The 55683-nt window shown below is 46.1% G+C and overlaps 1 protein-coding gene across 1 annotated transcript; it reads left to right on the plus strand.

Moving 5' to 3' along the window:
- The first annotated feature begins 5246 nt into the window (after window positions 1–5246).
- On the plus strand, window positions 5247–32527 carry LOC119377217 (myosin-IIIb-like). Its single transcript, XM_037646790.2, is given in 23 exon segments — window positions 5247–5414; window positions 5416–5459; window positions 8877–8967; window positions 9446–9610; window positions 13460–13576; window positions 13799–13903; window positions 14051–14134; window positions 14333–14483; window positions 14582–14633; window positions 14737–14841; window positions 15533–15635; window positions 16600–16726; window positions 18714–18924; window positions 19539–19680; window positions 19772–19925; window positions 20687–20775; window positions 21422–21589; window positions 24096–24364; window positions 26930–27041; window positions 29902–30055; window positions 30224–30345; window positions 31964–32092; window positions 32357–32527. Coding segments are annotated over 23 exon segments (3033 nt in total).
- Window positions 32528–55683: the final 23156 nt, after the last annotated feature.

The following is a 55683-nucleotide window of genomic DNA, read 5'->3' on the forward strand; positions in this document are numbered from 1 at the left end:
GCCAGGGAAAGAATAACGCGCTCGTACTTTGTATTGCAGAGGTTGTTTAGGGGCCCTAATATAATAATAACATCTGGGGTTTAACGTCCCACAACCACCATATGATTATGAGGGACGCCGTAGTGGAGGCTCCGGAAATTTCAAACCACCTGGGGGTTTTAACGTGCACTTAAAATCTAGGTACACGGCCTCAAACATTTTCGTCTCCATCGAAATGCAGCCGCCGCGGCGTGATTCGATCCCGCGACCTTTGGGTCAGCAGTCGAGCGCCATGACCACTAGACCACCGTGGAGGGGCTTTAGGAGCCCTTTAAGTGTTCATGAGCTCGCAATATGTTCGATAATCTCAGAGGCAGCGGGTGTTCCCACTTTGGCGCGTCCGTTCACACCCCATTTCGATAAGGCGTCCGAATGTTGCCAACGATGGAGGTATAGTCGTCTTATATTTCGCACATTTAGTGCGCAGTTACTCCACCACCTCGACAGCTTTTCTTGTAACGCTGACGCACACAGCTTTGCGCAGAGCGCAGAGAACGAAGTGAACATGCGTGCGATATGTAGCTAAAGTATATTGTTCATTTTTCAATTTTATGAAAGTTTCATGGAACGAATATTACGTGGCGTACCTTACGATGTTTTACAGCTGTGAATTAAGCAGTGCCGTCCCCGGCAGCATCTGGCGTGCACTTTACAGGAAAGCGGTGCGACAACCGTGTTTAAATTTATTTCTCTAACACTTTTTTTTTCCGAAACAGCGAAATATTTAGCAATTGTGCAAGCTCCGAAAAACTTATTTTTGAGAATTGAAGCAACGGGAAAATGTGCAGGTGCATCGCCTAAGTTTGTACAATATGCATGTACTACTGAATCCGCATTCAGCCGTTGCCTATGGCAAGTAAATGAAAAATATTTCAGCCGTGTAACGGGATGTTGGCGACAAACTTAGACTGCTGTCTGTTAATGCATGTGAATGTGCACTTCCCTTGAAGACTGAGAACTCGGGCTGGAATGTCGAGGTAATTCGAAAGCAAGGTCGTCTGACGACTGACCGAAACAGTACCCATTGAGGATGAGGGCGAGGAGGGTACAGTAATAATTACAACATAGAAAAAGGCGCAAGGTGAAATAATGAGGCCTGTATATATAGTGCAACAAAACACACGGACTAAGATAAAAGTCACACGCACAGGCGCTACATCGGGGCCTGTTGTGTCACTTCTATCTTTGTCCGTGCATTTTCCATTATATCATACCAACGCGGCTGAAACGCTACGTTATGAGTAAGGTGAAAAACGCAGGTAAGAACACGAAGAAATTAAGGCATTTACCCGCCTCCGCTAGACACAAGAATGAATGGGTGCGGAATGCCAGGAAATTTTGCGCCGGTACTGTTTCTCTTAAATGTCATTCGAAGATGGGAATAGAAACAGCCACTTTAACGCTCAACAAGAGCTAACTAACTGCTTCTGAAGCTGTGCTATTGTCTGCGGGTACGGCAGGAAGACATAAAACGCACTGGCGGAGAAGGAACGGGCAGGCTTTCTATCCGGAATAACAGGAAACGAGAAAAGAATAAAAGTAAGAGAAAAGACGAGAGAGAGAGTGGTGTGTGTGCGGTTTTGAAAGGGCTGGCAGTGCATTGACGCCTAACGAGACATACGTTCAACGCATGCTTGACGTGAGTACTATTTGTTGCTTTGGTAGGCGCTGGCGCGTTGTATTATTCCTAAACACAAACCTATGTATACGATAAGAAATTAATGGACCTTTACTTGTTACGTATAAGGTGCGATAAAAATGTTGGGGGTTAGTGCTTCCATTTGAATTGAAATGACCTAACATCTCATGTTCGTACTGCATACTTGGGCGTCATTTCTGAAAAAAAAAGACAGTTTAAGGACGTAGGCCTACGTGTAGAGCTTTACGTAAGTCCCTGTTTTCCTTGTTTGCGTAAATTTGAATAGTGGTCAGTGTACTGTGTATGCGAGACTTAATTTTCACGCGATGTCCGATGCTTAACTATACCAGACCGTAAAGATTTGCGTATGCTGCAGAAAAAGTTGCGCGTCTTAACTTAAACATGGTAGAAGTTCTGGCTACAGAAAATACAAGTTAGGCTGCCACACTGGCAATTGAACGGAATTATCAGATCCGGCTCCAGTGAAGTTGTGCTGTTCACAAAGCCTCGTAAGGTACCTCTGCGCACAAGTTCACACTATCGCCATGTTTCAGCAGTTGACTCGGAGTCTTAAAAGAGCTGCACATTTTAAAGAAGCGATTACGAGCAGCAATTTAAGCGGCCGCTTCACATGTTGCTTCGATATTTACCAGCACGTTCGGAAAAATATTCGAAAACTGTGTTCCTGAACTCCACTAAGTAATGCAATTTACTGGTTGATATCATGACAATGTTTCGTACCCCGTTTTCACAAAAAATTACACAAATCCTGGTGGCGGATATACGGGTAACATTAAGAAAGGCGACCATTTCGATAGCAGGACACTTATAACCAAAAACGTTCGTGAATTCTGGCACGGAACTTCAGTATCATTCCCTATCAGTACTAGTCACTTGAACCTGCATGTTGCCTTTACGTTGCGATTTTCATAAGAACAGACGTTGACCGATTGATCGTAATTAGCGAAAAAAAATGCAATGCTATTTCATATCTACAATGTAACATGCAACACAATAGACATTTCACTATTGCTATTTAGGCCCACATCGCTCCTTCACCTTGCCATGGCTGTGCAGGATTGTTATGATATACAGTGATGACGAGGAGTACGATCCAGCGAGTAAAGCGTGTTTAGACAGCTTTTCTTTTATCCACGTTTGCGAATTCGATCGGTTGCTGATTTTGTTTCCGAAAACTGTTCTCTCGAGGAAGTTTTGCTTCAGGGCCGCCCGTTCGACACTATTATACAGATATGAGTTTGACACAAAAACTACAGCGGCTCATAATCTTTCCAACGGCATTTAGGCATATTTGCTTATATATGCAGCTTTAATAACAACACAGGAACTAAACGGCAGTTAGCTGGCCGAAGACAGCATTTTGCAAGAATTTCAGTGCCATTTGCGGAAAATTTGCACCGCACCTCGTACAAACCACTGAATAAAATTTAAAGAATGGCTGGAGAATGGCGGCAGGGTGCCATTGTGCGCTAAAAGCGAAACTAAACGGCTTTGCGACGATGTGGTCGTTTGAGGAGGAGGAGAATATGGCGCTGCAGGTCTTCTGCAACTTTCGCGGGAGCACGGCTCAGCGCCAAGGCTTGAGCTATCGCTGGCGTTGACGCACATTATAGCCTGGGTCACCAGACATTGTTAGAGTACACTTCCTATCGTTCAGCCAGCATTATGCATAGTTAACTGTCTTTTTTGTATCCACGCGACGAGGGCGTTTGGCGTGAGAAAACCTATACGATTCGCATTCATCGGCGCCCTAAATTCAGGCTCTGCTAACCATTACGAATCTAAATATGCGAATCGCGGCCTACTGAGGAAGCTTCCTGTTCGAGGATGTCCCGCAGGAAGGACGGGTTTTAAAGGGGGTCACAGACGCGTCCGCGGAACTGCGTATTTTAACATTCGTCTCATGGCCGTATGTGCTTCGTAATAGAGATGAACTTCGAAGTTTGAGTTAATCTGCAGGTGGATAGAGTACAGTTATAACGAAAGTGGAAAACTCTTACGGATTTCAGACGCGCAGTTGCACTCCATGCCGTAATCATCTTTGAAGGCGATCGCGTTGCTGAGCTCGATGTCGCGGGTTCGGATACACTCTGCGGTGGTTGCATTTGTGACCTACGGGCGGCGCCAATATTTGTAACCCAAACATTAGGGGGGACCAGGGGGGGAGCTAGGAAAGTTCGGACGGGGAAGGGCGGGGAGGGGGGTGTCAAGGGTTGGTGCAGGCGGAAATCTTAGGGGGCAGCCTGCCCCCCTGGCGCCGCCCCTGATTTCCGACATCGTGTACGGAGATCTCCAAGTTGCGTGTTAAGCGAACCCCCAGTAGGTGGAAATTAATACGTGAGTATTTCGTGACGCGCGATTAATGATAAGAACTTGACTGTGATGCATAAAACCAGGGACTTTGATTTTCTTATCTTTTCTTGTATTCGTCGTCCTTCCACTCGCATATATTATACATGCTGAAATTATAATCACAGAGTTCATATGCATTTCGGAAATATAAGTTTACTAGAGTTCTGCAGTATTAATTGACAGTAAAGTTCCTCGATAATGGAGTGAAAAACAAATCACGTCAGTGGACTGCGAGTGGAGAAGCGTTCCCTCTCTCATTTGAACCGTAATAATAATATCTGGGGTTTAACGTCCCACAACCACCATATGATTATGAGAGACGCCGTAGTGGAGGGCTCCGGAAATTTCGACCACCTGGGGTTCTTTAACGTGCACCTAAATCTAAGTACACGGGCCTCAAACATTTTCGCCTCCATCGAAAATGCAGCCGCCGCGGCCCATTTGAACTGTACGACTAACGTCCAGCCATGGACTGATGATGTGCACCGAACTACGTATGTCCACTCTTAGGCGTCATCTCAAGGCATCGATCGCACCGTCTATACGCTCAGGTCAACCAGAAGAAGCGAGAAGCCTCGAAGGAGGCCACCTACAGCGTTTGCAAATACACGCATATATCGCCTCCGTCGGTACGCACCACAGCGACCGAAAAAATTGATCCCACGGCCTTGTCCCCGAGAGGCCCGGGAACGATGCTCCCACGCCATAACGTCGCAGGCACTTTTAGACCTTGAAGCGCAACCAAGAGCCTATGCTGATGGTGGTCAAGTCGGAAAGGAAACAAAAATAACAAAAGAAGTACGACAGCCGGGGAAGCGGGTCAGTGCGGCGGTGTTGAAGAAGAAGTCCTTGGATCGCCGCCGCCGCCACGCAATGGAGTCACAGGGACAATGGAATCGTAACGGCGATAATAACCCCCACGTAAGAAGATGTGTGAACTCAGAAAAGAAGCAGCGAATGCTCAGAAGAAAAAATGACTAGAGATGCAATGAGAGCGAGAAGCAACAAGAGCAACACATGCAGTCGAGGAAACGTGACCCGGATAAGAAGGGTACGACGGGATGAGATGCGTATGCGTAGGTAAGGATGTTGATGATGCCGAAAACGCTAGAGAGAGGGAGAGGGGTAAATAAGCGAGAATGCTCGGGCGATGCTGCCGGCGCACGCGACCGCTCATCTCTCTCCTCGCCACAATATGAGGAGCGGCGCTCTAGGCGGCGGCGGCGGCGGCCGTAATGGTTTCGCCCGCCCATACGCGCGCCGCCACAGGTGCAGTGTGCATGATGTGCTCGTCGGCAGCGCGACCGAATTCAGCCAGCTGGCGCATCTTCTCCGACGCAGGAACCCGCCGCCCAAGCTGAAGAAACCCGGCCGAGTGGTCCGATGACTTCAACGATTTCCTCTCAGTGTGAGTAGTACTGCCTCCTTTTCCTCGTGCATTCCTGCACGCCTAATTTCGCGTTAGTTTGCGGCACTTTGTGCAGTGCAGACTGGTACGTTACAGTCACGCCTATGTGAGTGGCAACATGCTGCCGGTGATCAAAGCGGTACCAACACTGTCCTGTGGCGCCGACATAGAAAACAATCAGGGACGTAAACAGTGCTTCGACTACTGGTATTTCCAAAATCAATTTCCCGTTTACCGGTGTTACAGTATAGATTTGAGGATCCTTCAACTATGGTCACTGTGTTGCAACACACATTGAGCACCACTATACCTCCTCTTAGAGCTTGAGTCGTGGTCGATTTAGGACGGGCTTAAACGTTTCACCATCGTGATTTATTTCATGACTTTTAGTGTCCCTTATCCTAACAAGACTGTGGTTACAGATATACACCGATCGGTCTGCCATTGCGAAATTGGTAAAAAAGTTTGCCCTTGTTACCTCAGTTAGTCATCTGCGACAATAAAGTTATCGGCTAAACTAAGATATGCGAACAAAATTAGTCTCCTGCATCTCGTATAGTGAGCGCACATGGAAGGTGGAGGTTGCTCCTAGCGCACGCCCCCCTGCCTCCTGCCTGATAAGTTGTGGCTGCGGAGTTGAAAAGTTACTACTGGGCTGGATATATTGAATCTACACTAGCGGTACTCGGCAATATAGCTTGCGGTAATATCGGTGAGTTCGCTCGTGTACCCAGTACGCCTCAAAGAGAATTATAGCTTTGTTTTGTTTCTACCTTCTGCCAAGTGAATGCTCTAGAGGTAGATTAACATAAACGATTACCGCCTGAATGACGTGAAGGGCTCATTCATGATAAAGCGGATAGTGTAGGTCCGTGAAACCTTCAGCTATTGATTAATGTTAAACTTACATCGCCTAAAAATAAGGTAAATGAAGTAAGACCAAGAGACGAGCTAGCTGGTACATATACGTCTTAGAAACTTCAAGCGCGAAGTGTTGCCTCCCTCGCTTGTCCCTGTCGCAGTTCGCGCTTGAAGTTTCTAAGGTTAATGGTTTTAAAGTGAAAAGACTGACAGTGGAATCTCCTGTTCAGTTCGTATTCGAGAGATATATAAAGGTCACGCAGGAGACTATGCGACGCCCTTCACGTTTTTTTTTTTCGGGGGGGGGGGGGGGGGTAGAAGTTCGTCCACCCAGAAGCCAGTTCAGCAGATAATTTTAACAGAGCGTAAAACACTGATTAACGCAACGTGCTTATTTATAATGACAGATACGAATTCAGCAAACTTTCGGTTAGATTTTGTGGTGAGGTTATATGCAGTGGTCGAAATATGGCGAACATTTCTGAAGCCCAAGCGAAGTGTCATTGTTGTGGGACTTCAATGCTCGGAGGCATAAGGTCTGCTGACCAATGCGCAACACCTCGATAAAACACAGATCATTCTTTAGTTTCTTTACTATTTCGCTCAGACGGCTTTAACAAACTACAGTTAAAGTTAACAAAGTTGAGGTACAAGAGTTCTAGAAATGACGTTATACTTTCAATCCTGTCAAGTACTGGGAGAACAGATTCTTCTTGTTATTGCTTTTTGCGACTGTTTAACTAACGAAGCGCAAGCGTACAGAATGCATTCGCCGCTACGACAAAGTCAGACGCCAAAGTCTTGTCTCGCAGCCCGCACTAGCACAGGCACTGCAGTGCATAAGTTATAACAGGTGCAGCTCAGAGTGTCGTTCTATTTTTAGCCACCACGCAAGTGCATATACGGTGTCGAGAAACCGCGATGCATTGGAACGCCATGGCCAACTATAAGGTATAAGGCGTAGCGGGAAATTAGTTTTCCCGCTAGACACTAACGCGGTGGCTCCGATGAGAGGGCGCGTGCGCGCAAACGTATAATAATAATCCGCGCCTTCTCGGAGCGCGGTCCGTACAAGAAGAAGGTGGCGGTGAGGTACTGGTTTTGTATAAAGCCTTGAATCGGGGCCACCTACTTCGCCAGTCAGAGGAGCCGGGCGCGGCTCGACGCGTTTTTTCACGCCGGCTTGCTCTTCTTCGCAAGCAGCTGGTCGCAGAATTAAGTCCAGCGGCGGACCCTGTTGCCCATTTCCTCTCGAACGCTGACTCTATTGGGACTTACGCCTTTAACGTCCTCCTATAAGGAAGCCCTTCATGCCTCTTATGTCGTGATCGGCCTGTCCGCGCTTAAATTTAACTTCGACGTCATTAAGCACTAAATCAAGCGTGAAAACGCTCCATGCGTCTCGTGCGTTATTATTGTGCACTGATCGGTCGCCGCCGATCGGTACAGAGACCAACGGCTCGATTATCAAACCTTGAGCAAGCACATAACCACGATGGTGTTCACATCGATGAAGTCTGCAGTAAGCCACTTTACCGGGAGTAAGGAGGTATCCCTGATGCTTATGAACCCGATAGAGACGTGCTCATTACTATGACTGGCTTACGCGACAGCCTTAGCTGTCATCCATGGCTTGAGCAGCTAAGAGATCGAAGAGCGCATTACGCTGTTCGACCAAGTGTCGGTACTCTCTCACTTTGTTCCATAGCGGCACAAATTTATCTATAGCGTTTGTACAATCGTGCCAACGCGATTAGAAATAAAGGAAAACATCTCACGTACGTTACTAATGACACCTTGTGGCAACGTCCCCTTAGAATGGCAAATATCGGGTGAAAGAGGCTACGTTGGGGCCGACAACTGTGGCCGAATAAGTAGAAATGGGTTAGTAGATATTTCTAACTCTATCACATAGTTTTCGTTACAGTTGCATAAAGGGGAAAATAGAATGACCAAAAAGAGCAAACGTAACTGCAAACGATATTTTACGCAAGCACCACAACATTCGTGAAGACCTAATTTCAAAAAAGCTTAATTAGATCAATCCACTTTCAACACAAGCTGTGCCTTTCAAATAACGTCTTTCCTCTGCTGTGTGAAAGCGCTTTCAAAATACCCGCACACAGAAGATGACGTCAGGTGTTCCTCGAGATTAGCTATGTAAGAAAATTGCATAAATATTGTTACCTGGAGTCGCGAAGGGGAACAAGGCGTATTTACAATATATTCACACTAAGCCCAAGCGTAAGACAAGATGGTGGAGAGCACGCCCCACACACCGAAATCACGTCGCCTTCCTTGGTGTTTCTGTAGTTTTTCAGTGTGAGGTAGTCTTATAAGAATATCTTTTACGCTCAAGGGCTCAAAAATTCAGATGCGACGTGTCAGAGCTATCTAGTGAGCGTAGATAAATTGGCAACGATGTGCTTGCTAAAGCTTAGAAACCGAAAACAACAGAACACAACAAGGTGATGCTCTGAGAAATTCACGTGTTTCATTTCTTTCTAGGTCTTAGGACAAGGTCAGAACAACTGTTTTTTTCTGTGCATACCGCAGGTGCTTGGTTAAGGATTACGAGAAGAGGCCCTTGATGTCGGACCTGATGAACCACAAGTTCATCACACAGGTCCCGAAGCATCCTGAAGAGGTACACGCAGGCCTTTCTTTTATTTTTCATGTGCAAACAGGTATAACAAGCCGGTGATGCTGTTTTCTCCTAAAACCTCACTAAGTAGAAATCCTTGCTTGTAGTTCTCCATGTTAAAGAACTATAACCACCCTGAATGTACCGCTGCGTGATCGTATTGAAAGTCACTAGATGTCATCCGCCTAAGCTTTTATTTAGCAAACACGGCGCGCAAATGAATAGACCAGGATGAAATGTCAGAGGCTGTATTCAGACTACTACGCGGCTGTCAACGCAAACGCCGATTCGCATGTTTCTTTTGGCCAGCTGTAATTCGAAAGTTGTTTGTTAAACGTTGAAGCCTAATTAGCTTAACTCAAGTGACACTACGAATAAAGCCAGCTATCAGCGCAGGACGGCATGTCCACACAACTTATATGGCTGCCTCACCGTGAAATGTTGCCTATGAAGTGTAAATCCGCGGTATGTGTGGCTATAGATCCGCCAGGAGTTGGTGCGGATCCTGAAGGCGCAGCGCAAGGTAGGCTACAGCAAGCGACTGCCCGAGGTGACCACCAAGCATGGCCAGCTCAAGACAGACCGCAAGTCCCGGCCCACGCCCATCCTCATGGACGACCTGTCCGCCCTCGAGACGCTCACGGAGGTATGTGCACGCTGATTCCGCCAGTGCAAATTTTGTCGGTTGGTCGACTGAGATTGCAGATGTGAAGATTTGCGCTACGCACATCGGCTCATCCCGTTCGTATTCTTTCATTCCCCTATTCCCTCCCGTGTGACGCTGAGCCGTGCTCCCTTAAAGACTCTGGAAGATAACGTTACTTTTTTTTCCCTAACAAAAACGTCTGCGGCACGTCATATTTCGCTATATTGTACAAAACTCACAGGGTCCCTTATGTACTCGCCTAAGACGACTTGAAGGCGAAAGCCGTCTGCTTGTTCGATGTACTGATCCTCCCTCGCTCCCCTCCGAAAGCTTTCTTCACCTAACGTGGTAGTGTACTGCCTCCGGGATCGGAGGCATCCTAAGCTTTCAGCATCTCACCTGGTTTTGCCCTGCCTCCGTGATCGGCCCACCTTTGACCAAGCGACGATGTCGCGTGATGACGTCATCATCTGTTGGCACATTACGTGAAGTAATCATGATGCCATAGTGACGTTACTATAATTTGTGATGTCGTGATGACGTCACAGATTTCTGTGAGCTGTGACGTCACGATGATGTCATATGGTGACGCCAACGCGTGATGGTGATTTTCTTGCATCGCTCGTGTTGACGCCACCGACGCGGGACGCCGACGTCAATTTTCACGTTTGATGAGGCATCCAAGGCTTTCGCCTTGATAACCACTACTTCTGGTGGGGCTGGTTCTAGTCAAGCAAAAGATAAACGGTTGAGACAAGCGCAGAAATAAATTGAGGAGAGATTTATATAACCGGAGTCCTTACACGAGAAGTCGCGAATATTTGCTTGCGCCAATTTTCGCTAGAACAAACGTTTACATGTGCGGTTCTTTACCTCGAAAGGTGAGCGAGTGGAATTCACTTCCCATTGGTGTATTTCAGTCAAATGTTTTCATGACTGCTTTCACAAACCATTTTTGTGAATTTTAGCGACGTCGAAGCGTGACCCCTGCGTTTTTTTTAATGCGTCATGTTCACTTTATTCAAAATTATTTACGTATATTGGTATTTCCTTTTTTCTTCCTGTAATGTCCCTCCTCCTTAGGCCAAAGTATGGGCCGAAGTGTTGGCTTGCAGTATTACTAAATAAAAATAAATAAATAACAGTGAACTTTTAAAACAGCAGCTTGCCGAAGAAATAAAACTCAGGAAGAGGTAGCCAGCATGCTAGACTGCAATATATTAAATAACACCTAATTATAACGAATAGGTTATAGGTGGCTGCTTGTCGCCGCCCCGCTTAGAAGGGAATGCCAGTAGGTACAGCATCATCATCGCCAAGCTAATATAGGAAGAGAATGCCGACTGAACGATAGCTGCGCGACGTTTGGAGACAGCGCCGAAACCATACGGAAAATTTTGTTATCGGGTCTCGGTGTCCATGCAGAGGTTAATGAGCACGTTTAGCAGCCATTAACTGGGCATTTTGATTAATGGATAATAAAGCTTGACGAATCTTCGGCGAAGAACGGTAAACTACGAAGTGGAATATCGGTGATACAAAAACCAGAGAAAATAAAGTATATAAATTTGACGAGAATAAGTTTCTTTCGCAGTCAACGATTCGTTAACACTAACCGTGGATATAAACGGTAGATAATAGACGCAGGATAAACGTAAAAGTGACAAACCCCGCTTCAGATCGGACGCTCATAATATCTGTGCGTGTAATGCTGAGCATATATAACGAAAACCTTTTGTGCCAGCTCACGCATACGGAAGTGATTACCCATTTCCAATCCAATGTTTTCTTTGACCCAAAGGCGCATGCCAATTTGTAGTGGGACAACGTTCTTGCCATGCACGTTAAGATTAATCATTCAGAATCGTGTAAACGGATATGGCAGGTCGAAGAGTGACGAGCAGTCGTGGCTACTATATAAATTCAAAATTTTCCCTCGTACTGATCAACACTGCGCGCTGTCCTCAAGTGAAATCGATTTAGCACCTCATAAGAGTTTCACAGAAATACTACCAAGAGTAGCCTGTTCTTTGGAGTCAACAAACCCGTTAATTAAAAGTTAGGCACAGTGCATGGACTTCTTCTTTTGGTAATGACCTTCGTTGCGAGTGTGTTCTGTTACATTACTGCATTTTTTTATTGTTTTGCTTTCTGCTTACTAAGAAAATATTTCATTGAAGTAGACACTAAACGTAAAACTGGGTAACTCGACATCAGAAACAGAAATTATTGTTTACATGGTCGCCATGCCATGTTAAGTTTTGCGCGTCCTCGAAGTGAAGAGAAATGAGCAGAAAAAAAACTGGACCTTCTATGTTCGGAACTCAGAACATAGAGCAGAACGCAGTAAGCGAAGAAAATTACGAAAGATGTGCACAAACCGGACAGAGTGCCTGAAAAAAAAAAACGAACAATTGTTCGCTATGCTGTGGTGTTCTGCGCCAGTGATCCCGATGACCGTCCATGAATGACGATACAAATACGCTTCTTCAGTTAGGCTTCTTCATTTTAAAAGCGCTTCTTCATTTACCACACGCTCAATGGCTGTTTTTCTGTCTTTTATTTTTCCGTATCCTCATTACCCGCCTCCGAGCTCATATGCAGGGTTGGCAACAAACCACTTATTGTTCTGGTCTCTATACCTGCAGCGGCTCAGTTTTTGGTCTCCATCTCACTGTTTACGTCAGGAGAAGAGATAAGGATAGCGGGTGGCGAACTTTGCGTATTGTTTTGAACTGCTTGTGTAAGATGACAGACTAGTAAGCACGATCGACCTATTTCAGCGCGATATGAATAAAATAGAATGGTTGGACGATTATAGAGGTGGCAATTAGTCTGCCTACCTTTCTTTCCTGTTTTGTTTTGTTTGAAGCGTTCTTCCTTGCAGACGTTTGCAATCGTGGCACTGTAAGAGCTTTTCATACGACTGTAATGTTACAAGCAATAAGAACGTATTTTAATCAAGTAATTTCGGGCAACCTGGAAAAGCAGCACGTCGCGTGTTTAATTGATGCTGACAAAGGTGCTTCGTGTGAGCCCAGTGACCTGTTTTTTTTATTATTTTTTATATAATTCGTGTGTTACGGCCTTGTCTAGAAGCCCTCGAAAAACGAGGGAGACATTCGCGAAATTGCAGTTCGTGCGCCACGCACCGATAATTGTGCTCTGTTCACATGGACTGTTGGAAGAGAGAACGTGCCGTGCACAGTGCAGTAGCATTGTGCCTTTATCCAGTGTTTTCTTTAATCATCATAGGCAAAATGTCGTTCAAGCATTTTCTTTTTTTTTTTTTGCGTGCAATAGCGTTACTATACAATGTACATAGTGAATGTACCAAATGTGCGCCCTGCAAATGTACGGCTTGCGAGGTCCGCTCGAACTTTCACTCTACCAGTGTATTATCAACGACTTCAATTGAAGACCACTAGTACCTATAGTAAGAGAAACCTATGCTTCGTAAGGTTCAAGATTGTCAATTTAATATCGCCAGTTGCAAGATTAATGCGGTTTTCAACGATGCTAGTTGGACGAAAAATGCCCCACTTCGTAAAGGTCACCATGTTCCTTCTTTGTTCTCTTTTTAACTACCGTTTTTCGCCGTGCTTCAACGGTCCAAAGATAAAGCTAAATTATCGATCTGTTGAACGCACGCATCAGAATAAAACGTAAAAAAAGAAAAGAAAAAGAAACGAGCGGTGGTTCGTTCGCCGCCTACATCACAATTCGTATGTCGACAGGGCAAGCGCCTCTCTTGCTGCAGTTGCTTTGTTTGTGCGCAGTAATCAAGGCTGCTCGATTGTCCCGAGACGATCGAAGGGCTTATGCTATCACTTGTCCGTATTCCTGCAGGAGATCATTGTCGACCAGCTGTACCAAAGATTCATGCGGGGCCAGATATACTCATACATCGGCGACATACTGCTCGCCATGAACCCATTCCAGAAGCTTCCCATCTACTCTGAAGAGGTGAGCATGTACCATTTTCATGTTTGTTTTCGGAAGAAATCTCCCCCAGGTGCTACAGCCACCCGTTACCGGTATGATGTGAAGTGAGCTTTATGTTGATTAGCGCCCCGCAGTAGTGAAACGTGCTCGCGGAGAGACCACGTAGTTTGTGAAAAGCTGTCGAGTAACCAAGTTGCGCGAGGCCTGTGAAGCACCGTGAATAAAGTTTTCTTTACACTGCAGGTCTCGTTGAGGTACCGGAATCGTGCCAAACTGGACAACCCACCACACATATTCGCCGTCGCAGATGCTGCCTACCACAGCATGTTGCATCAAAAGAGAAACCAGGTGGGAACTATCGTCATCCCATTTCTTCGTTACTTAAGGAAAATTATCGTACTAAGATCGAGTATATCGAAATATTTCAGCAATGCTTACCTGGTAGTGACGTAGGCTTGCTGAACAACGAAAGTCACGTGTTTCTTGCTTTTACAGTGCATCGTCATCAGCGGAGAAAGCGGAGCCGGCAAGACCGAGAGTGCCAACCTCCTGCTCAGGCAACTTGTGGCTCTGGGAAAGGTGCGTAAACAAACAGAAAAAAGAAACGAGGAGAGCGTAACGTAAGGGCTCAAGCTGCCACCCTACAGGCTTCCTTAAATTCTTAAATACATTGCACAAAGGAGTTATAACTCGTTCGTTGTCCTTCTTCAAAAGCCTTCTGCAAGTGATGCGCTGAATAACGCGCTTAGGATCACTCGTTTCCTCTGCACCACGCAGGCGACCAACCGGAACCTGGAGGACAAGATCTTGCAGGTGAACCCAATAATGGAGGCGTTCGGCAATGCCAAGACGGGCATCAACGACAACTCGAGTCGTTTCGGAAAGTTCCTAGACCTCACCTTCACTGAGCAGGGAAAGATCACCGGAGGTGCGTACAACACGATGCATGGTTCATGAATCATGATTGCGTCTGTGGCAGTCCTGTTATGATTAGGCGTAAAATATTTCTCTTTTCTATTTGTTTAGGTAAACTATCAGTCTACCTCCTGGAGCAGTCTCGGGTGGTGTGGCAAGCACCGTAAGTGATCGGTTTTCCTTACTCACACCTTAAAGAGGAATTTGAATATTGGTAAGTAAAGATAGTCAGAGAATCGCACATATGTGTTGTTTTGTTTTTTCAGGCAAGAGCGCAACTTTCACATCTTCTACTACCTATACGACGGGCTGGCCGACATCAGGCAGCTTGGAAACTATTACCTCGACACCACTGGCAAAAGGCAGCACAGGCAAGTATCTATTGCTGCAACACTGCAAAATTTGCTGGTGCTCTGAGTCGCATTTCGCAGATGAGCCACGGAATACATAATTTTATGCCTTCGTCCTTAGAGTGCCGATGTGGATATAGCACATGACAAAAGCTAAGCGTCACGAACTAGAATACTCACACGCGTAAATGCGTGAAGGTGGGCAGTATGAACACACAAAACCGTTTGCGACATGCCACTGGTTAACTAGAGGAGGGAGGTGAGGATCCGCATTTTAATGTATAACGTCGGGTTCAGAATAAAAGGGGGCGGGGGGAGGGGGATTTCTTAACGTAACCGCTAGACACTGCACGGTGCTTTTCGCGTGTCCCTTGAACAGGCATGATTTGAAAGCGCAAAGGTATTCACAGTTTCTGCACTATCAAAGCAGGTCAGCGTCAACAACCCGTTCAAGGAGCGCCACGCGCGCTGCGGTCACGCTTGCGGTGAGCTACACTCTTATTTTTTGTTGCCCAGACGGCGTACGTGTCACGCATGTCATGCTCACAGACCGTGACAAGAGCAACGAGTTGCCGAGAAAGAGCGAAAGGCGCGTGTGCATAATTGGGAGCCCGTGAATGTGTCTACAAAACAACGTCGAGCACGTCTTCGTCGACGTGCAGCAAATGTTTCGGATTTGAGCCGCCATGAAAATCGGCGCTTTCTCCCGCAGGTACCTCAACGGTGCGCCGTCGGACAAGGAAACCGCGTCCACACACGTCGACAGGCTGAACAACATCAAGCAGGGCTTCCAGCTGCTCGGCTTTCGGTCAGCCGTAAGTGCAGCCACGAACCAAGACGCGGAATGTACGAGGAGAACGATAAGCAGGCCACACGTGCAATACTTAACTCCATCAGCCCCGTGCGGTTGCTCTGGCAGTGATAGATTGCTTCGTATCGTGCGCTTCCGCCCTGGTGCCGTTAGAGAGCTCTCGAGCGGCGCGCTTCGGGCACTTGCGTGGACGCACGCATAGCGCCTGTACACGGACCGCTAGACACATCTACCCTATAGCTAAGAGGCTATTAGTGACAATTTACTTATCCCTATCACTGATGGCTATGGCTCTAGTAAGCGAGACCCCTTTCGTGACCTTGTATAGTCAGTGCATTTTTAGGTCCAACAGTTAAAAACGAAGAGCGCGTTACAAAAACAGCGATAAATTATCAGTGGCGCTATGTAGTCCAAGTTAACATCGAAATGCACGAGAGTAGATCACGCTAGTTAGATGAACGTGAAAAATAGCAGGGGCCTATCCAGGGTAGTATCAAGGGCGTAAGGGGTCGTTGCTCACTGTACACTCAGTGTCAGCTTAGAAGTGCCTGCGTGTTTCGACTGGTAAAAGAGGAGGGAATAGTGAAGAGTCTCTCCACCTTTGGACCTACCATGCAGTGTTAGGAGCAGCTGCAGATAGAGAGAGGGAAGAACGAGGGATTAAAGGAAAGGCAGGGAGCTTATGTCTAGAATTTGTACAGTTTTTTTCTCACACACACATAAGAGAAATGGCGGGGTAAAAGAAAGAGAGAGATAGAATGTAATCGTAGATTATTCACAAGCGTCGAGCACCTGAAGTCGGGCATCTGAAGTGATGCAGAGAGGCTCGTATGGCTTTCTGGGCTTATGAACTGTGAGATCAGGCTGACAAAAAGCTTTTCGTCTGCAATGTGGCCCGATAATCATGTCTTAATCGCTTATTCATTTGCTTATTTTGCAACGCCTTCTTTCCCGGTGTGATGGATCAGGAGACGGACACCATCTACCGCATCCTGGCGGCCATCGTGCATCTGGGAGACGTGGAAGTGCGCAAGGCGGAGACCACGTTTCAGAACGACACATGCATCATCGTCAACGCCGAGAAGATCCCTATCGGTGAGCGAAAAAATATGGATCGCTGCAGTGTCTCGCCGCTTCTCTCATTCGTCACGCGTGCACTGCACGGCTCAGCTCCGTCGGTCGACGGCAAACCGGGGTTACGCACGACGGATTCCTGACCGCGCACCATAGCACCATATCATTCGCACGTCTAACGTGGTGCTTCCGGGTTTGATGCTATAGCTGTGCGTCGAGCCCGTGCTGCCTGCGTTGTTGCAAAGGCATGTTTTGCTATCGCGATGCGCACTGCGTTTCGTCCACCTCTGGTTCGCTTTGGTAGCGGCCCTTCTTCTACATCTTCATCGCTCTGAAACTCGTTAACGTGCTCAGCCAAGCGAGCCGGCCTAATCCGCTACAACAGCGCAAGACATCTTCATTTTCTTTACCGCCTCCAAACTATACATACCCGAAAGTCTGCAAGAGTAAAACAGACGAGCAAAACTCCATTTGTGTGCAACGCTTTTAAGCTTTCAGCCTGCTGGTCGTGCTTGCGCGTGTCAAAGCAGGAGGAAATTGGGCGTCGTTAACTTTACCAGCCCGAACTAAACTGCAATACGTGGCTCTATAGTTTACGTGGGAGATAAATGGTTGTGTGAGCTTGGCTGACTCCTTAGCTATTCTGATAGTTGCAACGTCGATTTCACGGAGGAGCTGGTGTAGTTGCCGTTGCCGGAGAAAAAACATCTTAGGCCATAATAGCTGTGACCTCAATTGAACGTCTTCAAATATAGTCCCAGAACTTCTGACTCGACTTCGTGACGTCTGTCTATGCGCTATTATTGTACTAACGAATGTGAGGAAAGGAGTCACGTTTAGTGCTCCAGATGTTGCAGTGAGCAAGCTGTTACGTTGGCTTATCAAAGAAGCCAGCAAAACACACACAGAGCCGTGGTCTATGACCCGATTCCGCATTACGCTTTTTTTTTTTCGGGGGGAGGGGGGGGGGCGTTGATTTGACACTATATAAACGACACAAAATATCACGTGGATCGCACGATCTGCAGCCGAAGGATATGATCCGAAGCGCGGAGCATTATGTTTTTCACTGAAGTTGTGCACCTGTGTAAACGTCTGATGCAAGGGCTACCTTTTAGTTGCTACTTTCTTGCTACTTTGTTGCAATCCCCGGCAGGCGTTATTCTTACCGCCGACGTGGCAGGTTCGCAAGCAGCAGTACCAAATCATGCGAGAGTGACGGGAGATAAGGACGTAACGATATTGCTCTACCAGTGGGGAAATGCGTAAATCTACTGAATTTTAACTTGCAAAAATTTTGAGGGTGAGGAAGAGAGCTTGTACTCTCCACAGTGTCTATATAATCTATCCTTTCCATTTAAATTCTTTAAAATGAATCCTTGAAAGATACGGTACTTAACTCACGTAGCTAGCATAGAGGTTAGTGCAAAACCTCTCAAGCGTGGCACCTTAAAAAACCAAGGCGCGGAGCCTCACGTTCTTCTTTTTTTAAACACCGCGCCCAGCCTGGCAGGCTCGTTCATCAGCGTTTGCTTTGTGCGAGCTTGCGTCGCAGCCCTCGCAGGCATCCCGCAGCCGTGCACGAAAGTCCTCTCTACTGGGTTAAAAAAAAAATTGGTTCATAATATATTCTTAAAATAATGTAAATCATAAGACTGGTTTAGCGATGGCCAACAAGAAGAGAATGCATTTCCGGGTTACGTGTGTATTTCAAAGGGATATGTAACAGCCAAAGCTTCTTTCTGTTACATTTTACGAACAGTTTGCGCCATTTTGGGAGGCTTTTTCTCGCAACAATAATCATCAATTTACTAAGCCACAGTACGACTTCTGGCAGTGTGTGTACGAAGCGCTTCACCCTTCACCCCTACATTACACGACCCGAGACATGACTTGTCTTTTCAATCCGCCCTGGCAGTGTGTGTACGAAGCGCTTCACCCCTACATTACACGACCCGAGACATGACTTGTCTTTTCAATCCGCCCGCCCATTCTCCCTTGACAACAGTTGCGCAGCTGCTGGGCCTTCAGGGCAACGCGTTGCGGGACGCGCTCACCTCGAGCAGCATGGTGATGCGCGGCGAAGTGATCACGCGGTGCAACTCGGCACAGGAGGCCGAGTGCGCGAGAGACGCCATGGCAAAGGCCCTCTACGCACGACTCTTCGACTGGATCGTCAACCAGATCAACCGACACCTGGCACTAGGACGCATCGCCATGTCAGTATTGCATTGATGCGCAGTTGCTGTGAATTTCAACTTGTTTCCTTTTTCCTTGCTGTGCTTCCTGAAAGTGTACATTGCGGTACCACAAAGTGAATACTAAAGTAATCAAGGAACGCAACTTCGTTAACACCCGCAATAGCAGGCTGCTCATTCAGCTTGAATATATTTTTTTCTTTTTTTGGTTTTAGCAAATGCTCTAGCGATGGTGGCTGACAAGACAGAAATGAGCAGCGCGTGTAAAAAGTCTGCCATTCGCTTTAATGTCTTTCTACTGTGAACAACGCTCAACGAAGGCGCACTGGCCACACTATCGCGGCACGCCCACTTCTCGCCTAGCTTCGCCATTTTTGTTTAATCTAGCCTATTACATGTTGAAAGCTGAGTTTTTGAAGTCTGTGACCGCATAGCTGACGCACGAAGTGACGTTTAAGAAAATGTTACCTAAGCATATATACGTCAAACGGACGATATGATTTGGAGTTATTGCCGACTTCTCTCTTAACTCGTCCATTTGCTAACATATGCAAGCTTTACGAATCAATATGAGCTCGTAAACGCCCATTGCGCGCAAAATAACCACGCATTTCACTTTCTTCAACTCGTTGCAGCGGTCTTCCGTTATCTGTGGCCTTGTTGGACATCTTCGGATTCGAGGACCTGCAGAAGAACTCGCTGGAGCAGCTCTGCATCAATATCGCCAACGAGCAGATCCAGTTCTTCTTCAACCAGCATGTTTTTGCGTGGGAACAGGTGAGACTGGTGTCGCACGTGTCGACGTGCTTGTAGCACCCGCGACGGCCCTGACTGACGATGACAATCGCACGCGATGCACCTCATACAGCAAGAATACCTGAACGAGGGTCTCAGCGTGCAGCCGGTGTCGTTCGGCGACAACCGGCCCGTGCTGGACATGTTCCTGGGCCGACCGCTGGGACTGCTGGCGTTGCTCGACGAGGAGAGCCACTTTCCAAACGCGACAGACCAGTCACTCATCGGTGAGTGCGAATCACGGAGGCTAAACCAGCGACAACGCCATTGGTGAAACTTGCGTTGAATCTCGGTCGTTTTATGAAGCCCAGATCAGATCAGGGGCATAGATATTCGGGACGGGTGTTATACACCCGTCCCGAAGGCTACTGACTACTGCATGGAGTAAGTCACACTATTTCTCGTGTTGGCAATCATCTTTGATTATACCTCCCTCTTTCTATTCCCTTTCCCCTTGCCCCCGTAAGGAGTAGCTTCCAGGCCGACTTCCGCTTCTTTCTCTAAATTAAACATCATATTCTTCTTCTCGTGTTCTGCTTAATTGCTTAATTAGGCAACATTAATTAACCCAACTTCTAAAGCAACGAACCTGGGCAAAAAAAGTCCGATTAGAAAGTTGTAGATATATTTGCACAACGTCTGATTAGGCAGTTTCTAACTTCCCACCTATCATGTATTCGTGTTTTTCTGCTTGCTGCAGATGCACGCGAAATAAAAAATATACGAGTTGGCATGCCCTCTCGCGCGCCGTGATTGAAGTGCCACTTACTGGCCGGGAGTGCTGCCGCTTAAAAGGCAGCTGTCCCGGCTGATAATGCGCGCAATTACGATCGGTTCCTCCCGTGTTTCTATATGCATGGTGTTGCTCTAGCTCTCATGGTCGTTTGAAACCTGAAAACGCGGTTTCAATTATTGCTGGCAGCCATTCAAGCATTTTTAAATAGCTCACTGAATTCGGAACACTTGTGTTTCCTATTTCTATGTGCAGACAAGTTCCACAACAACATCAAGTCCAAGTACTACATCCGACCGAAGTCCAACGCCCTGCAGTTTACCATCAGGCATCATGCTGGCAAGGTGACTGTACTTACTAATCTGTGGCCACCCAAAAAAGCATAGTTGTTTTATATGCTCGATATACGATAGCGTGGCATGCGTATCGTTAGCGACACAATGCGTGAATATACAATTACCGGCTTGTCACAATACTAACCATTTACCCTTCATCGCCGATAGAGAAAAAACGAAAAGTACAAGTGTATATGCAATGTGCAGGCTTTTTAAGATATGCTCCCGCATGCGTCTTAAACTCTTATTACGGAAACACGAATTTCTGCAATAAGTTAAAGCCATATACTGCTAGTTTCTGTAGCACGCGTTTTTCATTTCTTTTAATTTTGGCAATAACTTGTAAAACTGTACTTTGTCGTCGCTCCTGCATGTGTGGAGTCAAGCCGCTGGAGTGTACTATACATATTGAGCGTGTTCGTCCCAATGACGTTGGTGCAATACATTGCGCCAATAAGCGTCCATACTTCACAGCATGCCACAGCTAAGCAGTGGCAGCAGTCAAGGTTACGCCCCTCGAATCAAGGTTAATATCACAAGCAGTTGTAGCCCGACTTTTGACTACGGCCCCCAAATAATAAACATCTTTCTCGACGTACAGTGCTACATTCACAACATACGCCAGTGCGAAGTTGGGCCTTTCCCCTGATTGCAGGTAGTGTACGACGCCCGCTGCTTTGTGGAGAAGAACCGCAACTTCCTCCCTACGGAGATCGTACAGCTTCTGCGGCAATCCAAGCTGCCCGTTGTGCAGACCCTTTTCCAGTCACCGCTCACCAAGACGGGTCAGCTGTACACGCCGTCGCAGTATGCCTGCCAAAATGTAAGGGAATGCTACAACGGTGCATCTTTCATAAAGTTGATGTGTGTGTGAGATTTCAAACATACGACCCGCAGTGTGCATGTGTCCTCCGGAGCCTTTTTGATTTTCGCCTAGCCTGAGTGCGCAACTATTAAGCATATAGGCCTTAAAAAAAAAAGCCAGCAATTATGTGAAATCGAGCATATTTTTCACATGCTTCTGGTTGACTATAGGAGAGAGACATGCGCAGGAACTTGCACTCAGTGTTCCGGGCCATTATGGTGCTTATATTGGTGCAAATAATGTAATGCGAGGGCACACTAATAATATATAAACAGGGTCGAAGCCAGATTTCTTTCGGTGCCGGAGCACCAAATCAAATTTCAGTCACGAGAATTTCTCTATATACCCTATATAGAGAATGCTATAGTTTTAATACAAGAATTTCGGCGCAGCACGAGAGAGGACAGACGAGGTCAACGTGGACAGGCGCACACTATCTCTCCTGTCGTCTTTTGCTGCACCGCAGTTATATAGTATTAATCGTACACCGACTATCCCAACAACATATACCATTAAGCTTTCTCGTAAGACCATATACATTAAGAGCAGTCTGAAATACTCTCCAAAAAGAAAGAAGGAGATAGATATAAAGTTCTCACTGCGCTACTGGGAAACAGAACGTCCGGCGAAAAAATCTACGGCAGGCAATCTAAAGAAGGCCTTTCATATATGGGACATTTCTGAAAGGGATTGATTGCGCCTCAGGACTCGGTAAACATATCGACACCGATTTTCGGAATGACTGAAATATGTACGCCGATTCTGAAATATAGAGTTTGAATAGCGGAGCTGTTTAGGCCGGGCGTTATGTGTCTGCTGAATCCGAAAACTATCATCATCATGAACCGGCACGCTCTCTCTTCGTTCTCTTCTTCATCTTCTGCTTCGCTGCTGAAACACGTGCGCCGATTTGTACAGTGGGGAATGCAATAACTCTGATGGGCGAGACAACGAGTACCGAGACAGAAAGAAACGGATTGAAAAAAAGACAGAGAGAAATAGAAAGAAAGAAAGAGTAAAGAACATGGTGATCCCTCCGTCATAGGAATCGGTATAACACGAAAGTGAAACATGTCTTCGCATAGGTTGTTGAGCGTTTATTGTGCATTGATATGAAAGCTTGTATACAGTGTCTATTGGTGTTTGGCAGCTACAGCACCGTCAAGCACAAAGAAGGACGCACGAAACGAACGCACAAGTATAGTCAGGACAAGCGCGAACTACAACTGTCACAGTTGTTACTTTTTTGTGTTTGAGCAGAGCGCTTCTTTCGCAAACGCGGTCGCTGCAGCGAGCAAAGTGATCTTCGTGCGCTCTGTAACTTCAACGCAGCCTTTGCGGTGAACGCACAAGACGTACAATCTGCTCCCATCACGATATAAGCGCGCGCGCATGGGCGACCACGCCCTGTAGGACAAAGTACTGGTGGGAGGCGCGCGCGCATCGCAACGAGCAACCTTTAACGCGCGCCCTTCGCTAGTGATAACGAGAACACGCTGAAATGCCACCGAGCTCTGAGTACTGCCAGCGATAAATGGTGTATATAAATAGCTCGCCGTTATTGTGCTGAAGAACGTACGCTCTGTGGCCGAGTCATTTAGCGCCGCGAGCTGTGGAGCGACGGGTCGTGGGTTCGATTCCCAGCGACGGAACTTTTTCTTCTAGTTCTTTTCTTTGTCATCGATTAGTGTACATTTTACAACGTCATATCCGTGACGGAAATACGTCAGTGATGTCTTGGTGGACCCTGGCATAAAACATTTTCGTGTTAAAAGACAGAAGTCGAGAGAACGAGTACAGGGAGAGAAAGAGAGAGAAAGAAAACGAAAAAAGAAAAACAAAATTTTGGACAAATTTTGCCAGCGCAAAAAGATGGAACACCTACGGATCGACAAACTCACACGCAGCGTCGAGTGTGTGTGTCTCGATCCCTAGGTGGTCCGTCTTTTGCGCTGGTAAAATTTGTCATAAAAGTGAACCAACTCGCCCAAGCAGCAGTTTTGGCAAAGATAGACAGACAGAAAAAGAAAGACAGAGAGAGAAAGCGAGAAAGAAAGGGAAGAAAGATAGAAAAGATAGAAGGCGAGAGAACAAGTACAGAGAGTGAGAAATACACAGAAACACACAAAAAGATAGAAAAAAGAGCGACAGCAAGCATATCCATGTATAGTATAGCAAGGGGTGGGAAAGGGAAGTGAGGGTGAGGAGGAACGAAAGGAGGACGACAGCGCCACCAAGCTCCGCCGCTTCCTCAGTCTTCGCACCACTAGTGCGTTGCTACCTCAATTTTTTTGTTGCATGGTTATGTTTCAACACATAGTGACCGCATGGGGATGTGTGGGCCGGACCGCTAGCGAAAGATGCGCGAGCCGCGTGTTTGAGACCCTTGGTCTACGGGAATGAAGCGTAACATGTCAGTCCGTCGTAACGGCACTGAACAAAGTGGCGCTTCCCACCGGCACAGCTGTCCACACAGAGCCTAGTGAGCCAGGCGAAGGCGCTGCAGACGACGAGCACCTCGTTCCGCTTCTCGCTCATGGACCTGCTGCAGAAGATGAGCGCGGGGTTGCCGCACTTCGTGCGCTGCCTCAAGCCCAACGACTATCGGCTCGCCGGCGGCTTCTCGCGTGACAAGGTGCTGTGCCAGCTCCGTTACACGGGCGTCCTCGAGACCATCTACATCCGCCAACAGGGCTTCTCCCACCGATACTCGTTCACCGAGCTGCTCAAGAGGTGAGTACATACACTATAGCCCCATCGCTTCCCTCACTTAGACCCAGAAGACGTCAGGGCGTGCAAAGCGTTATATGCTATGCGACGCGAAGTGTTGCATAGCATATAACGTCCAATTAACTTTCTAATCATCCAATTAACTTTCTTCGAGACAGCAGGGAAGCCTATAGCTACCGCGGGTGTCATCCAGAGAACGCAGAAAAGCGACATACACCTAACAGCAAAAGTTTGCTGGACGTTGGCTATTCTAAAGAGGTGTGTCAAAATGGTGTGTCACCACACCATCGATTGTGTTGTCAGAGAAAGAATTGGTTTGCTTAAATTCGTCAGTGCGCTGAAGTTGTCACGTGGCCTAAAAAAGCTATGTGTATATGTAGGGCGAATAAAAACCAGTTGCTCTTTGTGTCTGTGTGCCTTCCTTTTGTCCGTGTTTACCAGCGCTACCCTGTTTAGATTGATTTCCAACTCGCCCAAGAAACAGCACTTCTAATCTAGGTAGTGACTCTATAGGTTGCAATACCAACTACGGGCTGGAACATTTACTTGGACGTTATATATGTTCCCAGACAAAGCGAGAATATAGCATTCTCGAACAGTTCGCGCCCGGCAAACTTTTTTGTTGGATGTACATTGGGTTCATGCCCCAGGGCATATGTGTGCATTATGCCAATATAAATGACCCAATGGCACGACCGTTATATGCATTTTAAAAAGCGCATTGGCGCTTCTAGCGGCGTCTGTAAGCCATGGCATCGTCTATGTATGTCCACTCCATTATTCATGGAAGCAATTGCCTCGCAGACAGTCTACGCTAATGTGCAGTTCACTAGGCGTCGATTTCGAGTTTCCCATAGATGTCAAGCCTGTACCGAACCACGTGTATACAACACATTTTCATGTTGATCATGTCACGCGGATCCGATGCGTCACCGACACCGAGCCATGGTTTCGAAAGTTCAGCCATCTCTGTGTACAAGCTTCATAAGCAGTGTGTCACCGTTGTGCAGCCGACGAATTTGTACACTGCGTACAAGACTGCTTTCGTTCTTGAAACGCAGCAAGGCAGCCACATAGTCAATTCTCTCAATATTTCAAAGTTGTTCTGACTGAGTTCAACACTTGTAAAGTCGGGCTTGGTCTACGAGGGTCGCCTTAGCAACAGATTGTTCAAGTTTAATCTGGGATGTCTACAGCTACTCGGCACGCAAACAAATAGCTGTTCACAGGCGTCTTCTCATTCTAATGGTAATATCTGTACTATTACGTGCCAAAACCACGATATGATTATGATGCACGCCGTAGTAGACTGCTCCGGAAATTTCGACCGTCTGGTGTTCTTTAAAGGGACACTAAAGGCAAATAACAATTTATGTCAAAGTGAAAGCTCAATGTATGACAACGTCTAAAATGGCAGTATTATCAACAGCAGCGCCCTACTTAGCGAGAAATTAAGCTAAATGTACAACACGATGAGCGCCACGAGTGGGACATTTTGGAAGTGATCCCGATGACGTGGGAGAGTCTGAATACAATTAATCACTAGTAATCAAACTAGCTGCAATAAAAAAAATAACCTTCCGTGCATCAAGAGAAGTAATAAAATGCTGCTTGTTCGTTTCTGTTTGATTCATGGAAAAATGAACCTCTTTGGCGTTGCCACGGGGAACGGCGCGCGTGGTTCAAAAGTTCCGTTTTCGCCGAACTGCGCTTCACCCGGCGCCCCGCTTCGCTCACGCGGTCGCGTCTCAGTGGTAGTTTTGGTATCGCGTACTGCCGCGTATGTTTTGCACGCTCGTGAAAGTCGCTCTGACAGAAAGTTTGACAAAATGCCGCATGCATGTGATGTTGCCGGATGCCCGAATGGTGCACGCCGCCAGTGCACGCCGCCGCGCAGTAAAGGCGGGCAACGTTGGGCACGGCAACAGTGACGTGCGAAATACCGCTTTCAGGCGGGCGATTTGAAGTGCGCTAACGCGATGCGGACCACTAAAACGTGATTTTATTTCAAAATAAGCACTTCCTTTGCATAAAAGTAGCAGTACGAGGTTTCTGGACCGCTATTTCAACAATCAACGTCGACTTAATATTTGCCTTTAGTGTCCCTTTAACGTGCACTGACATCGCGCAGTACACGAGCCTCAACCATTTCGCGTCCACAGAAATGCGACCGCCGCGGCCGGAATCAAACTCGCGACCTTCGGGTCAGCAGCCGAGCACCGTAACCACTGATCCACCGTGGCGGTCCCGTTTCAGGAGTACGTACTTCAATTTTCGCATCGTGGACTCAATCTGATTAGAGCAATAAAAAAGTATTGCGGAAGGTTTTGAACTCAAGATACATTCCGGCGCAACTTACCCTGAGCGATAACACGTGTGACAGTGTTATCGCTCGGAGCTAAAACAACCCTAATCAGCATTGCCGTATGGTCGCTCGTCAGGGAGTGCTATAGGTACCTGCAGTACTTGGTTGGTTTTGCGGTAAAATTTGTCCTGCCGCGTAAATTTTTGTACCAAATTTTAAAGAACATCCTCGCATGGTTGCGAAATTTCTGCTTCCAATTGCAGGTACGGCTTCTTGGCATTCTCCTTCGACGAGAAGGTCGTCCCCAACCGGGAAACGTGTCATCAACTTCTCGTGCGGCTCAAGATGGACGACTACGCTATCGGAAAGTCGAAGGTGAGCATTTCACTTGCCGCAAAGTGGGAGGAACAAAACACGAATCTTCGACGGGATTCTTGAGTATGATCGCCTCCTCATATCAGCGCACAGAAATCCTCATATTCTATTATCACATCGCTCATGTCCACACGTTTTTTACCATTCAAATATACCTTAAGTTCATTCATTCATTCATTCATTCATTCATTCATTCATTCATTCATTCATTCATTCATTCATTCATTCATTCATTCATTCATTCATTTTATTTGCAACAATAAAAAATGTTGCGCCAAACCAGGCAAAGAAAAAGCTGATCAAACAGCTTGAGGGTGTCCTGGCCACCCTGCACGCACGTCAGCACGAACGGTGGTTACAAAAAGAAAAGAAAATACACACGCACTATATTGCACATGGCTCACCTGCAAGAAAGAATCGTGCTTGCACAAACTACGTAAAGGACGCTTTCAAAAATTTTTCTTTTTACTAATTAAAAAAACGAAACAAATACACGACAGTAACAAATACATGTTTTGAAGCCAATTATGTTTGTGGAAAATTTACTGATGGGTTTGAAAACCAAAATTTTACCGCCGAAGATCCAAGTACCCAAGTGTGTACCGTCCCTTGCTTGGTAACACCAGAGTCCCTCAACATTACTATACTGCGCATTTGTGAACGGTTTGTATCGGCAGAACACAGCTGAGACCAGGGTCCTTCAATACTTCTCTATCGAAGAACCTTGCTAAGACTGACGACAACGGTGATAAATTCCATAATTTCCTTGAGTAATGCGCTGAACTTCGGTCACACGATCACGTTTCAGTTAGGTTTGAAACACACGTCAATCTCCAAGGCCATATACTGACGGTGCATCAGCGTACACAGTAAACCACTTTACACCCTTAAGGGGGTTTTGCCGTGTTTATAACTAACACCCTTACACCCTAGGAAAAGGGTGTTTTCATGTATCAAAACACCTACATCATAGGGTGTTGCCACTGGCCTAACACCCTTATCATGGGGTGTTTCCAGTGGCCTAAACACCCTTATCACTGAAAAAAAAACGTGAAAAATAAAATTACTTGTCAGGGCACATAAATTACAGATGACATCAGCATAGAAGGTGCACGCACGCGTCAAACCATAATCACAACAGAGCGTATTGTAAAATACCCCATGGATGGAGCGCTCGCGCCATTCACGCTACACAGCCTACCTGACATCTTTTTAACTAAACTCGACTAAGGTCCAACGACTTTAATCAGCGAGTCCCAGGCACGGTGTGATATGAGCCATGGGCGTTTCGATAACCCATAACACCCTTATCTCCTAAAGGATGTTTTAGTTAGAACATTACCCCTTAAGGGCTTTTTGGGGAAGGAAAGCACCCTTACACCCTAATTTTTGCAAATTTTGGTTAGGCAAAAGGGTGTTTTGCCTGCTTGAAACCACCTTAAGGTCGCAAAGTGGTTTACAGTGTAGCTTCGCATCTAAGGTGTTGCGCTGGTTAGCTTGAAGACGTGAGTTCGATTACCCGCCACGGCGGCCAAATTACGATGCGGATTAAAGGCAAAGCAACAGTGTGCTCAGATTATGGTGCATGTTAGAAGACCCCAGGTGGTTGACAACTAATTCAGATTACTCCGATACATAGTACCTCATACTTATATCGTGGTTTGGAACCCGTCTGAAAGACAAAGCATTGGTATGATAGTAATGTATTGGAGAAATACAGACCACAAAATAAGGATCTGGGTTTTATCGGCCGCATATATATCAGTAACCGTAAACATTTGCTTGCCGATAAGAAAATCAACGACATGGTGACACGCATAAACAGGCAGCAGACGTGAGTGTTTCTCATTCGATCATAAACACGCTGGTGTTATAAACAGTGAGAAAACGCATCGCGCTGCCTTTCGTTTCAACGAGTCTCGGCAACATTTGTGATAACGCGACCTCAAAGACGCGCGATGCCAGCCATTTCGGCACGCCCAGCCTCTGCATCCGCCGCTGATTACCTGTAAGATAGGGCACGCGGGGGACGGGCCTGTTTAGTTGGAGAAGACGCACGCTCACCCGCCGCCTCCCCGGAGCGCGCCGATTTCACAAACCTCAAAAAAAAAAAAAAAAAAAAAAGCGGCGCTAAAACGGGACAGAGGGAGAAGAAGCACGCAATACAAGCACTGCTTCTCGTGCTTCGCTCTCCTCCCCCGTTTCGTCCCGTTTTAGCGCTATTTTTTGATAACTCGCCCTTCAAGATACATGCCCTGCCCCAACCCTTTCTTCCCGCTGTAGTATGCGGGATGACGACCACCTTTCTCGCCTGCTCACTCCAGTGGCGGATCGCCATGTTTTCCCTGCATCTCATCCTCGAACTCGAGCATTCTTGCAGTCATAAGCCACCTCGATCTCCAGGAACCGCCGTGCTAGTGGCAACATGGCGGACATGGTTAAAGCGCCTGGTTTATTTTCCCGCGCAAACCGTGCTGATTCCTCCTCGCGCCGGGTCACCGCTCGAGCACACGTCACAAGGACGCGCCTTATTTGGTCTTCTAGTGGCTGGAGTTTACCAGTGGCCAGAGCGTCTGGTATAGGCTCCCTACAGTCACACAGTTTCCTACTATGACTTTCAGCATTTCTTTGTCATCTGTGTCAACAAACAATGTGTGTTGCTTCAACGAGCACCGCTCGTGCTGGATGTACCTACTCCATGAGAAAGTGTTTTCAAATAGTTATTATACATTAATATAGAGGGCCTCTGTATGCAACTGCAAGGAGCTACTGTGCTTGATTATGAGTATAACAACAATGCTTTAGTGCTGTGATCCTATACGGACTCTGTAATAACTGCATGGCTGTTCAATTTTTGCAGGTATTCCTGAAGTACTACCATGTGGAATACCTTTCTCGACTTTATGAGCAGCAAATAAGGAAGATCGTGATTGCACAGTCAGCTGTCCGGAGGTGGCTTGCAAAACGCTATGTGCAGAAGAGGAGACTTGCCATTGCACTGGTCGCCCAGCGGTGTAAGTCTTGCCACAACGTGTAACGTTTTAACATAGCATTGCAATGACACTGTAACAATGCACTTTGCTTCACAATAGTGTAAATGCAATTGCTGAAAACATTGTAGTACAATTTGTGAGACTGTCCTACCTACATTGTCTTAGTAGAGATCGCACTTGCAACTGCAGGTCAAATGAAGATCCAAAAGAACAAGGAGGCGGCCAATAGGAGGAAGGTAGCGCATCACAAGTGCGCTGACCCAAATGGCTCCACTTGGAAGTGCCTCAAGATACTAGACTTTTGCCAGAAGGTACTTGTGTGATGACATACATTTTATAGCTATCAATGTCTGCCACATCTAAAAAAAAAATTAAAGCCACCCACCTCAAATGTTTGATAAGTTGGTGCAATATGCTGCAGTGAAACTGTTCAGTAGCATGCACAATAAAAAATGAATTCAAAAGGGTTCAGAAAGATGCAGCATGTCATGCAATATGAAAATACAAATTTTGTGGTTTTACATGCCAGAACCATGATCTAAGGCAACACCATGAAGCATGCTGTAGTCGATGGCACTCTATTGATCTTGAACACCTTGGGTCAGGTACACCTTTAACGTACATGAACATATTTGCATTCTGTCTCCAGCAATACGTGGCTGCTTTGTTCAAAATCAAAACCATGGCCTTGAACTAAGCAGGACAGTGTCATAGCCACTAGGCTACCATGCATGCACCTGTTGCATAGACTAGTCAATAACGTTTTCACAGTAACATAAAAGTGCATATGAAGTGCAAAACAGACGTATTGCATTTCTACATATATAGACCTGCTCCTAAATACAACTAGCATTTCAAATACAGTGTGAATACAGTGTTGCTATCTGTTCTCTTCCTTCGTGTTCTTGCTTGGCACCAAGGACAGCACTATGATTATGTACCAATTATAGGCCAGATTCCAGCTCTCCTGCAAATACAATTCTCCAAAAACAAGAAAAGTATGCCAATAATTTATGCAAATAATTGCACGCATTAGTCATCAAAGCCATAATTAAAAATTTTCCAGACAGAAGGCCATTGTCAGGCAGCAGTGCTTTCTCAGTGCTTCTCTGCAGCAGTACGCTGCGACTTCACGATAATGCAATGACGACTTTACCTTGCAGTGTGGCTTCTTGTAGAGATGGGTGAATCGTAAGTTTGAGGTTCGAAGCGAATAGTGATTTGGCCGAATAGTTCGAATAGTGTATACCACACATTATATAGAATCAGAATTTTTATCATGACCCCACTAACAATATTTTTAAGAATAGGAACTAGGCATGTGTGAATGTCACTTTTTTTGGTTCGAAGTGAAGTGGAAGCAACTTTTAATTGTAGCAAGACTTGTATAGCAGTAGGGTGCAAGTTATCACTGGTACAATACACTACATTTTAAAAATTACTATTCTCAGTGCGGATAAGCCCGTATAACATGCTATTAAACTATAATAACACGTACATTTAACCTTGAAGTGTGACTTCGCGATAATGCGGATTTCTCCTGGATGGAAGGTTTCACGGCATAGTACCGCTACGCTGGTGAGAAACCATCTTTACAGGGGAATTATATGTGCTCAAATATACATATATTTGTTCATTTCAAATAATCTAAATTCGTGTTGAAGTGAATTCAAATATTGCAATATTCATTAGAATACATGAAGCGCCCGAGTATAAGCCCATCCCTAGTTTCTTGGCAATACAGGTCATAACTTCAATGAATGTAAATCACAGAAGAAAGTTAGCATTTTACCTATTATACCACGGTAAATATCTGTGTGAAAATGGAGACTTATAATGCAGCTTACTGTGGCATTATGACCAGGCCTGTATAACTGCTTGTTCCTTGTCTGTCGGTATTAAAAGGAATACACCTCACTACCCTCACAGGTGCACCACTGCCCAAGCAGCAGGAATCGATGTCTAAAGAAGGCGCATCCAAACACCAACATCACACAGCTCATCATGACCTGCCATCAGGTGCCTGGCCTGTCCACCAGGAATGGTGAAACCATTGTGGTATGTGATGCTTCTTCTAAAGAGCAGTGTATCTGTATGGCATCAACCCTGAAGAAGCCTACACACAGTGAGCTCTGCACAATTATTCTCCAAATGATAGCGTATTACATCAGTCTACTAACAGTGCTCAGTACTTTCACCTATAAGCCCATTTTTGCCGAAGCATGTTTAATGCAATATCATGATTCTGTCTAGCTCCCACAGAAGAGAGAAAAAGCAGCTTAATAAAATGTGGCCATGCTGCTTTTGCTTACAATGATGCAGGATGAAACACCTGTGCCAAGCGAGCGAAGGATCAATGGTCGCTGTAGAAACCAGGACCACCAGCACCAACAAAGGCCACAGCCTAAAAAGCCTCTGCATCTCAACAACTTTGACCTCTGCACTCACAAGCTTCCTGCAGAAGACAGGTATAATAAGAAAACTATCATGTAATGAAACCAGCCTTTCAAAACCATTGCAAATATGACCAATTCACTGAAATGGATGGACGACATTCACGTCACCATATGCCCCTTTAAATACAGATTAGCAGAACCAAAAATAGTGCATCACTTCTGAAAGACATACCTATGCTTATTGTTTTTTAAAGGCATTATGAGTAGAGTGGTATGCTTCTGCGACCTGTGGCCGCTACAAATAGTGCTCATGCCCAAAGGGCCGCCAAACTGGAAATGCAAATTTAATATGTACCACACACGATTTGACAAACCTTACATCCAAAAGTAGTTGTAATATGTGAAGTATAGTTACTTTTTGCTAGAAAGTGTCACATATGAAAAACAACTGCACTACAAAATGTGCAGAGTGATGCTTAAATGATTTCCATAACTTTCATAGCATTGCCTGCATTTTATGAAATGAAGCAGTACCAACAATGATGTCTGGCACTACAGTAATGAGCTATAACACAATTAGATATAAGGAGAGTATAAAAGAATCCTCTTACAGTATAACAGCATAACAGGGTGTTATTACAGCAATTATACTTGTAACAATATGAATCAAGACCAGGAATTCACCCTTTTTTGGCCCTGTTACATCATATTCTAATCTTGAACAAAATATCCCAGCAAGAAGTGAACAGCAGTACCAGTTTTCACACTTGCCAAATTGGCACTGTAGGTCATCAAAGTGCTGTCCTATGCATACACAAAAAAAGACACAAATTCAATGCTCATCTCCATTTCTGTGCATCCACATGAAATACACTTTTTTTGGTCACATTTATGAGAGGCTTAAAAGTGTATTTGGAACATACTGTGAATTCATTGAGAATATGAACTCATTAGAATCAAAACAGGTCTTTTCATCCTCACTGAAAGACAGAGGGAAATTATTTTATATCAACAAGGGGATGACATAACAAGCATACATACTTTTAGTAGGTGATATTTACAATAGCACATTAGCATCTGCACATCTGTTCGCGAACTTTCGCTGCAAAGTGGATGTGTTTTTGAGAGCTGACACGACACGTTAGCTTTATTTGCAATTCTTGCGGATAGCAGAAACAGGGTGTTCAATGTGGCAAAACACACTGCATTGCCTGAAGGCCTATGCATTCTGCAGAGTTAATCATGAAACTCATACAGATGCCGTGCACCATTTGTTGTGAAACAGTACCGCTTTAAGCAATTTATAAGAATAAAACAAACTTAAGGAGCTGCCTGCTCTGGTAATGCCACAGCTTAATTCGAATAAATAGATGAATTTGATAAAATAAGTATGAACAAAGGCTTAAAGGGGCCCTGCGACACAATTTGAGCATGTCTTTTTCATCGGTTCTTCTGGTACTGTGGAATGCACCGATATTGTTGCGCAAGTGGCAACGCCGAAATCGAAGCGGTTATAATTTTAATTCACGGGATAAACTACCTTGATTTCACACTATGGCGACACACATCGGCTATTTCTGTTACAGGAAGTGACGTGATATCGTGACAGTGACGACAAAGACCGTTCGTTTTTGATTGGCTTGACGCGACACGTGACGTGCAATATTCATATGGTGGAAGCTTGGTCATATTACGGAGGCCTAAGAGAAACAAAACCCCTTTTTATGCTTTCTCAGAAACAAATGATTCCCGTTTCTAACTGACATATTTTCAAAACAACGAACACGACGCTAGGTGCGCTGTGGAATGGTAATCAAACGATACTCTTCCGCGTTTTGTCTGTGGCATCGAGCGACACCGGCCACACCGGCACCTCCGAAACACGCAACGCTCAGTTCGGCACGATGCTGTCAACGAAAAAAAAAAAATTCTAAACGCTTACCGGCAGACGCCTTCCGCGTCATCGGGCGTTAGCGTTTCGTCTGGGCCCATGGGTCCATCCTCGCGTTGCGCGGGGCTCAGCGACGCACTTTCAATTTGCAATGGCGTGCACGGCATGCAAGCAATCACTTCGTCGCAAATAGAGCTCGCGCTCGAGGTCTGTTAGGTCTTCCAGACTCATTTTGTGCACTACACGACCAATCATGGGAGCGTCTGCTAACTGACGCACGTGGTTTGTCGTAAGCATGGTAACAACGCCGTCCAAAAGAGGGGTAGCAATGTACTGTGTGAAGGCCACCATGAGGTGACATTTCCGGTATTTCTTTATAAGACGCGCGCGGTGATTGGAACCGGTCTTTGACGTCAGCGGGAGAGTGAAATCCGAAAAAAACGTTTCTCGTCGTCGTCTGCTTGAGTTTTGAACTTTGAGGACTAATAACTTCACTTTTCGTGCACCAATTTGCATATTCTTTTTGCGTTCGTCTCGGCATTCATAACTACACGCATTTGCGGTGCTAAATAAGGCAGTCGCAAAAGTGTCGCAGGGCCCCTTTAAGTTATGCACTGGTGACCACACTTCTTGCAAGACATAACCAGCCGCAGTGTGAGTGACATGAATTTATTATCTTGATGTTCTCAGTCAAGTGCGTTCATTCCCCCCCTTCCTGAAGCTTTGTGCACCTCAGATGGTGTTGTGCATCCTCCAGTATCGGCCCATCTTTGACCAAGCAACTATCTCAATCGATTGCAAGTACTGCAGTTTGTGCAAGTTGGTGCAATATAATATCGTACTGGTACAGCGCCGCTCAGTTTGAGCACGAAGAAAAAGAGGCAACAGCTAAGAAGGAAACACAGGCAACAGTATGAGCGCTAAACTTACAACTTTTGTTTATTGCATGACCCTACAGCACATTATTTGGCTCACCTCACAGCACACGTGACTCCGCAACATGACCAAAAAACTACACAGTATAGGCCACATCATTGTTCTGCGGACGTCCCCGCTTACGTAGACTATGCAAGAAGCACTCAGCCACTGACACCTGCAATAACGCTGGATAGCCTGCAGGGCTAATCGCTTGCTTTGTCCTGCGAAACTAGCGGCCATAGGGTGATGACATGTGATGGATACTGGAGAAACTTGTGTCATGCCGTATGTGTATAAAGTATCACACCATTTGAAGAAGATAGCCCTGAGAGAAAGCGTCCGCGTAGTGTTCTCTGCTCCGCAGAAACAAAGTCGACTACGCAAGCTGAAGAGTCCTAAGAAGGAATCGCAACCCGCCTGTGGAAAGAGGCATGTGACTAGTTTTGTTGAATGTTCTCTAGCTGTCGTGTATGTGTTCCCTCTGTCGTGCGATGCAGTTTACATAGGACAGACGGGTAGGTGTATCAAAGACCGCCTGCGCGAGCATTTGTGCAATGTAAAAAACAAGGTTTCCTCAGGCAGTTTTCTGGCTATGCATTGTAAGACGTGTGCATTCACTCCATTGTTTGACCGTTGTGTCATTTTGGGCCGCAGTCGTAGTCAGTTGACACGTGAGATCATCCAGGCGAATTCTATTTCGAAATGTGTGACGCTGTGTGTAAGTGCGCCATCTATAGGCTTATCTGAAAAAGAGATCAATTTTCTTGAGCGTGTGCAGTGAAGTGCGGACGTAGAATTGTTAATGTGATATTTATGTAAACTGCGTTTTCTGGTCATGTGTGCTGCGCCACATGTGTAGTTTTTTGGTCAGGTTGCAGCGTCACCTGTGCATGTGAGGTGAGCCATATAATGTGCTGTAGGGTCATGCAATAAACAAAAGTTGGAAGTTTAGCGCTCATCCTAATGCCTGTGTTTTTATTTCGCTGTTGCCTCTTTTTCTTCATGCTTAAACTGAGCTGCGCTCTACCAGTACAATATTATAACCGATGGCGTCTTCATGTGACGGTGCCGTAATATGACGTCATGATGGCGTCAGTAATTTCGGAGATCTCTGTAACATGATGGCGTCACAACATGACCTCATGATGACGTCATTAGTGACGTTGGCCATGTGTGTTTTTGTGCGACTTCATTCGCCAGACGTGCTTCGCCGAAGGTGCCACGCAACGGGACACTCAAGCCTTTCGCCTTGATAAATCCTCATATTAAAAAAATGTAGTGACTGTCGTTGCTAAGCCGAACTAGAATCGAAGTGTATGGTGAAAACGTCTAATTGCCGTCTTTAGAAATCTAAAATGATTTAGGTTTGCAACGCATTTGCCGTAACAACCAGGCGAAAGTAAAAAAAAAAAACTAGTTTTAGATGTGTTTCTTTAATCAAACCAGTGGCCATAACATTAGTTGAAGGAAAAGCCCTGCTTGTGCGTAATCTTTTACACCGCATCTGAATGAAATGATTAGCATCAACGAAACCACTTTTTAAAGACCACTCCAAAAACAAAAGCGTATCATATTCAAACGTGCCATTGCTTAGGTTTCAAGCTAAGTACGATGTCATGAGTTACATTATTTTTTGGCTTAAATACCATACATTTAGTTTCCTACGGGTGTAGCGGGAGCTTGCTTCATTCCACTATTTCTATAGCGTTAAATATGAGGCTTATGTTGAACATGAAACATATTTCCAGGAGCAGACCTTGGCACGACCTGCTTCTCCGACAAACGGTTACTTCGCGTTTTAGCATAGTGAAGTGTTGCTGCCATGTGAATTTGGGCCTCGTTCTCTTCATCTCTTGATAATGTCTTGAAAACAATCGCTAATCTCGTGCTGAATTTATATTGTGAAGTGTGGCGACCGTACAGGTGAGTGCGATGGACCACTTGCAGCCCGCGGCGTGCCAGCACAAGTGATGCAGGTCTGCCTGTTTTAGTTTGTCATCTTTGTACTTAAACGGCGCATTAATGTGAGAGGGGTCCGCATGAAAAATCAGCTTGCCGAAGGAACACTCTTGTGGGGTATATATTAAATATACTTCCATCAGGCTTTAGGCCGAAGCCGTAGCACCGCCACGGTGTACTTGGAGAAAACTTCAGGCGGTCTTAATGTTCCAATCAAGCGTCTTATGGCACTAGCCCCTAGCGTTTCGTGAACTTTGGATCACTTGGGTAGACTTCAGGTTAACTGTGGTCGCTGAGTTCCTTAAGCTTAGCACACATACAATCTCCAGCACCCGCTTGTTCACAGTCGTCCACTTCAATTAGTCAACTGATAAGTTTACAAGTTCTGTATTTTGTATTTTGATGGCACAGAACAACAAGAAAACAGTCTGATCTTTCAACGAAGTCATTCAGCTCATTTTCGTTAATTACTGTGACAATCAATTGGTCTTCATCTTTGCTAAACTTATGGTCCGTACCATACGTCTCCTTAACACCTTTACTTGAACCTTACGTCATTTCTATGAGAGTTTAGATTTTTTTATTGTGGTGTCATAACACTCGAGCCAACGATCAGATTCCGGTTCTCTGAAGGCGAATTCCGGTGCGCTCCTTGAGAAACATGATATTGATGAAGCAGTGCACAAAAGACACGTTCACGCCCATAAGAAGGAGACGCAAACACAAGCGCTTCTGTTTGCATGTTTTTTTTATGTGTGCGTCAATGACCTTTGTGCGCTGCTTGATGAGTAGCATGGCTCATCAACAAGCGCATCAGCACATATTACGAACATAATTTCGCTAGTTGCTAGCGCCATAATGAATATTATGGATAGCTTGGTGGTTATAAACTCTGGAATTACATGCATGGTCCGCAGCGGCTCAGATCCTATGATCCTGAATAATTGCACTCCGGAGTATTATTGAAACGTGCTAGCGCAGATGAATAATCATGGAATAAGTATACAAGCGTGAATATGGAATAAGTATACAAGCGTGAACAAATGGGCATCAGTGCAGAAGATATTGCCCTTTGACGTACCAGGTCATCGGCCAGGAGGAACACAATATGTGGCGGTGATCTACGACTGTCCCTTGCAGAAGCGTTCGTGGCACAGGCGAATACCAGCGATATGTGAAGCATTCCTCTTAGGTGGCCAACCCGGAAGCGCGACTGGCAGCGCGCAGCCATGTTAGATGTGTCACCTGCGTGAGAATGTGCAGGGAAAAGGGTCAGTCAAGCCGCTGAAACTGTCGCTCTTAAGTTCAGGTTGAAGTGAATGTGAGCGGTGTGAATGAGCAAACGGCGGTAGCCGATACATTTGACAGCGTTGCTGTCAAAGCTCGACGTAAAACGGATGACCACCGAAAACTATCATGTCCAACGGACATGTGCTACAGAAATTGGGCAAATCCCACTACTCACCGCTGGTCCACTAAAAATGAAGAAGGCAACGGACGGGCGGCAAACACCAATTAAGGTTTCCAAACGGACGTAACCAGTAATTGAGAACTGTCGGGATCGCGTCGTAGACACACCGCTATCCAGGCACGCTAGCAGAGCGTAGCACAGCCTTGTGTAGTATAACATAGCAAGTGGCCGGGTAAAGGAAGCGAGTGTGAGGACGAGGGAAAGGAGGAGGGGAGAGAGTGAAGCAGCGAAAGAACGGGAAGAAAGACAGAAAGAGAAGGAAAGAGAGAAAGACAGAGAATCAAAGAAAGAGAGAAAGAACTACAGGGAGAGAAATAAACGCAAAGAAAGTAACCGGTGCGACCGGTGTTAGCCAGAAGACGAGAGTCGACCAGATTCGCTGTGCCAAGGATTGCGCGACTTCATGCAAGCTTATCGCATTTTTTCTAAGCTGAAGAATAAGTGGTTAGGTCGCGTAATCCAGATGGCACATAACATGTACCGTGTTACAGTGGCAGAGTGGGTCTCAGGGAAAAAGACGCGCACCTCATGGTGGTGCGAGTGAATATAGGCAATTTTCAGAAATTGGATATAGCGCAAGCTGGTGCGATGTCAGGCTTATCGGATATCACTAGGAGAGGCCTCCTTCCTGCAGCACATGTGCTGATGTTAATGATGGGGATGACGAAATAAAAAAAAATGAAGTGTTCGTGCAAACTGCTCCCCCGCAACTGCAACGTGGTGACTGGTAGGCTGATTGATGAAACTGATTGTCCAACGCCAACGACCTATGAGACGCACGTTATCAGAACTCTCTAAATTAACCCTGGCCATTCGTGCTTTTCTTAACGTACACTGCGACCGCCCCGGAAAGGCGTTGGTCCCGGGTTCGATCATCGGACCAGGACGAATTTTTCGGCAACCAGGAAGCTTTCTTTCTTAGAAATCCGCATGGATTTCCTTGTGGCTTCGTGCTACAATGGGGTTGTTGCCAAGTTTCCCTTTCTTAACCTTTCTCTAAAACTTGCAGGCTCAGATCCTGTGGTCGGCTGGAGCCCTCAGATGTGACACGGAGGCATAACTAAGCGAAACATCTTTACTCGTTAAAGACCCGGGCCAGAATGATCGTATATACCTGTAGTAAAGTATTCTCTCTGTCTCTGACCGTCAAGCGGCGGCGAGCATCCACGTGCCCAGCTCTCTTCATCCTCTCTTGCTGCCTGGCCAGCGCCCCCACAAACCAGAGCACTTTGGGGCGGAAAGTCGCGGCTTTGTTTGAGAAAAAGCTTCCAGCACTAATGAGTTGTTCTCATTGAATGACTCCCTCATTGCATCGTTCTTAATGTGAGCGCGCGCATAATTGCGGTATCTTGAGTCCTCAAACATATTTTCAAATTTCGAGGCGTCTTTTTAGTGCGGCATATTCACGCCACCACGCACAGTCAGCGCGAAATGTTTAGGGACCACGAGACGTAAGAGAAAGCTCAAAGTTCTCGCTGATTCGGCAAGCAGCGTTTAATTTAAATGGCCGGCCTTTTTTAAAAAGCGCTAAAAGCAGGCGCTGAGCAGTTCGACCGAACACAGTCAGAAATTGCTGGAACACTGCTGCGAAGTTTTCTCAGACCAAATGGTCTCTAAACTTCTGACGCCGACTGTACATATGACGAGACTACCTCGTATCGCGGTAGCATGCGCCTGTGCGCCATGCCCGTTCGAATTGAGGCACTTCAGTTACTCAATAAAAAATAAGTAATATCGGCGCCTCGTCGCCCTTTTCTATTTAATAACATCTAAGGGTTTATAGAACTATCATGCTGATTGAAAACCGCAGGAAAAATGCGCACATGTTGCTGCTTCACGATTACAGTGCCGTCTGCAACATTAAACAAATGAAACAGAGAAAAGTTAAAAGAAAATGAAAAAATTATATAATTTCACTGAATATTCCCCAGGCGTAAAGCCGGGAACCTCTAGCACAGAAGCCCAACACTGTGATCGTTGCGTGATTACAGTGTTTACAGTAACGCTATACATTCACAGAAATGAGAAGCAACATAAATTGCAACGTACTTCAAGTTGATCTGATTTTATTATTTCGTCATTTCACGAACCAGTTCATATGCTGTGATACATTTAGCAAATTCTGTCCGTGCCGGTATTTTTTCATATTTATACAACACTCTAAAGCAATTTGCCCTACCTTAACGCAGTCACCTCAAGTATGTCGAGCTTGGTTTCGCTTGAATTGAGAAAAGACGAGACCATTGGCTTGGAGAGACTCAACTTTATCATTGCATGTCTTGGCCTGGGCAAGGACGACGGGAACTCTACACACTTCGACTACAGGCCGCGACAAGGGAGCCAATATGTTGCATTACGAGAAAACACATAGGCGTCGCTCGGCGCCATCGGCGATAACTCGCAGTGAACTATGATGCAACTAGCGTCTCTGGTGGTGCCGGCCCGAAATCCTCACCTTGATCCGCTGTTCCTTTTCTCAAACGCGCTGTACTAGCGTTCTCTATAGGTCTTTCGCTGGCATTGACCTTGGCGGAGCTTGAAGGTCGAACGCATGTGCAAAGGCGCTTTCTGGGTTTCTAAAGGTAGCAGTGGAGCTATGGCTCTAAAAACTTCTCTAGCGATTAGTGCACTTCTGAAGCCTTCTATAAATGCAGCTTCACTACTGTGACACGTGAGGAAGTGCGTAGCACGGGCACCCAGCGATTCCCGTTCGTAGAGTTCTCACTGCTCCATTTACCAAAGTTCCGATGACGTCAATGTTTGAGGTAAGCATGTAGGGTTTCTCTGGCACAAATAGAATTTTGTTAGGGAGATTCGAAAACTCGCTGTGCGACATGCGCGCCATTTTTTGCTGCGCTTTATCGACTTGCAGCATGTTGTGGCAGTTGAGATGCATGTCGTCCGCAGCGAGTTCCGTCAGGTTGCTTTCCTCTTAAAATGGAGCGACGAAGACACTGGAGAAGCGCTGGTGGCAGGAGCAATCGCGCGCTTGGCGAGCCGATGGCGCCCTCTTTTGCGCGGCACAAGAATCAACCGCTTGTTTCCGAAGCACTTTTGGGGATCTTAAGTTAATTATTGCGATTACGTTATGGTTATTATTGTTATATATATTATTTGAGACATTGTTAGTTTATTTTAACCCGGTTTTGAGCATCACTAGCCTTGTTTTAATCCTGTATTGACCACTTGATTTTGAGCGTGATCACGCCACATATGATCTACGAATGGACGACAAGCCTCGCCTCTCATGTGCGACTCACTTAAAAGCCTTCGCGCATGAGACCTACGCTGACGCCGGCGTGTCTCATTTGCATAAGTGCCTCCCACACACTCTCCTGAGCACGTCGACATGAACTCAGGCTTTGGCAAGGTAAAAAGAACATGCTTAAAGGTTTTGCGTGCGTAGGCTACTACGCTGAGGTGCATTCGGTGCGTTTTCGTGTTGCCGTGTACGCATATACCAGGCACATCAAACTATACGCCCCGCGTTCGTGTCTAGGCGCCACTTCCGCACCGATTCGCACAATGGTTCGCCGGTTGATAGGGCCACCGGTAGATGCCCGTTATCGGAATTTAGCATCATGACTGGTCATTCCAAGTTACTTCACCAATGAGGAACCCCCAATTTCTCTAACGTAGATATTTGCCATTGAGTGCGGTGCAAGAATCTGGCCATCTCGGGCACAAATTTACCACTTTTCATGCATCAGCGATTAACAGACTCGACGTTGTTATGTCGCTCATTCCTTGGTACAGGAAGCAGAACTGAGTGGCTGTACTACCGCCTAACTTCCGCCATATCAATAAAATATGACTTTTGAATATATTAGACGTCCCAAACTCACCTCAGCTAGGGGGCCACCGTCACTAATTTTTGTCCCACAAGGGCCGCCACGGTGTAGAAGGTAGGTGCGGTGAGGGGTTGAGGGGGAGAAGCTTGAACAAGATGTTAGTTAACGTCGCCATGTCAAAAAATTTCCACCCCATGTTTCTTATACGGGTGAATTCTACAGGGGATTTGGAGTCAGGAGTCGAGAAACATATCGGTACCGGTCTCCTGAATGGCTAAAATCTGGACGCCGATTCTGAAATATGTGGTTTTTATTTAACGGTTGCTCCAAGAATATCAAGACATAGCGACCGCATGAGGCGCCTCACAAAAAAAAAAAAAGAAAGAAGAGATACTTGAGGTATAGCTCATGAACATACTTTATAAGAAAGTAGAAAAGAATGGGGGAGGGGGGAGACAATCACGTGTGGGCCGGGTCGCTAGCGATAGGTCCGCGGGCCGCGTGTTTGAGGCACTAGGACAAGTAGTATTCGCTGTAGATGATCCTGACATTATCAAGTCTCAGCTGCTTGTATTCGACATTTCGCTTTCACTTGTGTTCATGACCGCGTCAGCGCGTCTCGTCGTTCGGCCTGTTTTGATCAACAACGTCAGGTACGCCTCAATATTGGCCGCACTGATATTCTCATTTTTTCTTTCTTGCTGTGTGCGTCTGAAGACTGGAACCACCTTCCGCGCGATGCCGCTTCCGTTTAAAGCCGTGACTTGCTTTGTCCACCGATGCGCAGTTACTCATTTGATGACGCGTGAACTGCACGCTACCTATTTTTTATTGTGCCTTGTTTTGTAAGCGCTGCACTTCTCGTCGTATCTTAATTTTCAGTTGTGACAGCAATGCGGATCGCATCCCAATATGTCCCTGTAGGTGTCATTGCAAATGATGCCACTCTCTCTTTACTTTTCATTCGTTATTTTGTGCACTGTAACCACCGCTGTAAATTTATGTGAGATAGATAGATGGACAGACAGACAGACAGACAGACAGACAGACAGACAGACAGACAGACAGACAGACAGACAGACAGACAGACAGACAGACAGACAGACAGATAGATAGATAGATAGATAGATAGATAGATAGATAGATAGATAGATAGATAGATAGATAGATAGATAGATAGATAGATAGATAGATAGATAGATAGATAGATAGATAGATTATTTGATCAAGTAATTTCGAATTGCGTTTATTTATCGGGTAATGACATATTCAGCGACATTCTTTTGATTTCCAAGACGAGTTTGGCGAACATGCAAGCTGCATAGTTTAAGACTAGTGCGCGCCTTCGCCTTTCAATGCACAATAATAACAAGCGACATGAACCTGCATATGAAGCTACGCTGCACAAAAAATTGCGAGCGAAGTTTATGCCATGAAACGAAGACTACAGTGCACTACTGTATACAACTCCAGAAAGCCACAAAACTATATGGAGATAAACAATATGTAGCACTCTCTTTGTTTCGTGATTGTGGACGTTGAAGTTTACGTCGACAAAGCTTTTGTATGCGCAATGCCCATAGACTGTCACGCCACCAAGCGGATGTCAGGAGAACACCTTGAAGGAGAGTAAGCAGACCACAAACTGGCAGCTCTGGCAGCCGCTCCCTTGTTCGGCTGTCCTAGCCTGACTGTTAACGTGCTGACATGAAAGAAACACTACGACTTTGCATGCTTCATGTATCAGTGAACCAATCGGGCCCTCCATGACACGGTAAATCTGATTGGTCCTTGCGATACGCGAAGTGTTCGTGAAAATACACGGCAAATCGCGCTTCCAATGGTTGCCCAAAGTGTACACATTTCAGCTTTGCGAGGTACTCTGTAGCCCTGTAGGCAAGTTAAATGTTATCGTCTGAAGTTTTCAGTTCAAATTGACAGTGTTTAACTTGTATATAGCATCCGTCGGTGTTCTTGTAGTGCATGAATCCCATAACATTGTACGCGGGGAGTCGTGCGAGCTCACGATGTCCTCTTCTATAACTCAGCAGTGTCACATAGAGTTTCTACACGTAAGCAGTGCGCATGCGCAGAACATAGCGGCCGCGCGCTGGTCTCACGGACGTACGTGAGATTCGATTCTTTGCGTGCGTTTCTTGCGCACGTATACAACTTCGCGCTGAGTTTTCGCGAGATCACGAACAAGCAATATCTTGTTCGTCATCTCGCGATAGATGCAGCTACGTGGTCCCTCTTGGCGCGTGTCGCGTACGTGTAGCTAAAAGCGTTTCAGATGACGTGCGCGTAACGTACGTGAAATTTTCACGTTTGCGTAAGTGAAGTCCCTACATACGTGAAACTAAAGCTGTCTAATGCTGCGCCGCTTGTGTTTGTACGTTGTTGATAAGTGGCAGCACACTGCAAGCGATTTTTTTGTTGACAGAGCAAAATCGGCAAAGTGTGCTCCGAGCCCAGACGTTTCTCTAATGGTAAACATGGTGAGAAGGAAAAGTCGAAGGCTGTTGGCGGAGGACCTTCTTCAGATTGCTTTTAATAGCGATATTCATTGAAACCACCTTGACGACCAGGGTTTTTCACTGGTCATAGAAGGCTGTGAAAGCACCGACAGTGACAGCGACGAGGAAGATAAGCTGCTAGCTCACGAGGAGCGAGTTGCACTTCACGCCCCCTCGTGCGTTAATGTTTCTTTTTTTTAACGCTCGTAACTCACTTTGATTGTAGTTAATGTACAGTAGTGTTGAGCGAGATCAAAATAAAAGCATAATTCTTGTAATGCACAGCATGTAGCGCTACTTATTGTGGGTATAATGAGGCGCCGCATGCCGCCAACACGCTCGAGCGGGACCAGCGGAAGCTAAAGGATTAGTGATGAAACGTGCAGTCACGGCTACAATCCACGCCACTGTGTTAACTTCACCTGTACTTCACCTGTTCCATGCGAACGGCATTGTTGTTCGAAGGATTTTCGCAACGTCGAAGATTTCGACGTTGCGAAAAGCATGCGTTTTGAGGCGCTGATCGAGCCTGTAACATCCGAGAGAAGTGAACTATGCGCGGCTAAAGTCTGAGCGTGACTGCGACCTAAGCACGACTGAATGGTAGGTTGAATGTTTGCGTTCCGTTGAAGAAGTAACACCGCGTTCGTAACTGCGCAAGTAGTGACGATGGCGTAACATGTTTGGAAACCATCGTCACGTTAAACATGCGGTCCCGTGCAGCAACGATGGCGCTACTAGCTAGCGGCCTATTGATGCGGGAAGTCCGCCAGGGACGGTCTGTACCTGCTAGCTCAGGTAGCCGTTCAGTTCATACGTCAGTTCAAGTTCATACAGTTTTCTGTTGCTCACACAGAGTTTCGCAAAGAATCGTTGATGCACGGTAATGGGGCCGAAATATAACCTTTCACACCACGGCAAATAATTAGATGGTGAGCATTTTGCACACTCCATGATTTGGGCAAGTATTTTGGTCTCATATCCATGTCTGTGCAGCTCATGACTTCATCCGGTGAAAGCGGCACGGGGCGTGCGTCCGCACGTCCTATTTGTCCCTGTGCTAGCAGACGGGTTGGCCCTCCTCCGGCCGCCATCTTGAATCGCCCAGCGCGCCACCTTATGGGCATTGCGAATACCCAGAAAGAGAGCGAATGGCGACCTCGACATACCCCTATTTCCCGCGACATTACTGGCGACCTATTTAGACCGGACGATGTCAGAACGACAGACGTGGCACAGACTAACAACCTCTGTTTATTTCAGCCCAACTGCAATGTAGAGGAAGCAGGATCCGCGGAGGCGGCGATAAACAAGCCAAATACAGCAACAAGAACAAAATCATATCGAGCCACATCACGGTGGGCTGTTGCAATTCTGTGGATACCTTATTTCACTGTTGTGAAGAGATTTAGAAACGCCTCGAACGTAATAATAGTCGTTTTGTTAAATGTGAAACGCTTTACTTATCTGGCATGCGCGTATTTCTCTATAGCAGCAAAAAAAAAAAATCCTGAGCCAGTTCCACAGCAACAAAAAGCTGCACGAACTGCGGAGCATTCATTCACCTGTGTTTCCCTTGTGTTTATCTTGCGCTTATCTGCTATTTTCTGTTCTTTTCTTGTGATTATGTGATTTGTTTTGCGATAATATATTTCTCGTCGTTCTATGGTCTCCTCTCTACTGTTCATGTAGTTTGCTGCTCCGAGTGCGGTGCGTCTAACTCCCGTAACTAGCGCTTCGCTGGCTCGAACAGACGAATTGGCCCTTCGGCGACGTTGGCGTTCACGGGCAAGCAAGCGCTGGCGTTCCAAAGTGCAGCCTGCTCGACTTACGTTTATTAAACGTGGGACCTGCGTGGCCCCAACGCGAGACATGAGACGATTACAGAGCGGTCCCTTAAATATCTCCGCAGTTAAAACTCGTACTTTTTGACAATACGCCGTGCTGGGCCATTTGGTACACAGCAACTCGAAAGAACGTGGCGAAAGGTAACAAACGAAAGGTATCATCTCGTCTCTAACCATGCGCCAAGCTTTTCAAGTAGTTGTACTTTTTAACCGGCAGCTACGTTTTTTTACAATGATTAGCCAAATAATCGCGACATGAGCCGCTGAGCAAGTACTCGGGAATCCTGAAACGATCATATTTGAGCCAATGTAAGGACATTCAAAACTAAGCCGTATCTTACGTAAAAATGCACAAGTACCTTCCAGCACACGTGCAGCACACTACTGCACTTCACTTGCAGCACTGAAATGGCTGACCCAAATTTACAGCACAGCACACGGCGCTGATTTTGGCTCGCGGTGGTCAATTGCTCTTTGTCAATATAACTATCCACCACTAAATGCCTGCACATCGCGCTCTTAGTTGCTATAAATTATCACCACCGCCATCTTTTGTCAACCGGAGAGAGCGTATGCGACACTTCTTGTGAGATGGCCCGAACGCAACGTCAAAATGGAAAAAAAGAAAAAAGAACGCGAAAAAGTGACATAAATCCATGCTCACCACACACTGAAATGTACCTTTAAGTCGCAGCCGAATGAACCAGAGGCGTGTAGGGTCCCAAGATGGCGCTGATCCACTGCTCTCGGAAGGAATGCTTCAGTGACCGATCAAGGCGTCACCGACCTCGAGTTCACGGTCATCGAATGGTGGCTTAGCTGGCCTGCATCTCGGTGGGCTTCGAAATACAAATCCAACCACTCAAACTTATTAAGATGCAAAACAGTTTGCTGAAATATTCGCTAAGTAGGCGCAACAACACAAGTATCCTGACCGATAGACGACGAAAAGGGTTTCAAATCTTTGTGGATAAACCGGTGCTTTTGTCACATCGTTGCAGTTCTGCTGTGCTGATGCAGAATGCATGTTTATAACGTCCTGTTTTTGTCCCACTCCCCGCCTTAAACAGAAAAAAAAAAGAAACAGCAGTAGATGGGAAGCAGTATTGTATGTATTTAGAATGAAAAAAGCAAGTCACCGCAATCGCTGAAGAGGTTAACGGATACAATAGCTCAGAATTCCAACCACCATCTGTGCAAAACGCATCTCTTTATTGCAATACTAAGCGTCCTTCATTAAAAAAGGTAGAGTGTACCGAGTTCAACGCCCAATATGCGCAAGTGTTACTCGAAAGTCGCGGTACTTTTCCCGTTTATAACATCGCGCAGAAAAAATTGGAAGTTACTGACGCACATTATATTGGGTGCCGTTGAGAGGGCAGCGTACTCTACCAATGCCGTCACCGGAAGCTTCGAGTCGGGGCTGAGTACTGAGCAGGAAGCACAGCCTTGAACGTCGCGCATCCGTTATTTCTTTTTTTGTGTGACACAGCGCAGTGTGAATGGACTGCAAGAGCGGCCGCCGAATAGATAACCCTCTTGACCATAATGAGCTACATTGCAGGTTCTCCTATCTGATCTCTTTTGATTCCATCTAAAGGTGGCGATGTGAAAGAGCCAGCTATCGAAATATTGTTCGACAAGCAATGAAACACATTCGAAACAAGTCCGCAGACAAGGGGTCTCAAACACGCGGCCCGCGCACCTCTCGGTATCGGCCCGCCCCGCACATCACTGTCGTCGCGCCATACTCTCTGTTCTTTTATTTTCTTAATATACGTTCATGAGCTACACAGACGTTACTGGTCTCAAGCATTTGTTTTTTCGTGAGGCACCCCATATGGTGATTATGTGCCAACACATAACCGTAGAACAAAAACTATGTATTTCAGTATCGGCGTCCAGATTTCAGTCAACCTTGAGATCAGTATTGACATGTTTCTCGATACATGAGGTGAAATACCATTCGGAGATGACGCATATATGAGATATGATAGCCTTCTTGAAAATGTCAGCGTTAGCTGAGGTGAGCTTGAGACTCCTGCCAGATACAATAGGCGAAATGAGAAATGAAGCCTACAAGGGTCTCATTAAGGAGATGTCATAGGAACATAGTGGAAACGAAGAACGCTTATAAATTACCATTGACACATAACTAGCCAAACTAAAGAAACAGTGAGTACGAGCGATATGGCTCGCACTCACAAAGGCTAATTGGCCATCGAATTATTATCCCAGTTTACCACTTAAGGCTTGATGTTTGCGGTTATATATATATATATATATATATATATATATATATATATATATAGTTCCTCGATATAGAAATACGGTTTGAAACGCAGCACACGTGCTGGCATTATTACACCAGAGGAAAGAAAGAAATCCTAAGCTTCCAGTCTAAACATTCAAAACTGATCAAAACAGGCATAGCACTGTCATGCATTCGGCAAGCGCTCAAAAAATCCTGCCACCATCTCCTAGGGCATAGCCTCAACAACCAGCTTATGAGATCAAAAGACACTGGCTATCCCCAAAGCATGCTTGTAGCAATCAGCGAAAAGCTTTTGAAAGAGACCAAAACGCCACGCGCAGTCGAATAAAAAGAAAGGGAAAAAGTTGACTTCAGCAAAGCGGCAGTAATTCCGTATTCGCACGGCATATCACACCGTTTCAAGAAAGTAGGGCAAAGATATGGAGTCAATGTCTTGTTTTCAGTGCCTCATAAGCTTAAGGGGCTCTGCAAAGCAGTAAACGATAGCCGATCGAAGAAACAGTGCTCAATAAACCACCGAGCACCCTTCGTGCAATGTGCCAAAAAGGTTGTATATAGTATTCCCTTAACCTGCGGTAAAAAATATATAGGTCAGACAGGACGCTGTATCAATGAACGTCTCCTGGAACGCAGATACGCTTGCCAGCAATTACAAGGAGCTAGTCACCTCGCGGCGCATTGCAAACGATGTTCCTGCACGCCGGAGTTCCGCGACACCACGTTGCTAGCAACGTGGTGGTGACAAAGACACTAGGGAGATAAAAGAAGCCCTCTTCATCTTAGCTGCAAAAGAGCAATGCATCAGCACACCCTCGTTACATTTAACGCAAGCAGAAATAAAAGTTCTAGAAAGTGACGTACACTGATCTGCGGGAAATTTGTCTGTGCTCAAGATGGCATAGGTCATATCCGTGCATTATCTCTGCTCACGTTTTACCGTTTTTCGCCATTTCCCATCCTACACCCCATCCATCCTATCTGATTGTTAACCTATATTTGACACTTCGAAAGATGTGAATAAACCAGTTGTAAGTTTGCGAACCACCTGTCTTGTGTCCCTGTATCGTCATATCGTCCTCGTCTCGTCATCTGCAGCGGAACAAAGAAACCAGGACACGGCAACAGTCCCAGACAACTGGAAGTGCAGTCGCATAGTGGCCTTACTGAAACCAGGCAAGTGCTTACACGAACTTTTCTTCGTATAGGCCAATTGCCCTAGCCAGTTGTGTCGGCAAAGTAATGGAACGCATGGTGCTGACGAGACTGGAATGGCTATTGGAGAACAATGTCATCTTGCCAGATTTCATGAATGGCTTCCGAAGGGGTCGATCGTCAATAGACGGCGTCGTTGACCTAGTTTCGTCGGTAGAAAAAGAAAAACAACGTCGGAGGTTAGTAGGCGCCATTTTTTGGATATTAAAGGCGCCTACGATAACGTCCTTCATGAGGCTATTCTTGATGCGCTTGAAGACATCGGCGTAGGAGGCCGCCTTCACGCGTGGATAGTCAGCTATCTTAAGGGACGTACCATTTCATGTCGACGGCCTGATGGTGACACGGGCCGGCACCACGTCAGCCGTGGAGTTCCACAAGGCGCGGTCCTCAGCCCCATGCTTTTCAACATCACCCTCATTGGTCTTGCAGCTGAGCTCCCTAACGTTGTCAAAGTCAGCGCCTACGCTGACGATATATGCATATGGGCATCTGGAGCGACGCGTCCGCAACTGCGAGCAAGACTTCAACACGCCAATCAGTAACGTCAAGTACTTGCGCCGTCAAGGCCTGCAACTCTCAACAACGAAGTGTGCTGCATTGGTATTTACAAAGAAATCAATGACGCGGTACCCGATCTTCGCTGACGGAGCAGTGATTCCTGCTGTCACGCACTACCGATACCTAGGTGTCGTCATTGATCGCAGCCTATCTTGGACGAAGCATGTCACTGCGCTACGAACCAAACTTGTTAGTTTTGTAGACGTTCTTCGAGTTGTAGCAGGACTAAGATGGGGCCCCTCTGAGAAGAGTCTCCTGCAGTTGTACAGGCATTGTTCGTTGGCTATCTACGGTACAGTGCACCTGTGCTCTCCAGTATGCGTGCAACATGCATCCGTACTTTGGAGAGCCTTCAGCGCGAGCGCTGCGAACGTGCCTAGGGCTACCAAGGTGTACAACAACCTCTGGCACCATAGAGGAATCACGTACATGCCCTATAGAGGTTTACTTGTCTTGTGAACCCCTTCGAGTCCACCTTCGACTGCTGACTCGCCACGCAAACCATCCCTTGTCTTCGCTCCAGAGAGATCGACCAGGCTGCACCTACTCACGATGCCTCGATACACACAGGCACGTCATCCCTTCTGACTTTACAACCAGTCATCATCCCCACAGTGCCACCATGGACGCTGAACAGGCCACTGGTGTCCCTTCAAATACCCGGGATTACGAAGAAGCGTCGCGTTCCGTGTGCTGCGCTCAAACACTCACCTTGGCATATTTGACTCAACGTTACGACGACACTCTGCATATATACACCGATGGATCTGTGACTCCGTGCGCTTCGACTGCAGCCTTTGTGATTCCTCATCTGGGTACCTCCCGGAAGTACAAATTAGATCACAGGTCGTCTTCAACAGCTGCAGAACTTGTTGCGATACGGGAAGCTATCCAATTCGTGTGCGGACAATCACCACGTAAATGGACGATACTCTCAGACGCAAAATCCGCATTACAAGCTATTGACTCTTGCTCAAGAAGGGGACAATATTATGCACTAGCTTTAGAAATCATTCACGCATTCGACCTTACGCAGAAGATTGGTCATTCAGTTACACTTCAATGGATTCCTGGACACTGTGGATTGGCAGGCAACGAGCTTGCTGATGCTGAAGCAAGAACCGCTGTCTCTAACGCCCCCACCGACGTGAAAGTACCGTACACGCGAGGTGACGTGAACTCTTTATTGAGATTGCTCATGCGAGAGTGCATAACCACTTATTGGTCTCAGCCAGACCATCGATACAGGCGTCTGCGGGAAATAGATCCGGAAATGACTTTTCGCCTCCCGGCTAGAATGAACCGAGGCAACGCCAGTTTGCTGCAACCGGATTCGTCTGGGAATTGCATTCACTCGCCGCTATGCACACCTCATCCGCCGTGCGGACAGCCCGAACTGTGAACGATGCCAAGTACATGAGACAACAGCACATATATTTTGTGACTGCCCACTTTACGTGTCACAACGTAATGCACTTGCTTTAACGTTGTCAGGAATCGGTGTGGCAACACTAAGTGAGACGGGTATTTTGTCAGCTATGTGCGACCAGACAAGTCACCAACTGCTATCAAGGCTGTGATAGATTTTCTTAGGAGCACAGAACTGGACACAAGACTATAGCGAAACCACTACGTCACGTGGTTATTGTATTATTGTATATACGCATATCTCTCCCCATCATCACCCCTCATCACTCCTTTTTTCCCCTTTCCCTTTTCCCCTGTGCAGAGTAGCAGGCTAGAGCGCACTAGCTCAGGCCGACCTCTCTGCCTTCAAATAAAATTCTCTCTCTCTCTCTCTGTCCTACAAAATAACTGTTGTAGCTGTGAGTCTCAAAATATTTCTTGGCATACTACATCGAACGTATACTTACGAACTATTGTTATCTTGCAGTTTTGTTGCCAATATTTTATGAAAAAAAATCACATTGCTCAGTAATGCTCTAGTTTCAGATTTTTTCGCTTCGGGCCTATGTTACTCAGAATTTCAATAATTTCCAAGAGTGTTGCTACGCATTAGTTCAACAATTGTGCTAAATACGATTGCCGAGAATAATGTCAAACAGAAACCAAAAATGCATAAGAGAGGGCATGTCAGTTTAGCAATTGTGTTAAACACGATTTCGGAGAATAAGTCAAACGCAAACCAAAACTGCATAAGTGGACGCATGTCTTTAAAAATTCAATATTTTGAAAGGCATAGAAAGAAACATCTTCGATTTTCTTTAAGCTCCTCAGCATTAAAGCCCAGTGCGTGCTCTCACTTAGCCTGTAAAAAATGTTGCAGTGGCTTGGCTCGGCTATGCCAGAATAACCTAGCGTTAGCAAAGGTTCAGCTAATTACTCTTAGCTTTCCCGACTGTCTAGGATTAGCTTGATTGTCATGCTTACTGCTACTCCAATGACACACACACGGTATACGTATTATGTGGCACATGTATATTTATTTTGCCAGGCAACTACTTCGGGATCCGATGAGTTAAGCTTCTCTGCTCTTCTGCGCCGTTGAGCAGCATTTGCGCTCTCCTTCTCCATGGCTAAACCACACTGGCAAACGCCAGTCAGAGGCGCTATCAAGCGGCTCCAGCGCAGTGTCAGACGGCGACTGCATAGCGAAGGCGTATAGCTGCGCGCGCGCCGGCGCTAACACGTCTGCCAAGAAGAATTTTGGTTGCAGCGCCAACTTGGCACAGGGACACGAGAAGGAAGACGACACACGCAGCGCTACTAGCAACAACAAGTTCGCGCTGCAACCAAAATTCGTCATGACTTATCCACAAGCCCACTTCGCAACTCTTGTTGACGTCTGCCAAGGCTACGACATCACTCCTCTGGAAAGCGAAAACCGGCGGCGGTGGAGTGCGCGGGAGCTGCCGGCTCCGGTGCATGACATCACTGATCCTCGCACATGCGCAGCACGGCTCTTGAGGATCCACGCGAAACTGGCTCGGCTAGGCCAGTTTAGCTAACGCTACAAAACATGTTGCATCATTTCTGTGAGATCGGAGTTACAAAGCCGCCAAAGTGTCCAAATTGACGTTTACGAGCAACCACTTAAATGACCGAGCATGGAGCTATAGATGACGTTGTCACAATTTTTTGTCAATCCAATTTTTTGTCATAACTTTTTGTCAATTTGATGTTTCGTGAACACGAAACAAATTGGCAGAAAAAAAAAACGAAGTGTTGCTTTAAAGTGCAAGTTTGTACATATGCGTGCTTTTAGTCATCGTAGCATTGTTCCTAGCGAAAGCAATTATTAAAAAAAAGTTATTCTAGATGCACACTCGGGTCGGGTTTTAGCATGCGATAGTTTCTTCAGTCCTAATGCACGCAGGATGTGAGACAGGCATTGAAGGAAGACTAGGTCCCCCTAGTAAGTGTCCTGGAGACGGCACTGACGATCTCCGCCTTCTTGCGCCTAGCGTAGGACGTCCGACAATGAGAAATATGTGTTAAGTAAATGACTAAGTTTAGCTGTTCAGCAGCATTTTGCTCAGGAACAAACTTTTTGACACACTTATGCATCTCTACATTTTAGGGCGGTCTGTTGAGAGGCTGAAGCAGTTTCCAAGACGGTGAGAATTTCTTCTGGCATAAAGCTCATGAACAAGGCGTTATCCTAATCTTTTACACTCCGAAAGTTCCGTTTATAGGTAATATTTTTCTTGTGCTTGTTGAGATAGCGCTAAACGCTCGCTTTGAGCTGTGCAACTGAGCCATAAATCTCAGTGGAGTACAAGAAGCGAGTTGAGCTGTTTATTTTAAATGCGAAGCATTTCTTAGCGAACCTCAGCCACTTTGGCCGTATCTATCTATCTATCTATCTATCTATCTATCTATCTATCTATCTATCTATCTATCTATCTATCTATCTATCTATCTATCTATCTATCTATCTATCTATCTATCTATCTATCTATCTATCTATCTATCTATCTATCTATCTATCTATCTATCTATCTATCTATCTATCTATCTATCTATCTATCTATCTATCTATCTATCTATCTATCTATCTATCTATCTATCTATCTATCTAGCCGCCTACGTCTGGGCGCTCTCCCGGTCGGCTCCATAACTTGTAATGTACCAAAATTGGCATAGCAGGGGATCAGTGCATGACGAACACGATTCACTGGTCATGGCATGAATAACGCAAAATACCTGTCGCGTACGTCACGAAACCCTTTCCCTCAGTCACGTGTGGCACATACACGTATACCAGAGTTCATGTTAAGCTTGTATGTGCTACAGGTGATACAGAGTCTCAACCAACACAATAACCGCGAACACACACATTGACACGCAAGGAAAGTGATAATATTACTGATAGTTGGGGTTTTATGTCCCAAAACCACGATATGATTATGAGATACGCCGTAGCGATGAAATTCGGAAATTTTGACCATCTGGCATTCTTTACCGTGTACCGAGATCGCATCTAGCATATTGCCTCCATCGAAATTCGACCGCCGACGGTCAGCAGCCGAATAGCGTAACCGCTACACCACCGCGGCGGACGCAAGGAAAAGGAGGAACATGAAGACAGAACACTCCTGGAAGACGCTCAAGTACCATCCACTCATCCACGTGACCGCAACGTGGACCCCGTGGATTACGCAAAAACCGGGGTCAGTGCTTCCTACAATAAATCTACCGAGAGAACCAGGCCTCTCATCATTACCGGTGACTTCAACACTGATTTTCAAGACCCAACAATGCCTGTTACTTATACTGTGTGAAAGACGGCTAGATGTGGACAGGGCATCAAAAGACCTCGCTGCCATGTCAGGGGACAGGAGGCACGAT

The sequence above is a fragment of the Rhipicephalus sanguineus genome, unplaced genomic scaffold (assembly GCF_013339695.2).
Source record: "Rhipicephalus sanguineus isolate Rsan-2018 unplaced genomic scaffold, BIME_Rsan_1.4 Seq4073, whole genome shotgun sequence".
NCBI lineage: Eukaryota > Metazoa > Arthropoda > Arachnida > Ixodida > Ixodidae > Rhipicephalus > Rhipicephalus sanguineus.